This window comes from Sardina pilchardus, chromosome 6, assembly GCF_963854185.1.
Source record: "Sardina pilchardus chromosome 6, fSarPil1.1, whole genome shotgun sequence".
Classification (NCBI taxonomy): domain Eukaryota; kingdom Metazoa; phylum Chordata; class Actinopteri; order Clupeiformes; family Clupeidae; genus Sardina; species Sardina pilchardus.
The window spans coordinates 21,542,005-21,614,093 of NC_084999.1; the positions used below are offsets into that span (position 1 = coordinate 21,542,005).

At 42.8% G+C, this 72,089-nt stretch overlaps 2 protein-coding genes and 2 long non-coding RNA genes across 5 annotated transcripts; 2 read left to right on the forward strand and 2 right to left on the reverse strand.

The window, feature by feature from the left end:
• The first annotated feature begins 5,803 nt into the window (after window positions 1-5,803).
• On the forward strand, window positions 5,804-14,848 carry LOC134082110 (coiled-coil domain-containing protein 106-like). Of its 2 annotated transcripts, none has more exons than XM_062537757.1 (7): window positions 5,804-5,921; window positions 7,996-8,061; window positions 8,582-8,641; window positions 9,539-9,601; window positions 9,903-10,025; window positions 11,411-11,611; window positions 13,627-14,848. In XM_062537757.1, the coding sequence occupies exons 1-7, from the start codon at window positions 5,813-5,815 to the stop codon at window positions 13,938-13,940; spliced, it is 936 nt and encodes a 311-aa protein (XP_062393741.1). In that variant the 5' UTR covers window positions 5,804-5,812; the 3' UTR covers window positions 13,941-14,848. The 2 variants fall into 2 exon arrangements, with proteins under 2 accessions (XP_062393741.1, XP_062393742.1); XM_062537758.1 differs by having other exon boundaries at window positions 9,906-10,025.
• A 9,932-nt stretch (window positions 14,849-24,780) lies between these two features.
• Window positions 24,781-27,958, reverse strand: LOC134082112 (uncharacterized). Its single transcript, XM_062537759.1, is given in 2 exon segments — window positions 24,781-26,737; window positions 26,739-27,958. Coding segments are annotated over 2 exon segments (3,162 nt in total). The 5' UTR covers window positions 27,944-27,958.
• Window positions 27,959-29,257: 1,299 nt separating this feature from the next.
• Window positions 29,258-30,459, reverse strand: LOC134082113 (uncharacterized). Its single transcript, XR_009939568.1, has 3 exons — window positions 30,402-30,459; window positions 29,860-29,921; window positions 29,258-29,631 (listed from the first exon to the last, which is right to left on the reverse strand). It is a non-coding gene; the product is annotated as an uncharacterized LOC134082113 (long non-coding RNA).
• A 4,299-nt stretch (window positions 30,460-34,758) lies between these two features.
• Window positions 34,759-35,800, forward strand: LOC134082973 (uncharacterized). The gene is made up of 5 exons (XR_009939682.1): window positions 34,759-34,856; window positions 34,943-34,971; window positions 35,102-35,183; window positions 35,476-35,528; window positions 35,665-35,800. It is a non-coding gene; the product is annotated as an uncharacterized LOC134082973 (long non-coding RNA).
• The last annotated feature ends 36,289 nt before the right edge of the window (window positions 35,801-72,089 follow it).

Genomic DNA, 72,089 nt, shown 5'->3' on the forward strand with positions numbered 1-72,089 from the left:
GTCAGGTGCGTTAAACCAAAAAATATCAGGAAAAGGTAGTAAGGGTTCGCACTCTGTAAAAAATAGACAAAGTCTTTGCTGAAGAAATTCTTTTTTACTGGGTGAGCAGACGTTTCAGCCATTCGGCTATTCTCAATGCTCGTAGGTTGTAACAATGGAAGTGTTTGCTAGATTGTTTCTAGGATACTTGAGGTGGTTGCTATCAGAAACAATTGAGTTACTATAGTGCCTGGTCGTATTATCATGTTGAGTGGCATGGAAATATACATAAATGCTTAATTTCAATGGTTGCTATGTTGGTTGCTAGGCAGGTGATGGTTTAAAATAGGCCTTGTTGACTGGAAGCATAGTTGATGACTATTGACATTTGGAACGGCTGAGCAATGAAATGGTTGAATATCTTAAACGGTTAAATAATTTAACAGTGGATTGTGTTATTATAGTGTGGATCTTTATTTTGAAATAGTTGAGGACAGAGCAAATAGTTGAATGGGATCAGAGAGGCAGATTGTATGCTTAAAGCCTGTGAAAGTGACAGTTGGTGCCACTAGATTCTAATTGCTCTTCATGGCTCTGTTGTGATGTCCAATGTTAAGTCTATGAAGAAACTATATGATCATTTTTAGTTAATCGTTTAAAAAGTGTAAAGGTTACAAAAATGAAAATGACAAAGATCAGATTCATAGAAAATTAAAAATCCATTTTGAATGAATTTTGTACGTAAAGTGGTTGAAGCTGAATTCAATGCGTTATAAGAAGAAGAATTTGGATAACAACAGATTGCATTTTCATGCAATCTAATAAGAAAGAGTAGAAGAAGCCTACGGATAACAGTGGAGTGCATTTTCATGTACTCTAATAAAGATACGTATTTACAGTACAAGAAATTGATTAGGCCTACCTTGCGCTTATGGCGAAAGTGACTTTCGTCTATTGCAACGAATTCCCCTTCATCTCCGATGCGTCGACCCACTTCCTTTTCATATTGCTTCATTGCACGCCTGCACACTCCCCTTACCGTTGATGACATTTTGGTGAGTGTTGCCGAGCTCTTAGCTATCCCATCACTCATCAAATCAACCTGCCTCATCCTCAAGCCTTGAGAAAATCTGAGAAAAAAGAACATACAGTACAGGCCTTTGCTTGTATTTGCATTGCATTGCTACAAGGGACAATAGTGGCAGCCTGGATTTCCACAATTTACAGTGGACTGAAATGATTTATTATCAATGTGAAAGCTAACAACCAGAAAGAAGGTAATACAGTACTTTATCTTAGTTGGACGGCATTCTGGGACTTTTCGTCCTCCATGCCGACTGCACAGAGCCTATAGCCCTGTGGTCTGAGGTCACTATTTATTAAAGCTGTTGGTTCCCTATTGGGTTTATCAGGGGTGTGATTCTTCCGTTTTTAAACGGAATTCCGTTTTTTCAGGCCTGAAAATGAGACCCACGCAATTCGTATAGATCCGCTGAGTTTTTTTTTTTAGGGGGGGGGGGGGGGGGGGGTTCAGAGGTTTATTTCTGTAGCCTAAACACAGACCATTGCTATATAATAGGCCGCTGACAATGATGACGGTTTTGGCGCTTCTTTCATTCATATCACTCCGCAAGCCTTGTCCGTTCTCTCACTAGTGGAATTCATTGAAAGTGAAAGCAGACGGGTTGATGACTGTTTGATGCAAGTTCGATGTGTGAGTGTGTGGTAAACTATTTGTTTCTTAGCAGAAGCCATGAAACGGTAAAGGTCAAATTATTTGTTTAGGTATTATTATTAAGTTAAGTAGTAGGCTATTTATTAAGTTTTTGCTTCGCGTTCGCGTCCAGTTTGACGTGTCTGGATTTTCCGATAATGACGACAATCTCCTGGTGCTGATAGCCTATTGACTTTTAATTTCTGCGTGTGTAAACTAGTCTAGGCTACTGTACTTGAAGTTAGCTGTGACAGACTAGCCTACTGGTTTTCATCGTTTTCACCACAAAGCCCGTCTACCTTAGCTTAGGTCTACTAAATTGTTTAGTTAACACCTTGGCATTCCGCGTTTGTCCAGCCGTTCACCTCCGTGCGCCCCATGTCATTCAAAACATATTTCGGGATAGGCATCTCACTATGAGAAAACGTATTATGAGTGCTAAGAGATTGACACTTTGGCATTCTTGGTAAACATCAGTCTTGACTCTTGCACGTAATATTGAGCTGATTTTTTTTAGTGGAAATGGCTGCAATGTGCTGATACATGGAAAAAAGTTGCCTATTTAAAGGCACAGTCTGAATTTTAATCCTAGCTCTCCATTGAGTGTGTGCACTTGAACAACTGTGTAGCCTATACCAGTAGGGCCTGCCATTTATTTTAGGAGGAGAGGAGGACATGTTGAAGGAGAGGGCGTGATGCAATTTGATTTTCTTTCCAACTTAAATATCAATAACCTTCAAGCAACCTCTTCAATCAGCATCAATAGGCCTATATCGTACAGAACGACTGTAAGGGGGCAGGCTAAATGTTATCATAGGCCTATAGCCTACTAAATAATGTAGTCAACATTATAACTTTATGTTGGTTTAAGTTGAAACAAAACATGAACTGAGAAAATCCATAATTCTACATCATTGTTGGCAAAATGATCATGATAGGCCTAGCCTATATTTCAGCCATATCTGCTTTAGTCTTAAGTAGGCCCTTGGCTACTTTGCTATAAATGAGTTTTCTTTAGGCCTTATAGACCATTTTGTAATATGTTATAATGTTTGAAATATATGTATCTCAGTCTATCAATAGTTCTCATAAAAGTCATCAGATGTCATCATTTAAGGGGTTATTTTTCTAAATTTTCTCCCGGGGGTGCATGCCCCCGGACCCCCCTAGTAAATTACATTGAAGTGCACAGTAGCGATACTATAGTACCTTAGCTATACACTAGAGCAGCAGTTCACAAACTTTAGGGGGGGGGGGGGGGGGGGGGGGGTATATATGGGTCGGATATATTTTCCTTTTTTTTGTCCTTTGCCAATCACACCCCTGGTTTATGTTTCTAATGTTCTAATTTGCCTACAGAAAGCACTCAGTGACCTGATGCAACAGGCAGTGTTTCCCATACATTGACTTATTTGTGGCGGCCCACCACAATATCAACACTGACCACCACACAATGATTTCATGTTGTACTACTTAAACTAGATGAACTCCTTTCATTGCAGAGCTATGCACACCTTTGTGCAGCCTCTCTGTCCCTCAACAAACATGCATGCCCGTTTAAAGAATATTTTAAAAAATCCAGCAAGGATTGTTGTTGTTGACGACAATGACGCTAAATCGCAATTAAATCCAGTTAGCATCATAAGTACGTTGCGCAAATTTGTTTAAAATTTGCGCACAAACACACTACCACCACAAATGGAATTAAATTCTGTGGGAAACACTGAACAGGGATATGGTTTGATGCACATAAGATTTCTTGTTGAACATTTTAAAATAGTAATTACGTAAGAAACTGTTTATGAATTCATAATTACCTGTAAAAAAACTTAATCCATGAGGAAAAACTACATTTTGATCTCTCAAAGATGGATCCTGACCGGATTGTCTTGGTGCTCTTCTTCCCCCTGTGGCTGTTATGTCTGCATACCCTTGGGGAGGAAGGTAGATACTGTAAATCGCAGATACTTCACAACTGTGAGTTTATAAATCCATAGAACAAAAGTCCTTCAGTCAATACTAATGTTTAGGCTACACATTAATAAATAGAGATGTTTTTTCAACCAGGGGCACTTAGTGCCTTGTGAACTAGAGAAATAATATACTAATCAGACTGACTAGTCTCAAAAGTTCATTTAATTTGTCCAGACAGAAAATGGAATTTTCCCTAAATCTTATCTTTTCTTGAAGGCCAGTACCCCCCATGGCTGTAATCTTTCAACTCTTGTGTCTGCACATGCAAACAAACCACTAAGTGTCACTCTAAGCCCGATTGGTGTGAATAATGGTTGAAGTGAATTTGCGCATTGGCTTCTGTAGCCTGCTTTTATGTTTTTAACTGAAAATAAGACCAGTCATTATTCCCATTTTATACCACTGCTTGGTCAAATTTCCTATTGTGATGCTCTGTTTGGAACGTGCATTATTTTTCGGCTATGAAGTAGCCTAGTTCCCTACTTTTGGGCTTATTACACTTTTGGCTATGGCTATGGCTATGGCTATGGTTATTTAGCAGACGCCTTTGTCCAAAGCGACATACAAATAAATAGCAATACAAATTAAATAACAGTGAACAATTACAAAAAAGGGAGAATAGCAATATTATCAATACAACAATCATTTAAGCACTAATCTATTGAGAAATAAAACAATGAAATGACAAAAGCAATCAAATAAGTCACTCAGTTAATTATCTAATAACAATAACTATAGCAAGGACAATAGCAGAATAAATGTAAAATTTTAACAATGGACAAATTATAACAAAACAAAACTATTATACAAACCATAACACATAACAAACACTTAAAAGACTAAGTGCATATTAAACAAATATGCCTTAAGACCCCTCTTAAAAGATCCAAAACTGTTGCTTGAACGGAGAGCACTGGGCAACTCATTCCACCAACACGGAACCACTGAAGAATAGGATCTACAGATTGACCTAGCATGTATGGTTTGTCGACATAACAGACGCTCCTCAGAAGATCGCAATGGGCGGTTGGGAATGTACATCTTCATCAAAGAACTGAAGTAGCTAGGAGCAGATCCAGTCAGTGTCCTATAGGCCAGAGTGAGAGATTTAAATTTAATTCTGGCTACTATAGGGAGCCAGTGGAGAGTAACTAGGAGAGGGGTTACATGTGTCCTCTTTGGCTGATTGAAGACCAGTCGTGCTGCAGCATTCTGAATCAACTGTAGTGGTCTTAATACGCAAGCAGGTAGGCCAGCTAACAGGGAATTACAGTAGTCCAGCTTGGAGATAACCATTGCCTGTACAAGAAGCTGAGTGGAATCTTGTGTCAGATAAGGTCTGATCTTCCTAATGTTGTACAGGGTATACCGACATGACTTTGCAATTGAGGCAACATGCTCAGAGAAAGTAAGTTGGTCATCAATTATGACACCCAAGTTACGTGCCGATTTTTTCAAGAATATTAATTCGCCAATGTCAATGTAACGGTAAAAACAACAACTTGTATCTAAGACAGCGGCAATATAAACGAAAGTGATTGTAGCAGTGGTATAAGCGGGATAATCAACGACGCGACGTGCGTTTAGGAAAATAATGCACTTATCGAAGTGTAAAGTCCCCTCCGCCTGCGTCGGGTCCTTATTACCACTTCGAACGTGCATTATTTTCCTATAAACGCACGGCGCGTCGTTGATTATCCCTTACCTAAACTGTAAGTGTAGACTATAGGCATTATGAGAAATTATACCTGAATAAACAGGAGAGAAAATGTTGAGATCTCATTGGTGATCTCATTAAACAACAACACAGACAACAAAACATTACATGAACATGTTTAATTTACCATCTGTAGATGTCTGTGGAGTTGCCTTTCTTCTTTAATGTCATTCTGTTTCCACATTTTCCACATCTCATTTTCTTTTTCAGCAGACTCTTTTTCTGCAGCCATTTAATTAATTTGATATTCTTCCTCTTAGATGACGTTAAGGCTAATATTTTCTTCTCCAAATTCATCGTTCTCTAATCTCTACTTCTCTATCTCTGAAATGTTCAAGTTTTGGCGGACAATTTGTTCATTTCCGGTGTGTTTGCGCTCTTTCCATGAGCATGCGCAGTTGGAAAGTGAAAGTAATCTTTGCGCGCACATGATTGTGCCCGACTATTCTCTGGTCTCAGTTGGAAGCAGGTTGGAAGCCATGGACGGGACACGAAAATCCAAAAGAAAATGTAAACCAAACAGGCGGGAAGACAATGGTAAGTAAACTGACAATTCTTGAAAGTCTGTAATTAATTTAAGAAATATAACGGGAGTGGGATTTTACATTGCTCTAGCCAGGGGTGTGTTTCCTTAGCTAGGTGGTCTCAGGTGTTGCTTTCATTATTTGGTAGATGTTATTTTATTTGAACATGTTGTAATGATTTGTCCTTTATCTACCTCACAAATATACTAATGGTGATTCGTTTACCAAGTTCAATTTCTTTGACTTTGTGAGCTTTAGCCCGAGCTAAGTTTGGTCAAGCCTACATCATGACGCAAATAGCCTAGCCTAGATGGGAAACGCTAGGGTCCTCCCTTGCGATAATGCAGGGGTTGGGACTCCCGGTGTTCAGTCGAGTTGAGCTGTCTCTTCGAGATGAGCTGTTGTAGCAGAATTCGATAGAACGTGTCTGCGCTACCTATCAAGTTGTGGTAGCCTACCGAGTGACGCTGGGATTTCGTATTTTCAGACGGCATAGCCTAGCCTACTGTAGGGCGGGGACCATTTTTTTTTCACACTGTAAAACGTTTCTGTAAATTTACATCCAGATCACAACATTTAAAATACAAATTTACAAATAAACTGGATTTTCCGGTCATTTGTAAGGCAAATGTGTTAAATCAGTCTCCAACCATAGGCCCCAACGCTGCTATTTACCACGTCCATTATGTATGCTGTAGCCTATACTTCCTGTTATCTGTGACGTTCGTTCTGGGGAAGCTGTTGAGAAGTTGTTTTCAGACCCCTGTGTCTATATCATAGACAGTAAAAGATATGGACAGAGCTATCACGTAGATGGCAGCAGAGACCGAGGAAGCAAATTTCAACGGTTTTTTTAGGTCTTCTTATTCCGTCATAGGTCTCTTGCGCAGGCTCAGGTGTCGTACATGTGACGTAGGCACGTAGTCTGACCTATGGCGACGCTTTACTACTCTATGGACGCATGCGCATTCTCACGTTAGCATTGATTTCGGAAAAAAGTGTATTACTCTGCCGATAAAACAGTTACGAGATTATGACGCCAATTTCACAATGTAGTATGCACTCCGACAATAGAAAATGTTCATATAAAGGCTTAAAACGCTTCAGCTGTAACGTTATTTGATGTCAAAGTGGCGCTTACGCCCCATAGGATTCAATGGAATGGCCAGCTAGCCACGGTCTACTTGTTAGCATGGCGGCCGCCATACTGTCTACACTCTCAGAACGTTCGCTGCCCCCTTGGTCTATATAGCCAGGGCAGATACTTTCAGGACTTAGAATAGCAATGAGGAATGTCATGCATCCCTATGTCTTTTGCACCACTGTTCTTCTCAATGCAATACAATTTAAATATGAAAATGAATAACATATTTTATCAGTAGGATATTTTGGCAAAATGTTAAATCATATAGTAGCCCACTATCGTGATTGTTATATTAGCAAATTCTGAACAACCTCCAATATCCACATTTGAAAAGATAGGAATTTTGTTGAATACTTCTAATGTCTGCAAACATGAGAATATTCTGAATATTCTGAATGTGACAATGACATTGAAAATGTTTTAACTTCCATGTTGACAGTAGCCTAATTTATTAAGCTACAGATCTGTAGAAACTGCTATTGAATATTGGTGCTCTGATAATCAGTTAACTAGTCTTTGGAACTTCAATATGATTCATGTTAGGCAATTGTAAAAGTGTCTATATGTGCTTAGTTCTGCGGTTAAAGCAAAAAAAGTCTGAGACATTACAAAACCTCTGCTCTAAAGGTTCCCCACCCCTGCTGTAAGGTTAACTGTATTGACCACTTTGCTAGATGTTATCCCTCTTATTACACGGCTACCGGTGGTGGCATAGTGGTTAAGGAGCCTGGCTAGAATGGAAGTAGCCTAGAAATTGTGTGTTCGATCCGGCTGTCACAGTTGTGGATGGGGATGGATAATTGTCATTTAAACACAATATAACGAAAACATGACTTTTCTTGACATTTCTTTACTCTAGCCACAGACAGTACAAATGCACACAGTGTCCAGTGCTTCAGTGTACGTCGTAATGTTAATTAATGTTGAATCATCCTCCACCCAGACTTGCCTGTGCAAACCTCACAAGATGATGATGAGAGTATTTTCAGCACCAAGGTGGCTCAAAGTGGTAGGTTTACAAGAGGCACTCATCTTCAGCACATTCATATTCAGCCACTCATTTATATATCTCATAATGACTTCCTACATTTTCTATCTTATAATGACACTATACATTCATTTAGTTTAAAGTGAGTACTTGTCTGCCAATAGAAAAATGAAAAATGTAATAGATGCACTGATATCTGAGCTGATACCAATTGGCGATTTTGATCTGCTTCAAATCTTGGCTGTTACCATTATTTTTAACTACTATACAGAACACAAGAACATATATTGATTATCTTGTCTTTAAACTGTTGTGATTTGATATCTTTTATAATCTTATCTCATCCTCCACCCAAACCTGCCTGTTCTACAAACTTCACTGAACACTGAAAAAGGTTGGAGAAGGATTTGGAGCCTTAGGACTGTCACTTTTCACTGACCTCGACTCCTAAACTTCTCTCAGTTTAAAAGAGGATGCTGTGCTAGAGATCCCAGTGTCACATATTAACTGTTGTGCTTAATTTATCTTTTATGTGTCACAGCGGGTAAGCCTCTGCAGACTACGCAAAAAAAACCTTCACGGACCAAGATTGCTAGAAATGGTATACATGCTATATTGTGTTAGTTTACTTACTTGACTAACATGATTGACCGAATATAGAAAATATCCTTTTCATATTCCGAGTGTTTTGCATTATTATTTCAGTTATTATTATTATAGCTTACATGATGGTTGCTGACTGTTGTCTTCAGTTTATTACCGGTATTGTTTTATAAGAGTAAGAAGGTTAAAGGGATAGTTCGGATTTTAAGACACGAAGTTATATGGGTTCCCTGTCAGCAACGTTGTGCATCAGCACTGACTTACCCCCCGACAGCGTCCTGTGAGCCGAGATCCAGCCGGTTTTTGATCGTTTTTGATGCCGGACTATTTTCTTCAGCAAGTTTCTGGGGTCACGAAAGTAAAGTGTTTTTCTTCTCAAAACCATATGCGTTCAACAGAGTGATATATTTGCACCACAAAAACGTTGTCCAGCTGTTAGTAGCGCGCAGTGATAGGAATCGCGAAAAATAATAAGTGATAACGAGGTTTGAATTTTTCCTGGACAACGTGTTTGTGGTGCAAATATATCACTCTTTTGAACGCATATGGTTTTGAGAAGAAAAACACTTTACTTTCGTGACCCCAGAAACTTGCCGGACTACTTTCTTCAGCATCAAAAACCGGCTGGATCTCGGCTCACAGGACGCTGTTGCGGGGTAAGTCAGTGCTGATGCACAACGTTGCTGACAGGGAACCCATATAACTTCGTGTCTTAAAACCCGAACTATCCCTTTAATGATTGCTGATATTTATTTACAGTACACTTTCCATAGTGTCAGTCAATTGTGTTGAGTGGTAATCTTCTAATGTCCCCACCCCTTAAATAAGGAACATATAGCTTCCTATTAAGAGCACTGACATCCACTATTCTTAAATGTCTTCATCTGTCCTTCAGATGTCACAGTGCCTCCATCTCCATGGGGCCGATCTGGAACCTCTTCAGAAACTGTACAAGTTGGTAAGCATGCATTTCACAGACAACCACATTTCATGAGAAGATGGTTTGAGATGGTTATGTGCTCATTATTGGGAAATTGAAGGCTCCACCTACAGTTTCTTGATGATTTTACCACACTTGTAAGATAACTATGGCAGTCCACGACAGGTAAAGGGTGAGAATTCAGGACATTGGTGCAAGTTACAGTAACAAAAACACAGCTTTATAGTAAAAAAAATGTGTATATTGTAGTTTCAAAGCCTTAAACATTTTGAACAACACTAATTATTAACACTTAATTTTGTGCATTAATTTATTGCAGAAGAACCTGATGGGAGCTCTCAACAGGAGATTATAGACTTGAAAATAAAGAATGCAGCATTGGAGCAAAGAGTGGAAATGCTGACTGAAGACAGAAATTACCTCCGAGAGAGGCTGAAAGAGGGTAAATTAAAATAATGATAATAATAATAATAATAATAAAGAATAGATATAAGCTACTGTAACACATTGGGCCTTATCATGTGAAAGCACACTGTACTTTTGTGGCCTACGCAAGTTGTCAGGCATTTCTTGTTGTCCTGCGCATGTTGTCTAGAAAGGAGATAAATGTGTCACGTGTGTGTCACCTAAAGCAGGAGATGTGGTTCAGCACAAAGCAACTTGTGCTCACTTGTATTTTATGAAAGAAGTTCATGAGAAAACAAGTACAGAAAAGCACAGACACTGGCCCTCATTTATCAAACGAGCGTACGACCAAAAACAGGCGTAAAACAGGCGTACGCTTGTTTCCACGCAAAGTAGGCTATGGCATTTATCAATGTGAACGTGATCGGTGGCTACGCTCAAATCTCACGTCTAGTCTCAACTCGTGTACGCAAGTTTTTCAGGCGGCATGCATCGCGCAGCAGTAAATCGGCGGTGCATTAGAAAGTTGAATAGTAAAATTGATGGACTCTCTCAGACATAACACCTTCCCTGAACATGTGCAGCCTATTTTCTGTAATGTAGCATATTATATTGACACATTTCATGGCTTAGAATAGCCATAGACGATGATTACTTTCTATTTGGCAAACGCAACATTCATGAATTAGGCCTAGGCATATATATTTTAAAAGGGCAAATTTCAGTGTCGTACGGTTTTGTAATTAATGTATTGATAGTATGATGCGTTCTCTCTGCGAAAATAAAGTCTGTTGTTGCGCTCAAATGGCTCTAGTTTCCCGCCTTCCTTGATGACAGCTTCTAGCTGTCAAAATTAACAAGGTTCAGCTGGACGTCACTGTGGCTCGAGATCACTAATGATCTTTTTTGGACGTATAATGCACCTTCATGTCGTAAATTCTAGGGGAGAGGCCATTAAAACGAGCATAATATAGGGGCGTGATATTTAAATCACGCTTGTTTCCAGCCGCCACATTTATCAACAAACGTTCATTCTTACGCTGAGATTGGAGTGATACGAAAGTTTGATGAATCACACGTGAGCCCCGTTGTAAGATGATTTCTGCGCTCAGATATACGCTGGTTTCTACGCTCTGTTGATAAATGAGGGCCACTGGGTGGCTCCCAAACTCTCTCCTCGATCTTCGATGCTCGGTCCTCGAGGGGCGTTCCCACTGAACTATAACTAACACTGGATAGACTATCCTATTGTTGCTGACCCATCATAGCATTGACTTATTAAAACAAGGCTTTGTGGCAAATAAATAGCCTCAAACATTTTTTTGTAATCGAATTACTGAAATTACCCGAGAGATCGTTTTAACCCTACTGTGATTGTCAAATAATGTAATTCCAATATATAATATCTTTTGACTTTTACAGCTCTACAAGGTCAAAGACCAAAGAGGGCTGCTTCTCCAGATGTATCTCCAGAGCCATGGAAAAAAAAGGCCAAGATTTTGGAGGACAGCAATTCCAATTCAGAGTCATCAGAGTCTGAGAGTGACTCAGAGCCCTCCATTGGGAAGAAGGAGAAGAAGATCACCAAGAGGACCAAGAAGCCTAAAAAAATTCAAATGAGAGGTATACAGTTTGGCACGGTCAAACATTTAGGGAAACTGAATACAGTCAGTAGGAAAATCCAGTCCAGTTCATTTTGTGTGTGTAAGTATGGCAAGGACCTCAGTCTGTTTATTGAGTTATTGAACACGCTCCTCTTTTTGGAGTGTGTGGTACACAGGAGGTGTCAGTTTCTCTTTTCTACTGATGTCATTGGCTTTAGCTGCCAGTTGTCTGGCATCCCTTTTCCTAGTGCTGCCTCCCAAATTCATCACAGCATAGAATAGGACACAAGTTGACATACTGGTAGAACATAAGGAGATGTTGAAGGACCCCAGTTTCTTCAGGAAATAGCCTGTCCTGACCCTTCTTATGGAGTGTTTCAGTATTAGTTGAATAGTCCAGTTTATTGCAAATTTTCTTTCAATTGTTCTGTCAACTTGCGAACTTCAGTGAACAGTGAATGCCTACAAAGTAATGCCTGATGATTTTTATTATTATTATTTATATTTTAATAGCATGTTACTCTATGATTTCATTTGGTTGAACAAAGCAGACAATGTTTCATTTTTTAAAATATGAGAGGGTGAGATTGTAGATGAGACAAATGTGCCTGATGCTCCATGCTACAGCATGGGACTGCAAGTGACAGAGACAGCTCCCTCTTATGACATATGCCATACATTTAACATAGAGCATTCAAGAGAGTTCTTAAGGCTGTGCCTTAGGAAATGGGATGATCTTTTCCAGTCTCCGTACAGTCACCAGTTGCAGACACTACAGGGCTTCCCCAGTTCCACAGCACAGGGCTTGAATTGTCATTGGCAAACTCCATCTGGACCTGGAGCCATAAGTGTCAGTTACCTTAGCTCTCCTATGACTTGGTCTGGGCAGATTGTGGGGGTGGGGTACTTGCTGTGTTTGGAAGCAGTGGTTAGAGGGAAGGAGTAGAGAATAGTGGAAAGTCACAGTTGGTGAGGGGTGTTGGTTGTATGGTCAGCAGCAGCAGACATTGGCAGCAGAGGTGTTGCGGCAGTGACAGTAGTTGGCCAGTTGCTCCGTACTGGTTGCACCGTCCACATCTTCTGCCTTGCCATGGCCTTTGAGTTAGTCAAAGTGTGCATTTATAGGCAATTGATAATCTTTTTTGAAGTTTAAAGATGTTTCACCCTTCCTCCAAAAGGCTTTTTCAGTTCTGGCCGGGAAATGGGAATACAATGAAATAGTCTCGACTTTTGGTGTGCTGTAACTGTGAACTGTGTGCTACACATCCCATCATGCGCCAATGGTTTACATGAATCACCCATGGCAACATATTTACAGTAACACAAGTCAATGTGTGAGAGATCATTGGTTTCATTGGTCATTATGATGACAGGATCCAGAGAGTGTTAGCTGCTTTGATGTTAATGTGCAGCTAAACTTCTTAGGATAGGATCTCAAGGCAGAATGGTATGTAGCAAATAGATGACCTCTGTTCAAAATGGGCTGCTCCAGATGGGCATAGATGGCGTCTTTTACTCCTGTCTCATACCAGCTGTCTTCCTTGTCCATTGAAGTAGTGTCCCTTGGAGTTTTTGTCCTTTGGGGAGAACCAATCTTTTTTTGTTTCCTGAAGTAGACTGGGATGTGCTTGCTGAAGATGTTCCTTAGTTTCTGAAAATGAAATGTCTGTGAATGTGAAACATTCAAACTTCAGAAAAGAAGGGGCCTATAGCTCTTAGTCTTTGACGTCTAAAACCTGGATCAAAGAAAATGCCTTCAGGCCTTTGTGTTACTTCTGCGTGCAGTATGTTCTTCTGTTGTGGAAACTATCCTCTCTTATCTATACCTATTAGCACATTCCCATTTCAAGACAAGTGAGGCCAACGTTTATATTTGGGCTGATATTTTTTTTCTGCAGTCTGGGCCTTTTTTCCCCATAAAACATGCTAAGACAAGTAGTGACAGTAACAATGAGGCAAAAAGCTATGTTTTTTTCATGTAAAGTAATTATAATTTGTATTCCCCATTAAATGGAATGTTCTCTTTTCTTGCAGTTAAAACCCCTGATGACGCCGTGGATCGGTACAACATGGTTCTGGCCAAAGTTAAAAAGGAGAAAATCAGCAAAGCTGAGGCCTATGCCAGACTTAAAGTTGATCGAAACACAATTGCACAGCAGGCACCAATAGCAGAACTGGCCATAGCCAATCCGGATCTGTACAGCACACTAAGGTTGAGCTTCAAAAGGAAAGATAGCCTAAAGAGATTCGCTGACACCTGCAGGGGCTTCTGTGAGCAGGAGCCCACAGCCTCTGCCATTGCTAAGAAAAAGGATGATGGAAGCTTGCTTGACATCTTTAAACAATAAAAACCCTTTTTTAGATGCAGAATTTTTCTGCCCTGTTATTTTGGGCATTTAAAATAAGTTTATAGGTTTAAACATTTCATTGATTCAATGTTTCTTTCATTGTTCGTGTGCACTTTGTATGGAAAGTAGTGTTTTGATGTGTGTAAGACTCATGCACTGATGCGCCTGTTGGCAGGAATTAAAAATAAGAAATTAAATATCAGTTTCTTCATTGCTAATAACACTATTCATCAATGTTAAATAAGCACCTGTTTACCACTTCAGTTAAGGGGCCACACACATGATGAACTCATGAGCACTTAATCTTTGATTCATGTAATATAACAATTTATTTCTTTTTAAAATCAGTTCTTTCGTCAGTGATAAAGAAGGGTCCATTTACCACTTTAGGTGAGGGGCCACAAACATGATGAACTCATGAGTAATTCATCATTAATTAATGTAAATCGACCATTTTTGCATGACTTCAAACTTCATGCATTTCAAGCACCACCTGTTCATCACTTTATCTGAGGGGCCACAGACATGATTAACTAATGAAAAGATAATGCTTAGCTAATGAGGACATGCCTATATTTGAACGATGTGGATTCTTCGATATTCTCTGAAAATGGTCTTAATTAGTTCATGATGAGTTAATGTATAGTTTACTTACCCCTTGGAGCACATTTCAAATACCTAGAAATCACCATGATCATGTGTAATTTATCATATTCATAATGATTTACCCACTACCTAATGTTCAAGATGAATTTGTTGTCCATACCTGATGTCATTAATGACATACTATTAATTCATGTTTATTAATGAGATTTTCATGTGTAATTAATGCATGAGTTAATGAATCAACTCATGATAATTCATGACATTTAGTTAACATGAATTCATGTGTAATTACTTTTCTTGTTTCTCCATGACGGTGATGTCCAAGATTTTGTCTGACAAAAAGTCATCATGATCATGCTTAATTAATCATGATTCATGATGATGTGCCAACCGTACTTAATGCTTAAGATGATGAGTTATTTATGTATTAATTCATTAATGACAATCAGTGAATTCATGTTAAGTCATAATGATTCATGATATATTAATGGATTAACTAATGCGTAATTAATGCATTAATTCATGCATTAGTTCATGAGAATTCATGTACCATTATTCTAAAGTGTTACCAAGTTTTCTATCAAACTAAAAACATCTATGCAAAAGTGGCACATATGGTTATATTCTAGAGGTCCTCCACAATAATTATATGAGAGTAAAGTGGATCTTGTAATTAAAAAAAATATTAGGTCAAAGGTAAAAAAGACATTATAAATATATTGAGCTAAGACTTTTGAAGTTTGAACCTTGAAAACAACGGTGTTGGCTCCATATAAGTAAAAAGAACATCAAAAATGCTATGTAGATTTATTACAAATTGGAAAAAAGTCAGACTAAATGGGTCACTTAGTGAGTGTCTTTCAAATGCAAATTAAGTTGAATGGGCTTTTTGAATGGGCCTGCTGCAGGTGAGAGGACTGAGGCCTTGTCCAGACGGAGACGAGTTTTGGGTGAAACGCAGCTGTTTTGCTTCGTTTAGGCCGTTCGTCCAAACGAATACTGCAAACGCATAGCCCTAAAACGAATCGATCTGAAACCGGGTCCCAGAGTGCATAAGTTTGAATACGCATCCCTCTAGCGTTCGTTTGGACGGGGGAAGACATATATACCTGCGTTTCGATGATGTCATCGCCACACTCCTCGACCCCTAGCCCATAGCCTACCTGTCAACATTTAGCTTTCAAAATAACGGGATAACGTTACTACATTTCGGTCGTTGTTTTTTTACCTTACCTAGATCCTATGCAGCCTATCCAACTGCTGCCTGCAGCCTACTTCCAAAACTCCAAAGCTGCTGTCAGATTTTGTTTCGAGGACACAAGTTACAATAGGCTACACTCAAGAACAGTTTGTGATGTGTTAATCGATTCAATTTCCAACCATTTCATAACAGCTAATTCTGGAGTAGCCTAGGCTAACAACTAGCCCGCTTGCTTGCGAGACTCGGCTGTGAACTGCACCGGTTTCCTTATTGGGTTTACGTTGACAGAACGGTTGAAATAAATTGAAAGTAAGTGATTGCGTAGGCTATATGTGTCGGGTGTATGGCAAGCTGTTGTCAGAAAATGAATGGATCAGTGATTTTCGAATGAAGTATGATGGCCATGCAAATTACGAGAGTTTTTCGGGAGAAACAACAAAACGGGAGGGCGGCAGGAGATGACCTTAAGATAGGAGAGAAACAAGGGGGAAACGGGAGTTTTTGGCAGGTGCTCTAGCCTTCCACTCATGTAAGAATACTTTTCACCTCGACGTCTCATTAGAACCAAAGTCTTTTTAAAGCTAGAACTTCTTCTTCCTCTCCGTTTTTGGTGATTTGGTGAACTGAAACACGTAAAGGCCTGGAATATGAAGTAGCGTGTTGAGTCGTAATTGAGATCGATTGAGATGGATCCGTTTGGACGCAAATACTCTTGAAACGCTGCCAGGTAAAACGGAGGGGGGGGAGTTTGTTTTGCTACATGTGGACAAGGCCTGAAATCCTAGGATTTTCTTTTATTGTTTTTACAAAGTGCCATTGGTACATTCTCTTTTAAAACATATATATTTGGAAACTAGTTAATTAAAGGTTTCTAATGATGTCACTTATATGTTCCTAGGACAAAAACTAGCAAAGATTGAGATGTGTGTTTGGAACAGTTTTTCAAATCCCCAGGGGGGGGGATTTACATGTAGACTCCAGAGGGTTAAACTCTTACCAAATCGAAAGATCTTTACCAAATCTTGTAAACAATAGTGGTGGGGGGAAAAGTCGATTCTGTTCAGTATCGCGATATTTTGTGCATGCAATTATATCGATACGAGTAGCTCAAAGTATCGCAATACTTAATTATATAATTTAATTATCTATTTTACTTTTATTTGAGGCGAGTTTACTCAGGGTCTACTCTGATCACATTAAATATGCTAGATAGATAGATATATAGATCAAAAAGCAAATAGTAAGGACCTTGATATGCACCATGCCATGACAAAGTGAGTTGAACAGTGTTATTTTCCTTATTTTTTGTAATGCCTTCGAACAATATGAGACATGAATAGCAATATATTGCAGAATCGAATCGCAATACTTGTTGTATCGCAATATGTTTAGAATCACAATAATATCGGATTGTGGCCCAAATATCGCAATAGTATCGAATTGTCATTCTTTTGCCAATTCCCACCCCTAGTAAACAAAGGTTCTAAGTGCAGTAGTTTACTCAATTCCAAAGAAATACACATCCCTGCCATCCGGATTAGCGATTGTATTTGTGTGCCAGTGTTTTAGGGAAATTGGAAAAGGGCTTCAATGGCCTCTTGGCCAGAGCGAATGCCTCTTGCAGAGCGAATGCCAATTTTGCCGAAAGTTCATATGGGTATTTCCAGGCTGAATGTATTTGATTTGAAGGAAGAATAAATCTGTATTTTATTTTTGTATTTCATTTAGTTAAGTAATAAACATTGAAGTGAAGAAATGTACTGTATGCCCTTTCTGTGAGGTGATGCCATCTTCTGTTGTTTCAGGCAAGATGCCATCTTCTGTTGCTCCAAATGATCCTATTTATGACAGACATCTGGCTTGCCCATCTGTGAGTAAACACTATATTTGAGCATACTGCGCTTTTTAATAATGCATTTTACATTAATATATAGACCAGTTGAAATCATGTGGAGGCAGTCATTTAACAATTCAATTGAAGAATTATCTGCCATTTAAAATTAAGCTTTTTTTAATTGATGTCTAAATGTATATTTTCTTTGTTTTCCCATAAAGGATCCAGTTGACGAGCCTTTGTATGTAGAGGCAGATTATATGAACAGTTCATAGTCTAGCCACGTGAAGATAACAAAACATGCCTCCCAAGTCCTTCCCCTTTTCCTGCAACTAGTTTTAAACTGCAAATCTTAATTGTAATTGATTATTATTCATAAAGATTTTATGTTTATTGAGTGTCCATCTGGTCTTTTGTCCTCATTGATTTACTCAAGAATGTTCCTGCCATTCTCACACATCCATGAAATAACAAGAATGGAAGAATGGACAGTCAAGGCCAGGCTAGCGGGCAATGAAATGAGGGTATGACAGCCGTGGCCTACTGGTTAGGGCTTCGGGCTTGTGACTGGAGGGTTGCCGGTTCGATCCCCAACCAGTCCACGGCTGAAATGCCCTTGAGCAAGGCACCTAACCCCTCACCCCCCAAAACCCTTACTAGCCACTTTGGCTGGTGGTGAGTGATAGAATAAAATTGTGTCCTGATTAGAATGATACAGAAAGCCTTCCTTTTCTAGTCCGGCACTAAAGAAGACAGGAGATCCTCTGTCTCTAAATGAACTCTACCGTGATGACGTCGCATGCATCCATTGGCTGCATCCTTCTAGTGTTTAAAGAATGTGGCGGTGGTTGTGACTTGTGAGGTTCGGGGTGTGTGAGTTTAACGTTAGCGGGCATGTCTAATTTTGGTAAGAAAAAAATGGTTGTTTGAATTTCTGATTGGCTAGTGAGAAAAAAATCTACTAGCCACGTTGGCTGGTGATGAAAAAAGTTAATTTAGAGCCCCGAACATAAGCAATGAAAAACAAGTTGACCTACAGTATAATGTTAAGAAACCCAACAGCTGATGGGACAAATTATCTTAGATATCTGTTAGACCAGACCTGCTTAAGAAAAGTATACAACTTCCCTGACTGTAGTGCTAGTGATCGTCTACGTCAGCATATCATAGCAAAAGTTAAAACTGATTCAATAAAATGTGATTAAAACATTTCAAGTGATTTGTCAACATTGAATATCACAGCTTCCTCAAAAAGAACAGTTTCTGATTGACCTTCCTGCATATGAAGTCAGTACTGGCATAAAAGGTCAGGATATCATCTAAGATGGAGCCCAAGTACTTGTATTAGCTATTGTCTCCAGATAGATATAAGAACAATACCGTAATTTCCCAACTATTAGCTGCAGCTTATACATTGATTTTGCAAAATTTCTTCAGCTATGAGGTTAACACAGGGGGGCAGTTAATGTGGTGTTAATATGGTTTTGTTTCTTTTAACTTGCATAAAACACTGCGGCTTATACACAACGCAGCTTATATGCGAGACATTACTGTAGTACTGCCCCCTGGTGTGCACCAGTGGTACTTACCAGCCTCAGAGAAGCAGTCTTCGTGTGACGTAGCCTGTTTCCCAAACGTCAGGAGTGAGTCCAACTTCATCACTGTCAGCTTGTCTCTCTGTAGGATGGGTTGGATGGTGTTAAAGGTGCTAGAGAAATCAAAGAGCATCTCACAGCACTATTCCCCTTGCCAAAATGAGAGTACGCTCTATGCAGCAGAGAGAGGATGGTATCTTCCACTTTACTCTCCTGGTACTGCAGTGGGAGTAGAGGAATAAATAACTAATTTGTCAACTCAAATGTATCAATTACTGTATTGTAGATAGATAGATAGATAGATACTTTATTGATCACCAAGGGGAAATTCAAGGTCCCAGCAGCTTAAGACACCACACACAACATACATTACGATGTAAACAGGAAAATACAAAGCAAATCAACAAATCAACATGACTAAAGGAGCAGTGAAATACTGTAGATAAAGATGTGCATGAATATACTGAGGATTGGTACTGTGATCCAGTATGAGGTGTGTGTCAAGTTGGTAGCGCAAATAAGTCCAACAGTGCAACAGTGCAAGATTAAATTCTAGTGACCAGCAATAAATGTGTACAGTACAAAAAAGTAAGCATAGTAATAACGGTACTAGTATAAATATATGGACAATTAAAATAAACATAACATAGTAATATAAGAGTTATAGCAGCAGTGCAAGGATAGTTAGATATGAGATAGTTGTATTTATTATTAAAATGTTTTTGTTTGTGTTTACATATTTAAATAACATAGGCTATTTAAATATATATATTTTTAAATATTTAACATTTGTGTTATTATTTGGAGCAGACCCAGATAGCAATTTCCTTTGGGCCGGATCCGCATGAAAGCCTTTAGATCCGTATGTAGCGGACCTACGGTATCTGACTGTGGGCCAGATGTGGCCCACACACAATAAGCGGACCCGAATTGCAGATCCGTACAACACAGAATAAGCGGACCCGTGTCACACACAATAAACGGAACCATATTGCAGATCCGTACCACACACAAGAAGCGGACCCGTACCACACACAAGAGGCGGACCCGTATTGCAGATCCGTACAACACAGAATAAGAGGACCCGTGCCACACACACACAATAAAAGGACCCGTATTGCAGATCCATACCACACACAAGAAGCAGACCTGTACCACACACAAGAGGCAGACCCGTATTCATGGGTTTCATCAGGTCCCTTTGCACAGGTGTATCAATCACCATGCAGTCTGCATTGATAATCAAGGTGCTTCATTTTATACACCTGTGGAAAGGGACCTGATGAAACCCATGAATTGCAGATCCGTATACCACACACCAGAGCGGTAGATAAAACAGAGTGGCGACACTCCCATAGACCTCCGTAGGAAAAAATGGCAGTGCTTTTTCCAGGCTATTTCCTCGTTATGGGACTTTTGGAACTATTTACAGCCAATCTCTTGGTCAGTAGTTAATGAGCTAATTTATTACACCTTCCAGCATCTAGAAGTACATCCCACCCTCCTGGAATTCAGCCATTCAGCGCAGGTTTTTTGGAACTTTTGATCGCGTGGCGGCTACATCAAAGCGTGTCGCAACTCTCTCTGCTCTCTCTATGGCTCTGCCACACACAAGAAGCAGACCCGTACCACACACAATAAGCGGACCCATATTGCAGATCCGTACCACACACAAGAAGCGGACCTGTACGGGTTCGCTTACTGTGTGTGGTACGGATCTGCAATACAGTTCCGCCTCTTATGTGTGGTACGGGTCCGCTTATAGGGCTCGGGATCATGACGTGAAAACTTTGCGGGCACAGCACAGCTAATACTATATTTCTGCTTCTTGTCTTCTGCATCTGAATGAATGGACATCACGTTCAGTGCGCTACCAACATGGCGGCAATATTCCTGGAATGCAAGTCGTGTGCCCGAGCCCTATTGTGTGTGGTACGGATCTGCAATGCGGTTCCGCCTCTTATGTGTGGTACGGGTCCGCTTCTTGTGTGTGGTACGGATCTGCAATGCAGGTCCCATATCACATATGACTTTAAGCAGACATTCACAACATCCCCAACTGGTCACCACTATAAAAAACTTTGCAGAAGAATTAAGGATGCTTATCACAATTTTATGACTTTATAAACCTCATGGTTTAGATATAAAATATAACCTAGACATTCTCTGATAACTTTAATTATATTTTGTGTAGGCCTACTTTGTTTGCTTGTTTGTTTGCTTTGTTTGCTTCCCAGCATGCATTGCAAATATTAGTTTTGAATTTTGAAACCATAGACTGTATATATACAGTCTATGTTTGAAACAATGTGGTTGGGACATTTTAGCTTATAGGCTAACCTACTCCACTGATGTTTTGAACAACAACATTACCAGATATGAACATTGACTTATTTATTAGGGGGGAAATACAGTACACCGTAGTCGTGAAAGTATTAGACCTAACCGGGTATAAATATCCAGCTAACTTAACTAATTATGATTCAACTGGACGCGATCATCAATCTCCAAGTCGCTTCCATAGGTAAGTTAAATAAATGTGTGAAATGATATACTAGACGGAAATGCAAGTCATTACAGCATACAAATTACTGCTTAACAATGTTGACAGCTGTTTCACTCACACACACAGTATCCTAACGCCACACACTTCGTGACAGATTGACTTGGATACTACATCGCGCTAATGCCAAACGGTGAACAGGTATTTGGGTGACATTCGAATTTTCCGTCGCAGTGACAAAATACGTTTTCTAAAATGCTCAGAATCATCGCCGGGACGTTAACTTGTTTGTTGGGAGCAGTCTTAGCCCTTATTGCCACCAGATCAGTTAAACGGATCCAAAACAATTTTGGACCGATGTGCGTTTGGATGCCGGATCAGGTCCACTATTCAGATCCATGCCGGATGTCGTGGTAGGTGTGTTTTGCTATCTGGGACGGACCTGGACGAGTGCAAGTTCATATCTACCGCAAATCCGTAAAACAGATCCAAAACAATTTTGGACCGATGTGCGTTTGGACGCCGGATCAGGTCCATTATAAAGATCCGTGCCGAATGTTGTGGTACATGTGGCCCAGTTCCGTCCCAGTGCAGTTTTGCTATCTGGGGAGACACATGGGGCAAACACATTGTAACACAAATGCTCATGTCAATGCTTGGTGCATTTGAGTCCATAATGCACCAAGCCGTGTCCATTGCAGAATACCGGGCACCCTGTAGACTTATAAGAATGGAAGTGTGATGCATGAAACAATCCACACTAGACTTACTGTAGCACAAGGCACTTTGGCTTGATCATGATTGTCAGTAATGTCTTGCAATATACATTTCCACAACAGTTCCATCTAGAGGCACAATACAATTATTGCATGAATAAAGAAATGTTGCATTTTGACATAATTTATTGACATAATTTGATGTCTTACACGATGAGGGAAGGCTTTCAGGGGTCGGTTTTCATAAACTCTAACGAAGTTAACATCCTTGAACTTGTTAAATTGTTGTACAATGTACTCATTCTGGATAATGTGAAGGACCAGAACATGGGTAAGAAGAAGTGTCAAGTATCAATACTCAAACAGCACAACATTATCTCTTAAAAGCACAGGTTTCATTCACAAGAAGAGAGATAAGGAAAGAGGAAGAACTAAAGCAATGGACTACAGATCCAAAACATGCCTGGTCAAGGCCACGTTGGTGGTTGTTGATATGAGTGGTCAGCAGGCACGCTTGGTTAATGGTTGTACGCACTGTGTACCATCAGGATAGCAGTAGCAATCGAAAGTGCCTCTCCAGACCTTTTTCACAAGTTGAGTAACTAATTGGATCCTTCATTACAATCTGGCAACATAAAAATAAACGTAGACAGCCTGCATGAGATGTTTGATTGACTTGATCATGATCAATGTTCGCAGTCCACCTGAATTCATAGTTTACCTCTTAGGGTAGGTAAACTATGAATAGGGCTAAAGTACAACATGTGTTAGCAATATCCTGTACAGCCAATAAACACACCAGATCAGACTGTGTTTTGCTGTCGGGCTGAATGGATTATCATACTTTGCTCACACTTTGGATACTAGCAGCAGTTGGTAAGAGGCATGATTTGAATGGTTGAATGTATGAGGAAAAATACTTTATGTTATTTGCTCAACCATGTATTGAGGTAAAATCTTGTGGTTAGGGAAAGAGCCACCAACATTTTTTTTTCAATATAGTATTGACAGCACAGTGCACAAGCCATGTTTTTAATACCTCAACATGTACTCTAATTTGTTATCCCTCAAGATATTGACCATTAGAAGTTCCATGTAGTCTTTGTAGACCTGCATATATATATATATATATATATATATATATATATATATATATATATATATATAACCAAGTGTTATTAATCTTTATTAATATTTGATTCTGTTTTTAATATGCAGAGATGGTTACTTGAATTTATCTACTAGACTAGATCTCCTGAAGTCCAGAAGATTTGCAACCCCCTTAAAATAAGTCAAATGATTTTACAGAAAAATTAAGTCTCTTAATACTGTTAAAAAACAAAACCAACTGGATCTTTTTTTCTATCTTATATAAGATTAATAAGACTTTATCAGACTTTATCTCTATCAATTTGATCAGACAAGCAGTTTTTGCAATGAGCATTCATTTTCATTTTCTTGTGTAAAAAATACATCTGCTTTAGGGTTTTATTTCAATGCTATTGTCATTTATCTATTAAAAATGGACTACTCTATAACATGTATTTGTAGATACACAGAATAAATTGTCAGTAAAACCCTGTGCATTAATATGCATTATACCGAGAGCTTCGAGGTACAGCCATTTTGACTGGTGACGTCACTGTCTGACATACAAAATGCCCCCCTCAAGCACCGGTTAGCCATGCCGGCTCTTTAAGAACAAGCAGCGATGGTTTCATTATTCATCATGGCAGAACCAGCGAAAAGACCAAAGAGACGGTTGTGAAATATGCAAACAAAACACTGTATGGCCACCTTAAAGACACCCTATGTAGTTTTGGCAGTTTCTTTGCCGTTCTCTCGCTTTTTGCTCGCAGTTTTATCTACAGAGCTCCCCCTTCAGTGTATATATTTTACGACACTCCTCACTCAGTCACAGTCAACCATTTCCTCCTTCCTTGTTCCTCCGAAAATGATTTACTTGCTTTGTTCTTCTTTTTGCCTCTGCCATGATGAATGTCCAGAGTTGTATACAGTAATCTATAACCATACCACTGAAGTGAAAGTCTTAAAGAATCTATTATTTTTACCACCACTATTTTCTTCTTCTTTTTTTGGTCAATGATTCCCAAGACACCGTAACACCGGGGCACATGAAACTTGGTGGGCATGTAGCCTCAGTAGACTTTTACGGAAAAATGTGTTTGGTACACGGGGGCCACTCCACCCCTGCGCTGCAGGCCCCTGATTTGCACCAGATTCAGGACAGTCTGGCCTACACGTTCTTACATACATCTTCTGATGCAACTTGGGAACATCATCAGGGATGTAACCTGAGGTCCTCGGGTGTTTCGGGTCTTTCAACATCAGACACCTTCACCCAGGCGACCCAGCTGGAGGTGATCAGTCCCCAGCTTGTGCCCAAGTAGCTTTGGTTTTCCACGGATCGCCCCGCTTGATCCACAGCCATCTGGATGCCTTATCTGCGGCATCGGTGATGCTCCTGATGGCTCTCCGCATCTGCAGCCCTCCCAAACCCAGGCGCTTCAATACCTGGTACAGGGACTGGCCTGCGAAGCCTCTGCAGCCAACCTCGATGGGGTCACATCGGGTCTTCCATCCGCTGCTTCGACAATCGCCTACCAGTCCCTCATACTTGGCTCTCTTCCTCTCAAAGGCCTCCTCCATACGGTCTTCCCAGGGGACAGTCAACTCCAGCAGGACCACTTGTCTTGATGTTTCTGACACCAGGACCATGTCTGGCCTGAGTGTTGTCACAGTGATGTTCTCTGGAAATTTGAGCTGCCTCCCAAGGTCGACTTTCAGCTGCCAATCACGTGCTGTTGCCAGGAGTCCTCCTGGTGGACTTGGACGCTGTTGTGTCTTCTCCCCTGCTTTAACAAAGGTGATGGATTGCCTTGTTGGATGTTGCTTCCGGCTGTGAGCTATCGCTGCTGTGATCACCTCAGCTATAACCCTCAACACCTGGTCGTGACGCCAGCGATAGCACCCCTCTCCCAAGGCCTTCGGGCAACAACTCAGGATATGCTCCAGAGATCCCCTTCTCTGGCACAAGGGACAAGCTGGAGTCTCTGCTAGGCCCCAGCAAAACAGGTTGGATGGGCTAGGGAGGGTGTCATAGACTGACTGGATCAGGAATCTAATCCGGTGTGGTTCAGCCTTCCACAGCTCTGCCCAGGTGATCTTACGGTCCAATGCCTGGTCCCAACGTGTCCAAGCGCCCTGTTGCCGCATACCTACTGACCTGCAGGAGCGGCCTTCCTCCACGCCAGCCCGGACTTCATCTTGGACTAGCCGGCGCCTTTCTTTCCCTTGGGCCTTGCTGTAGACTGGCCTTGGAAAGCTTCCCAATCCTGCTCGCCCTGATGCAACCGTGCCCACCAGCTCGCCATGTTGCAGCCACCGTTCAGCCAGCTTGACTGCCTCACATTCTTTCCACCTCCTTCCAGTTCGAACCTCGATGCCAGCTGAGGAGACCTTGGTGTCATTGGAGTCCTTGTACAGCAGCACCTCCCTGGCCCGGGTGACCATAAACTCCTCCGACAGACTGCTGAAAGGAAGTTGCAGCTTGTTCTTACAGCCATAGAGTGCTATACTGCTGAGGCTTCGAGGCAGCCCCAACCACCTGCGCAGGTGTTGACTTATCCTCCTCTCAAACACCTCAACAGTAGTCAGCGGAACCTCATAGACCAGCAGTGGCCAGAAGAGTCGTGGCAGGATGCCATGCTGGTAAATCCAGGCTTTGAACTTGCCTGGCAGCCCAGACTTGTCCACCGCTGAAAGCCAGGTTCCCAGCTCACTGCTGGTTGCTTGCAGAGCTGCGGTGTCCTTCAGGGTACTGTCAAACATCTTGCCCAGGCTCTTGACAGGCTTCTCTGTAACTGATGGAATTGGGGTGCCTCCCACAGAGAAACGAAACCTGTCAGTCACCTTCCCTTTCCTCACTACCAGTGCCCTAGATTTAGTGGGCTTGAATTCCATCCTTGCCCAGCTGATGAGTTGTTCAAGGCCTTTTAAGATCCACCTGCACCCTGGTACTGATGTTGTGGTCACCGTGAGGTCATCCATAAATGCCATTATAGGGGGCTGACGGGTACCTGACTTTGTGAGGGGTCCTCTGCACTCCACTTCTGCTGACTTCACCAGCATATTCATGGCAAAGGAGAACAGAATCACCGACAATGTGCAACCAGTGATTATGCCCTTTTCCAAACAATGCCATGCAGATGTTAATGCTCCATTGGTGACTCTCAGACTAAAACAACTGTAATAGTCCAAGATGAGGTCCCTGATCTTAGTTGGAACATGATGCAGGTTGAGTGCAGTCTCCACCAGCTCCGATAGAGCCATAGGCATTTGCTAGATCCAGCCACAGCACCGCAAGATCTCCTTTGCCCTCTCTTGCTTCTCTGATCAGCTGGGTAACTACACCTGTGTGCTCTATGCAACCAGGCACCCTTGGAACTCCACCCTTCTGCACCGAGGTGTCTATGTAGGCATTTCTCAGGAGGAACTCCGTCATGCGTTGGGAGACAATGCTGAAAAAGACCTTGCCCTCCACGCTTAGAAGTGAGATGACCCTGAACTGCTCGATCGAGCTGGAGTTCTCCTCCTTGGGGATCCAGATGCCCTCGGCATATCTCCACTGCTGGGCCACCCTACCTCTTCTCCAGATGGCTTTGATGATCAACCAGAGCCGCTTCAACAGCCTTGGGCATCTCTTGTACACCACATATGGCACTCCGCTGGGACCTGGTGCTGAGCTGGTTCTTGCCGCTCTGATGACCTCTTTAACCTCCTTTAGGGTGGGCTCCTTGATGTTAAACCCTGTGATTGGATCTAGGGGGGTTAGCAGGGTGCTGCAAGGGTTGAGGTCCTTTTCCTTTGCAGCATCACTGTAGGTGGTGCTGAGGTAAGCATCTACCTCCTCCTGTGAGCAGGTAAGTTTGTCACCTCGTTTCTGCCCGAGGATCTTCCTGGTTACCCCAAAGGGGTTTGCGATGAAGGCAGCACGTCTCCTCGCTCTTTCCCTGCCCCTTCTTCTGTGCCACTCTGCCCGTCTGAGAGTGGTGAGTTTTTTCCTCAACATACTGCGAAGTTCTGCCAAGCCTGCCTTCTCCTCCTCCCTTGCCTGCTTGTACTGGCGTCCCAGGCATCTTAACTCCTGTCGTAACTGGCTGATCTTCCCCTCTCGTCGATTTGGACCTCCCTTGCCTCTGCCTGCCCGTGGTTCTTTCGTGCCAAACCTTTCTGCAGCAATGCTGATGACCAAGGTGCACATGAGCCGCAGCTTCTGGTCGGCATCCCCTCTGGCTGTAGCACTGAGGGCTAGGTCCACGTCCTCATCAAATTGGGACCACTGACTGACCTTGTTGGCAGCAGGCCATTTTATCCGGCGATGTTCTGAATGCCTGTTCTGGGGTGTGCGAGTTAGTGCATGGAGGGACTGGGCACTGTGGGGTGACTCCTGGCCTGGCTCCTCCTCCGTCTCACCAGGGACTAGCCCTGCGCGTTGCACCAACTGCTTCCCTGTCAGGCATTTCATTTTGGCCTGGTGGATCTTCAAGCCATGCTGGTTCTTACAGACCTTGCCACAACTGCAGATTGCGCTCGTAGTCGTTATTCCGTTAGCCTGGGTCGTTGCCTGGATATCCGTCCTGTTGGGGTGCTCATCCTCCCCCCCTCTCGGGCACCCCTGGGGGTATAATTCTGTAAGGCTTTCCGTAGCGTGTTTTGGGTTCTCCCTCACGAGAGATGCAGATAGGGGTGCTAACCCGCACTGCCCCGGTTACTGTCTTTCCAGTTGTCTGCTGTCTCTCCAGCTGTCGCCATACTATTCATGGTCGTCATCCGGCCTATTCCCGGCAGTCACTGGCAGAGCCAGATTATACTGGTTCTTACATACATCTTCTGATGCAACTTGGGCACATCATCAGTGATGTAACCTGAGGTCCTCGGGTGTTTCGGGTCTTTCAACATCAGACACCCTCACCCAGGCGACCCAGCTGGAGGTGATCAGTCCCCAGCTTGTGCCCAAGTAGCTTTGGTTTTCCACGGATTGCCCCGCTTGATCCACAGCCATCTGGATGCCTTTTCTGCGGCATCGGTGATGCTCCTGTTGGCTCTCCGCATCTGCAGCCCTCCCAAACCCAGGCGCTTCAATACCTGGTACAGGGACTGGCCTGCGAAGCCTCTGCAGCCAACCTCGATGGGGTCACATCGGGTCTTCCATCCGCTGCTTCGACAATCGCCTACCAGTCCCTCATACTTGGCTCTCTTCCTCTCAAAGGCCTCCTCCATACGGTCTTCCCAGGGGACAGTCAACTCCAGCAGGACCACTTGTCTTGATGTTTCTGACACCAGGACCATGTCTGGCCTGAGTGTTGTCACAGTGATGTTCTATGGAAATTTGAGCTGCCTCCCAAGGTCGACACAATTTAGTATGACTACACTGTTAAAAAAATTCCTGTAAAATTACAGTACAGTACAGGCAGCACGGTTGCCAGAACTTTACTGTATATTAAATGAGCAATACAGTACTGTAATGTAGTTTACAGTAGTGTACAGTAATTATAAGACAATACAGTACTTTACTGTTATTATTTTATTTTCAAATTTGACCTATTCCTCAGTTGCATTTAATATTTATTTCATTAATTAATTTATTATATTATTTTTTTTTTATTTAGACTTAAGCATGTAAGTGATTACAACATGCATGAATCAAGAAACACATCACAATCTTACATAAAATATATTTATTAATTCTTCAGCAACTCATATTATTGCAACTCATATTATTGCATTTAACATGTAATTAAAAAAAACATCACTGCTGTCACAAGAGGTAGAGAACACCATCCCTCTATGGCTCTGGCTGCCACACACACACACACAAACACACACACACACACACACTTCTCACAAAGTTGGGAGCTTGGAATTGTCCAAAATCTCTTGGTTAATGCTAAAGCATTCAAAGTTCCTTTCACTGGAACTAAGGGACCAAGCCCAGCTCGGGGATGGCCCCTTCCTGTTCCAACATGACAGTGCACCAGTGCACAAAGCAAGGTCCATAAAGGCATGGATAACAGAGTTTGGTCTGGATGAACTTGACTGGCCTGCACAGGGTCCTGACCTCAACTCAATAGAACACCTTTGGGATGAATTAGAGCGGATCCTGAGAGCCAGTCGCCTCGTCCAACATCAGTGTGTGACCTCCAAAATGCGCTTCTGAAAGAATGGTCAAAAAATCCCATGAACATACTTAAATCTTGTGATAAGTCTTCCCAAAACAGTTAAAGCTGTTATTGCTGCAAAGAGTGAACCAATGTCATCATAAACCCTATGGATTAAGGATGGGATGTGACTGAAGTTCATATGTGAGTCAAGACAGGTGTATTTCAAAGGAATTAAATGGATTTAACTGTACATACAAATCAAGAAGAAAAATATACATACCAAGCATAATGATTCTGGGTGTGTCTGGAAGACTCTCTTCCCCCTCGATGTCTGCCAGTGACCTATGTAAAACAAACAAACAAACAAAAAACACTTTCAGTGGTGTACATTACACAATATTTTTCAGTGAAAACTTTGGTAACACTCCATTTGAAAGTGTCAACATAAGTGTGATATGAGCCTGTCATCAGGACATAACAAGTATCATGAACATTTATGGCTACTGTCATTAAGTGCCATCCAATTTTTGTAATGTATGCACCTCAAACAGTGTCAACTTTACATTACAAAAAAAAACACCCATTGACAACAGTCATTCATTTTGATGATAAATATCATGTCATGTCTATGACGGGCTCATGTCAATCTTATGTAGACACCTTCAAATAAAACATCACCAAGCATGTTACTCAGCAGAGCAGTACAATTCATCAGTAATATGAGTTTGTAATGAAATACTATTACTTAACCAAAATGAATAGATGTGTGATAAGCAGAATGCTTGATAAGATGATAGATGTGTTTGTAACAACAATACTTACATCAGCCAGAATGAACAGAGAATCCGTCGAAGGATGTTAACAGTAGTTTAGGATGGACATACAGTACTTGTATGCCTGTGCTCCTCGGATCAGTTGTCCGCTCCGCTCACTGTAAAAAAAAAAAAAAAGACAAAACCATACTATTAGCAACTCTTGAAGACTTTCCTTAATTATTTCCAGCTAGCAAATAAATGTTGGGCTACTTCAAACAAAATCACATGTATCGCTATGATATAAAAACGGCGAATTATGCCTGACAACTAAGCTACAGGGTCAAACATGAACAGATTTGACGTGCTAAAATAATGTTAGCCTGAATCGTCATTCCCTATGGGGGACGAGAGTATCGTCGTTTTCAATCGTTATTCTAGACCACGTAATTACTGTATTCTAAGTGTAAATAACACCAGATACCGATATTTTTATACCTCTAAAATTTAATTCATACACACACACACACACACACACACACTGGTAATCTGTCTAGCCAAGCAGACTTTTGGGGAGGCTAGCTGCTAGTCTAACCGAGTAGATGAATCGTCGTTCCCTATGACGAGCGTATCGTTCATTCACACAGATGTCGACATTTTCTATTTCCAAATGAATACACGTTAAAATGAATGCTTAAAGAATACAAGATACGTTCAAGTTAGACGAACACCCTGTAGTTATTTAATATGTAGTAAGCTCCCGCCTATATAGCTGTGGTTACATGCTAGCACTAGCTATCTAGAACACATAAGCACCCATTAAACTTATCTTCTACTTAAGAAAAGATTTGCATGAACTAGAACGTAAACTTGCACAATACGTGGTAAAGCTTGATGTATGTGAAAACCAAACTCACCAAACTGCAATAACTCGGAGTAAATTCATAACTTCGCCAGTCCAGTCTTCAACACAACAGAGACGTAACGTCGGTTGGCAGAACTTTAGCGAGCGAGGTGGCAGTAGTGGCTGTTAAATACAGCAAGGTGGCAACAAAGTTACAATAGGGTTACAGCAAAGAAATGTTGATCAGGCTCGGTTACAGTAAGCACAAATATTACCCAAAATGCAATATTAACTACAGCACTGTACTGTAATGATATGAAGTGGTATCATACTGTTGAATTTTATTGTACTGTACTGTAAAACCTACAGCCATTTTTAACAGTGTAGGGGTGGGAACCCCAGTACTATCCAATGAACTAGTTTAATTTGTTTTATTGAAGCTCTGTAGTCAGTATTTTTTGCAACATCATATTCATAGTATCACTTTCCTGCTGCCTTTGAGGTTTGTGCTCATGCCAAAATGAGTTACTGCTGGATGGACCTCTGAATGGAGCAGTAGGAGGGAGTGTGATGTTCACCCTCACCAACCCTCCATCTCCACCACCTATACGAATCACCTGGATTTCTCCAAGCAATATAGAGATATTCGCTTCACTTGGTGATGCAGAGCTGATACATCCTGATTACGCTGCTAGAATCATTGTGAACAAAGCCACAGCTTCAATGGAGCTCAGGAACCTGACTCTCATGGACACTGGGGAGTACACTCTGAGCATCACCACTGATGTTGCAGGACAAGGGAAAACATCACTGACAGTGTTTGGTATGTACAGTGCTTACTCCACACAAAGACTATTACAATTATGTTACAGGTTACATTAAAAATGGGTCAGAAAACTTGCCATTAGCACATAAATCACTCCTTCTGATGAACAAACACAAACAATGTTTTGTTAATATAAGTGGGATGGGTTTTATTAATGTAATGAAGTAAAATGCATGTGAAGTGTTCTATGTTGTATATTATGTGTGTGTTCTGGGTTAGTTTATGCCCCTACTCATGCTAATGGCCTGACAGGCTGACATTTTCCCATCATCCGCATGTGTGTGCAAGTACTGTATGTCCAATACAGCACAGTAGTTGTGCAATATCAAATCTTCTGATTTACCACACTCCTCAAAATGTATCAATCACCGCTCTCTACATTTAGTGCGGAATGCAGATACATACCAATCATTAAGGACAGACATCCTTTGGCGCTCAACATTTTTTGTTTCATGATCAATTCAACACAGAAAATCTACAGGCTCTCAACTTTTGACTTCTTTATACTCACGTGAACTTTTCTGTTCTGTTGATAACATTCATGAGTAAATGTAAAAATCTGCATATGGGACTGCTGTATGTTGGGTTTATTGTTGGGCTCCTACCCAGGGGAGACAGAGAGGGACATGTAGTAGTCTTTAGGCTTTACAGCAATGGAGCACATTGCTCCTGAGTTTAAATGTTTGTTTTCACCACACTCTGTCTGTTGTGAACCCAACATACGCCCACCTATTTTGCCTACCAAATTTCTGGAAATTTCTTCATCATTTTATTAACCGCTTAATCTAAATATCTGTCAGTTTAGATAGATAGATAGATAGGTAGATAGATACTTTATCCCCAAGGGGAAATTCAAGTTTAGTTACTGTATGTTGTTTCTGAATAAATGTAGACATTGTGCACATAACTGTTTCTTTGAAACATATTATGAATATAAAAAAGGAAGTTATGACTTTCCAATATTGACAGTTGGTGGTGTGGACTGAGTTTCTTAAGATACTATTTGTCTAATTAATTGATTAAGTATTTGCGTAGGAAAACCAAGATTTCACAGATATGCTGTACTGTACTTCCAGAGAAAATCTCCAATGTGAGAGCAGAAGCCGATCAGAATGAGCTGGTGGAATTCAACAATTCTGTCACTCTCACATGCTCCGCGTCTGGAACCTTCCCCTCATTTCGATGGTTTAACAGGAGTACTGTTATCACAGGAAGTGACAGAGTTCTGCTAAAAAACAGAAACTTCACTATATTGAATGTGACTAGATATGATAATGGTCCATTCAATTGTGAAGCATCGAATAATATCAGTGTCCAAATGAGCTCTGATGTCAGTCTGAGAATTTACTGTAAGTGGAGTATTCACTGAAATATGTAAATGTACATCATATATAATATTCAGTATTTATTGATCAATTATTGATGTTTTTTGTCAGAATGAATAAATGTGACCAATACACTTTACTTTTCACTGAGTGCAACAAAAGACAAACATTCTCTTTAGCCCCTCTTAGAGGAAATAGGGAGCAATAAGAGTCATTAGAGTACATTGAAAATGTATTTCTAAAGTCCAATTTAAGTTCAGAGACTGATAATATGTCATAATATGTCACTTTTTTCATCACAAAACTTGAGGTATTATTGCTCATTGAGTCATTTTTCTTGTGCCTCAGGGTGTGTATCTGGTGTTCATATTACACACCCTGATGATACCCCCCTGATAGCAGGGGAAAATTCTGTCATCATGACCTGCAATGCTCAGGGCTCCTTTATCACCAGAGAGTGGACAAAGGATGGCAAACCTCTGTCTCCCAGAATCACCCTCAGTCCTGACAACAGCACTGTTTCCATCAGTCCGGTGCAGAAAGAAGACAATGGAGAATACACATGTCAAGTCACCAACCCTGTCAGTCCTCCTCAGGCAGCCACTAAAACACTGATTGTGAACTGTGAGTGTGATGTTTTGGATTGGTTCAATCTCTTTTTTTGGCATATCTATGAAATATGCATTAAAGCTTTGATTGATTCTGCTTCCTGACTCACAAATGTGCATGTTGCGCGTATCTATGCTTACAGATGGACCAGAAAAGATCAAGATAGAGGTTGAGAGAGCCAAAGCGCTTGGTAGTCAAATTACCCTGGTCTGTTCTGCTGAATCCATTCCTGAAAGCATCTACACATGGACATTTAATGGGATAGAAAGTGTAGAAAGTGGAACCTCATATGTTATACGGGAGAGTGGATATGAAGACAGTGGGACATATACTTGCACTGCTTTGAACAGCATCACCAAACTCACAGATACAGCGGTTGTTGACTTGATCATTCAAGGTAATACATTTGGAAAATGCCAAAGTCTGAGGTGTTTATCAGATTACTTTATGTCTTTACTTTTACTTTGAGAAATACTTGCCCCAGAAAAATGCACACATTTTCACAAAATGTTCTAGTTGTCACTAAATCTACTAACTCAAGTAATTTGTTCAACAGAAAGAGTGTGTTTGTGTGTAGGGGGAGGTGGGGAGACCTGAAAGGGTTACCTTTTGTATATCTGATAACTTGTCTAATTTAAATATGTGTGTGTGATTCTGCTGGAATGCCTAGCAGAAGTGAATAGCTTGTCTACTGGAGCCATAGCTGGAATAGGAGTGGCATGTGTGGTTTTTGGTTTGGCAGTTGGGGCTGGAGCTCATTTATTCGCAATGAGAAAAGGGTGAGTTCAACAGTTCAACTTCCAACGGTAAGAGTTAGCCCATAATTGCACATCATTTTAAAGAGTCTCTCTCTCTCTCTCTCTCTCTCTCTCTCTCTCTCTCTCTCATGTAGGATTTTTTCTGGAAAAAACAGAGAAAAGGGTTAGTATTTATTTTGTTTGGTAATTTCACTATGCAAACTTGTGTACATGCAATCCAAGATTAACCAATAGTCATTTGATGCTTAGATGACCAGGACATGTCTGCCACAAGTAATGTGAGTGGACACTACACTATCAAATCTTTGTAACTACCAATTTGTGAATTTATACACATTTTAATCATATTGTATGCACGTATGCAGATTACAGTAGGTTTCAAATGTAATCTCTTACTTTATGCAATAGGATGTTTCTAGCCATGTCTATGAAAACTGCGTAGGAAGTCTGGGCTTAACAAATTTACCTACAAACAAGACGACAAATGCAGGTACTGAAATATTTTAAGGTTGTCAAACAATACAGTGAACAAGTTGCAGCCCATTCAAGCAGATGTGTCTGAATTATATCCAGTGTTAATGTGGAGTGGAATTGTCCATATATTGTGGTATCAGACATATATAGTATCAGACTATATGGTCTTTGATCTTATTTGTAAAGCTAAATCTGTATTTTAATTGTGTGTGTATTTTGGTTTAGTCACATCATAGAAACATTCAAATGAAAATAAGTTGATGTCATTTTAGAGTGATTTAAAGTGATTCCATCTTCTGTTGTTTCAGGCTCTGCTGCTCCAGGTGATCGTGTTTATGACACACATATCTCTAGCAAATCTGTGAGTAAACACTACATTTGAGCATACTGCACTTTTTAGCATTTTGAGGACCAGTTAAAATCACATTGAAGCAGTAATCTAACAATTCAATTGTAGCATCACTGAGGTCTAACACTTTTCTCTCCCCCTCCAACAGCATCCAGGTGACTCAGAGCATGTGTATCTAAACTGATCTACCACATAATAGTACATAATATGATATGACTGTTGCATAGAGTAGCTGCCTACTACTGTACTGTGCTGTACTGTATGTGTAGAAAATAAAGCATGCTTCCCAAGTCCTCTCCATTCCCTTTTACTGCAACTCCTTTTAAACTACAAAATGGTTTATCAGCAATGTAGTCTGAACCGTAGTGCTTAAACTGTAAAAGGAAATCATGTGGAGTTATTGGTGTACCAGAAGCACAATATTAGTAATAATGGATACTACTTTAAACCACATGTATTTTATGTTATCTGCCATCAGGCTCTATAATACCGCTCTCGTGTGGCACTGCTCTGTTCCCATTTAGGCTCTGTGTGCACTATTATGTCAACATTTTATTTATTTTTTTAATCATTAAACTTAATATTTCTCGTATTTATTATTGCTGGATCCAGATTCCCTGGCTGTTGTCACAAGTAAATGTGTGCGGTGTGGGATTAAATAAAGTATTTTTTATCTTATGGATTTGTACTACACTAATTTGACACAAATTATGCTAAACATGTAAAACATAGCATTTAGTTACTATTGTTATGTGCATAACAGTGACATAACATGTGATGCAGTGATATAATGACAAACAGCATGTTTATCATGTTTGCCATGATTACAAAGCTTCAGTTTACTGAGACATAAGTTCCAAATACAATATATGATTCATGTGCATAGCCTTCAAATTTTTAGAAGGGCTGCAATTAAAATCACAATGACAACAGCCATGCTTACGGAGTAATAATGTGCAGTAATTGAGAAATATTCACAGATGTTCTTTTTTATATTGAGTGAGTGCATGTCTTTAGTGATTTGAGTTTATTGACACTAAAAAGTTCCTGCCACTCTCACACACCCAGGAAACGGTACCAATGGGATAGTCAAGGCCACTGGACAATGAAATGAGTTTACTGGTTGATTATTAACTGGCATTACACCTAGCTCTGCGTGAAAGAAAAGCCCTGAAGAGGAAGTGCCAAATCTTACCCCAGTTACAGTAAATCCCTTTGCAAACAAACTCATTACACCACTAATTACCAGAAAGAAATTGCTTAAGACCATTTTACAGCCAGGATAAGTAGCACGCTCCTGTTGTGCTATGACTGAGTGCACAGGAGTGTTCACTCTGATACTCATTAACTAAATTTGTTCTGATTTGATCTGAAAAAACTGGATTATATGGACATGGCCCTCACAATGATTCTGACTGTTTCCCTGTTAACAGGTAAACGTGATATCTCTATCTCTCTGACCCTTTCGGAATTATGCAAGAACATTCTATCCATCTGCTTGCCTGCTTTAGGTTAGTTTTTGCGACGCCTGTTTTAGGTCATACACACGTTTCATAAACGAGGGCCTAATATTTCTCACTAATTTATGTTTATTATAGAATTGAAGAAAATTAGAATTAGGCTATTAGACATTTTTGTCTTGCTTTGTTTTACACAGGTTTGTGCTTGGGACAAAAGTCGTCATTATTGCCATCTGAACCCACCATAGGAGCTGCTGGGGAAAATGTGACGTTCACCACAATCAACCGTCCATTATCTTCCTTCAAAGAAATCAGCTGGAGATTTCAAAGCATGCCCATCATCAGCAGCGTAGGTGCTAATAAATGTCACCTTTGGGTCTAACTACTCTGGCCGTGTCCGGCTAGACACGTAGACTGGCTCTCTGCAGCACAATATCTGTAAGACTCTGGGGAGTACACAATCACCATCAGGCTTGCAAGAGGTGCAGAGCTTAGTGGGAGAAGACTTAGAAAAATGATGGGTGAGTGTGGTTATTCATTTACCTCCGCCAAGGAGGTATATGTTTTCATCGGGGACCGGCTTCGTTTGTCTGTCTGTCTGTCTGTTTGTTAGCAAGATAATTCAAAAAGTGAATGATGGATTTCAATTAAATTTTCAGGGAAGGTCAGACATGACCCAAGGAAGAAACGATAACATTTTGGGAGTGATCCGTAATTCCGTCGGGATTCTGGAGGCGTTTATGTGTTTAGTTTAGTGGTGTAATGGCATGGTATGGCCACTTGGTGGCGATCTGAATAAATTAGTTTAGGTTCAAATGTATGACAACCTAGGAAGAACAATGCAGGCTGAGGTCTGTGCTCCCTTCTAGTGCTTTTCTAGTCTTAAATGTGTTTCTCTATAGGAGTTTTCAAACATTATAGTATGCTTTGGTAGGTCATTTGTTGGTCCTCATAATTAATGCTATAATCATACAGCACAAAAACATAGCAGACAAGACATTATCTTTTGGATTACATTGTATACCTCTACAGTAATTGTCAAGGTGATGAGCCTCTGTGGGTAATTTCATCTGCATTTTATCTGAATTATTAATTAAAAAAAAACATACTGTACATTATTTTCATCATTTTCTTGAAAGTCAGTGATGAAGAAGGCATTAAGCTTCTCCAATTTTACAAAAGTTCCTGTCTCAGATGTCTCTCTGGTGGCCAATGCGGCTGAGCTGATCGAGTTCCACAGCTCTGTTAACGTCAGCTGCACTGCCACGGGCTCCAACATCACCCTGAAGCTCTATGGCGGCAGTGTCAATGTCTCTGGCACTGGACTGACTATGATTGACACTGTCACCTATGGAGTGAAAAGAGGTGACAGAGGGCCCTATGTGAGGCCTCCAACGCTGTAAGTGCGGTTATCGTTCGCACCCTGACTCTGAATATTCTGTGTGAGTGAAACACTTCTGAATGGCCAAATGATGCAACCCCTGTTGAGTGAAATAATTAATAGTAACACTACCTCTGTTTTCCATATTGCTCACACATTATATCTAAGCTGACCACATATGGACACAGTTTTGCCATATCAGTCCAATGATTTAGTCAAGTAATTGGTATGTAGCATATTCCTTTAATGGCTGAAAGTCGGGGCGTGAAACACCTGCAGTGATGAAACTGGGATGGTATGTTATGGTTAACAGATGGACCGGATGAGGCAAGTGCAGCAGTGACTCCTATGATCCCATTCTAGCTCAGGCTCTGACATCACCCTGTCCTGCTCCTCTCAGTCCAACCCTGCTGCCCAGGTCCAGTGGGCTCTGAATGGAGCCCTGCTGGATAAAGAGGGACCAGAACTCAGACTGGATAACGTTCAGACCAGTCAGAGTGGTGCCTACAGCTGCTGGGCTAACAACAGCAAAACCAGGGGAATTGTTCAGTCAAGGAGGATGTATATTTCAGCTCTTATAATATGGCACAAAATATACAGTATATGAGCAGGTATTTGTTGTGATATAGACACATTTTTATGTTTGCAGATAAGAATTGATATGATCTGGGTGAAATTAATTTTGTTGATTCATGAATGAACTCTTGGCTTGTTTACAGAGAACACACTTGGTCATCAGGGTTTGAGTGGAGGTGCCATTGTTGCTATAGTGATATGTTCTCTGATTGCTGGAGCTGTCCTAACTGCCACCTTGTATACCACAAAGAAGTATGCCAAGAATAAGTGAAATTCACTGAATTTACAAGAGCCCAAAATGGAAAGAATATCAAAATGTCCCTGTGTGTGTTATCAGTGTCTTTTTGCTGTTTGGTGCTTACTGATTTGTTTCATAAGGTCCTATGCTTCCTATGTCACAGGAGGGGCTCACTTTTGGATTGGGTTGCACAACCTCCTAGACTGGGACATAACAATCTCGTGAAAGTACTATGCATACTGTGGTGACTAAAAACATACAGTATAGTCATGAGAGGCTACATTAGGTGAGGGATACTGACAATGTGGGGACTCATTTAAACAAATGCATCCTTGATGAAGCTGACTTATTTTATTGTCCACAAAACTCCAGATCAGGGCATAAAGTGCATGTGCAATATGCAAAGAAGCAATAAAGTGTGTCGTTTCCATACACAATGCAACAGAATACGTTGTCCATGACCTCCGGAAGCAGAACGACTTGCGTTAATAAATAGCAGAGAATGCTCCCGGGTCAGTCTCCTATCCCTGAACGCCTCAGAATGGTCCGAGCGACAAGGATAGTGACGGTCATCCCTCGGTCTCACAGATCCATAGTTACATCCGTGACCTATGTTACTGTATGTGTGCTAGTTATAGCTCAACGTGTAAATCTACCGCCTATAGGCTACTGACCAAACAATTATCTTGAAAAACAAGAAAAAGTTATCACGTGTAAGATTCTGTCATCATATTATAAGAGCTCTGCCTCTCCAAACATTTTGGGCGTGCAAATATGCCACTATGGACGTGAATACCATAGAATACAATATCTGGTGACCATCGATTTTTTTTTATGTTATAAAGACACTAAAAATGACCACCCTAGATTAGGCTACGCTATTGCTCATAAATATCTTAATCGTTTTTTTTTTTTAAAAATAGGCCTAAGTAATTGACCAACAATGACCAACATCATCCCAATACCGAGAACGTGCACAGACCTGAGCTGAAAGCCTAGTTTTACAAATGTATCACATAACTGGTATCGTAGTAGCCTACCACATAATTTAATATTTAATGTGCAGCCTCAAGTCTAGCCTATACTGTAGGCCTACGCTATGTCTAACTTGCTTCTGGTGTAACCGTGACAGATTTTACGACATAAGTAGAAGAAATTACCGTTGCCCAACTGTGGGGGGACCCCGAGAGCAAAACTTACATGGTGTTGCTTTAAGTAACATACATCCACAGAGAGCTTTATACCATAATCAAGAAAATGCAGTTCTGGCTTTGTATGTGTGTGTGTATTTCTAATGTTTCTTATTGAATGTGAATTAAATGAAAGATATGATAGTATTTACTGTAAGTATACATACGTTTGAAGTGTAAATCTCACTGATATGAAATTAAATAAAATAAAATTACTCTAAACCATATGTTGCAAATCTTTTCATTTAGGTCATATTGCCAAATATAAGCACATAAGAAACTCGGCTGCCATACAGTAGCCACAGAAGTTATGGATTCAATTCCCAACTGCCACCATTGTGCCCTTGAAGAGTTTTTTGTACCTTAAAATAATGTTCCCAAAATCATTTCAGTGGTTCATCAACTCGTGAGGGTGAACGGCACTTCTGCATTCGCTTTGCGGCCCTCTATCGACTATAATGTAAGTTTACCAGATCGGGTAGTGGGTTCTGTAGTACAATGGGATGATACATAAGAAACTACAAATTTGCTTCAATGTCGCAATACTTTCATAAAATCATGCAACATATTCTATCTTATCTGTGGACATCATTATTTGCTGGATAAACAAATAGCGGTCGTGTGACAGAGGAAAAGTGCTTTAGTGTTGCTTTGTAGTCTATGATTACAGTCCTTAGCTGGTAGAGCTACAGTAACTAGTGGAAAGTAATACAAGATTAAATATGGCACCATACTGTTATAACTACTGAAATGATGGAGCTAAAAATCATCATTTTTAACAACACACCAGAATTTTCAGCTTAGACTACTGGAGTTTTTTGTAGGTCTCACAGAACATTTACTGTCAGTTAATATGTTACATGTGTCTCATCATTGATCTTCACATCTGTTATTACACAATAATATGCAAAACTTTGAGGAGCCAAGCCTGTAGCCCGTCCAAATATCACAGTTACCTGTGCTACTCTCACTGCTGCACTGCTGCACCACAAAGTCTTCAGTATACAGATAGTGGCTTAGGGTACTTTGTATTGCTTTAGCTTTAGGTCAATAAGGACTTGGTCCTTGGATGAAAACAGGATCAGAGAACACCCCAGCTTAGTCGGTTTAAGTTAAACCAGCTCAATGCATCTGCACTGCTCACTCTGTACCCTGTATTTGCTCTCAGCAATTGGTAAGATACTTTAATTTCAAGGTGTGAGACCATAAGATATTATTTGTGGAAACCAACTCAAGTTACTTATGTGTTATAATCTTCATCAATGTTTGACAGTAAACTGTTTAACTTACCATTTTAAAATACTTGTGAACAATTATTGTTCACCTCATATGGACTAACAGAACACTTATAATTATTTCCTCATATTCTGTTATAGACACAAGTTGTTTCTAAATTCCTACATTATGCATTTAAGTGGATTATTAAGATTTTTAAATGAAAGCCGGTTAATTACATCTTTTCCCATGATCTCTCTCCCTTAGGCTTGTGCTCATGCCAAAATGAGATACTGCTGGATGGACCTCTGGATGGAGCAGTAGGAGGGAGTGTGATGTTCAACCTCACCAACCCTCCATCTGCACCACCTTCAAGAATCAGCTGGCTTTCTCCTAGCAATATAGAGATTTTATTTTCATATAAAGGGGGCATAGATGTACATGCTGATTACACTGATAGAGTCTCTGTGAACAAAAACTCTGCTTCACTGGAGCTCAGGAACCTGACTTTCAATGACACTGGGGAGTACACTATCTTTATCACCACCGGCGTAGCAGCACAAGGGAAAACATCACTGACCATGTTTGGTATGTACTTTTCCACACAAAAAATAATGTCTCAATTAGGTTACACAAGATGTATGGGAGATGTCAAAAATGGGCCAGGAATCTTGTCACTCAGATACAGGAAACAGTCACTGGCCTTAATAATGATAAAAAAAAACCCTTAAAGCAACACTAAAGAGTTTTTCGTACCTTAAAATAATGTTTCCAAAATCATTTCAGCGGTTCATCAACTCGTAACAGGGTGAACGGCACTTCTGCTTTCACTTCTCGGCCCTCTATCGGCTATAACCGCACTATTTAACTTTACGAGGTGGGGTAGTGTATCTGTAGTTCGATTAAATGAGACATCAAAAACTACAAATTGTACTTGCTTTGATGTCACAATACATCATACTTTCATAAAATCATGCAACATATTCTACATTGGCTGTTTTTTGCTGGATAAACAAAGCGTGTGTGCGACAGAGGAAAAGTGCTTTAGTGTTGCTTTAACTAGTTAAAACGGATGAATGGATATCATTAATGTAATGAACTAAATTGCTTGTGTAGTTTTCAGTGAAATGTATGCTATTATGCACCTGCCTAAGCAGGATTGACAGACCATGACCATACTGTCTTTCCAGTCATCCGTGTGTGTGTGCAAGTATTGTTGCGTCCATATTCCATCCAAATATGGCACAGTCAAAAACAAATGACAAGGGCCGCATTTCCCAGATTCGATCTTTCTAAAGGACTTAAGAAGGATTGGCTAAGGAGGAGCGCTAAGATACGTGTGTTTCCCAGACGCGTTCTTAACTGCCTTCTTAGGAGAACCTTAAAGGAGAATTCCGGTGTGATATTGACTTAAAGTGTGTTGAAACATGATACCGAGTGTGAGCGTTTGTCTCAGAGCTGATCTCAACCTGTCCCCTGCATTTAGAAAGCTGCCGGTGTACCAGTTTAACTGGTTTGTATGTTAACTGGTGATATTTGCATAAAATCAGTGAACATTCAACAAGGGGCAGCCGTGGTGTACTGGTTAGCGCACCGGGCTTGTAACCGCAGGGTTGCCGGTTCGATCCCCGACCAGTCCACCATGGCTGAAGTGCCCTTGAGCAAGGCACCTAACCCCTCACTGCTCCCCGAGCGCCACTGATTGGGCAGGCAGCTCACTGCTCTGGGTTGTGTGATTCACCTCACTGTGTGTTCACTGTGTGCTGTGTGTTCACTAATTCGGTTAAATTGGGTTAAATGTAGAGAACTGAATTTCCCTCACGGGATCAAAAAAGTATATATTCTATTATATTCTATTAAAGACCCTGCCTACTTCTTAAACGCGTTCTGCTCTGCCTCTGCCCCTTAGAGTTTGTATTTTCACAAAATGCTTGCAAGTGAGAGAAAATAATGGATAGCCTATGGATGAAAGCATCACCAGTTTATGTCTAATACATGTTCGTCTAAGCATTAATCACACAAATACGATACATGCTGTGCAAATAGCAAAAAATGAAATGTAACAATGTACCCTAGCTAACTGGCGATGGCTGGATTCGAACCGTGGATGTCGTGGACAAAACCATCACACCGTAGCTGTTTATACCCCTACACTACGAGCCACCAACAACACTTAGTGATTTTCATCCATTTATTGGGCTTTTACTCAAAGTTAACACAGGTTAACATAACGTGAGAAATAAACACCTATGTTAACTGGTGATATTTAACATGGACATGCAAGTCTCGAAACAGTAGCCTAAAGTAGGTTCATCTTTGCTTCAACTCGTAGCCTACTATCAAACAGGCATGATCCCTACTACTTTATTCTGTTTGGGGGGTAACATGAACAAGTAAGGCAAAAATGTGATCATTTCATTGTTAAAGCAACACCATGTAAGTTTTGCTCTCGGGGTCCCCCTACAGTTGGGAAACGGTAACTTCTTCTACTTATTCGTAAAATCGGTCACGGTTACACCAGAGGCAAGTTAGACATAGCGTAGGCTACAATATAGGCTACACATATTGAGGCTGCACATTAAATATTAAATTATGAGGTAGGCTACTACGATACCAGAGTTATGTGATACATTTGTAAAACTAGGCTTTCAGCTCAGGTCTGTGCACGTTCTCAGTATTGGGATAATGTTGGTCATTGTTGGTCTTATTAGAATTAGGCCTACTTATTAGAGAGAAAAAACGATTACGGTATTCATGAGCAATAGTGTAGCCTAATCTAGGGTGGTCATTTTTAGTGTCTTTATAACATAAAAAAAAATCGATGGTCACCAGATATTGTATGCTATGGTATTCACGTCCATAGTGGCATATATTTGCACGCCCAAAATGTTTTGAGAGGCAGAGCTCTTATAATATGATGACAGAATGTTGATAACACGTGATAACTTTGTTTTTCAAGATAATTGTTTGGTCAGTAGCCTATAGCCTAGGTGGTAGATTTACACGTTGAGCTACAGTATAACTAGCATAACCAGCTCCCGTGCAGTTTGGTTGGCAGCATGATGACACTAGATGACAGAGCTAGGATACACGTGCTTTTGTTGACAAGCCGAATTCTGCAGGAGTTCTCACCTCTTGGGCAAACTCGGACTGCCTGCGTTGCGTGTGAAATGTATATTCCAGGTAGCCTAGCCTATAGCATAGCCTACATTTCAGCATATCATCATATGAATATAATTTCATGGGTTTTATTTTTTTCAAACGCCAAAAGATCACGTAGCTCATAAGGCATCAACTGTCTATTCAACGCTCGCACGGAATTTGAGGAAGTGGTGTGGGAAGTGTAGCCTATGCCGTAAAGCAGTCGAATTTTGTAGTTCTTTGGTTCGTACTGGTTAGTACCCGAACCCCAAAAACTACATGGTGTTGCTTTAAATCGTGGGTCATCTCACAATCTCGAACAGATTTTAAAAAGGCTACTGCTCGTAGCCTGCAAAACATTATTCAGATGTAGGCTATTGCTAATGTAGCCTACAATGTAGCCTAAATTTATCGGCTGACAAACATTGTCACAACATAACATATAGCTACATTCATTTATTGGGAATACCATAGGTTATCTAAGACAAACTCTAAAAAAACTTCAGGTGAAAGTGTGGCGCAATTGAGTGAGAGTGCAGATATAATTAATTTTGACGTTTTAATGAGCAGTTCGAGGCCCATAGTGATCTCCATAATTTTTGCGTGATTACGTGTTTCTCTCCCTCAAAATGAACAACGTCTGAAATTAGGTAACCCCTGTTTGTTTGTTACTGTGTGACATTATTTAAGGCTTGCATTCCTGTGTTTGCTCATGTCATGAGCCATCACACTTAACATGGACGTCATGATTTGACTAGGCTACGCTACACTCACTTAATTTGTAGTTGGTCTGTAGTGTAGGGTAGTGGTAAAGAGCCAGCTGACAGAACATTTTGCCGGTTACATCGGCAGTCCGACATCCTGCCAGTCCGACATCCCTTTCGTCCGACATGCCGCTATTCAGACATGGTGTTATTCCGACATGCTGCCAATCCGACACATTTTAGTACCCCCATTCCGACAGTTTACAAATCCTATTTTTTTCCACGTCAATTTAACGGACCCTATGAGCCCGACGGACGCAAAGTGCGTCGAAAAACACACCCATTCTTCTCTGTTACATTGCTCCGCGATTATTAGTCACAGCCAGATGAGACCTATATTGCATGAAAGAGCTCCGAACCGGGGCTTTCCAACGAGACTAGACACGTGTCTGTACGATCAAGTATGAAAATAAAAATAAAATCATGAATTTAGCCTAAATGAAAGTATCATACAGTCTATATTGCTCTGCGTTCACCCATGCAGCCACTGCTCTCGCTTGAATTACTCCGGGACCAGGCATCGCACAGACATAACACGCATAGGCCTATCAAATGAAAGAGGAGAAACAGAGCTTTCCATTGATACCAAACACATCGATCCTTTTGTGTTATAGAAACAGACGAAGTGACAAACAAATAAGAATCATATAGCTTTGGCTACCGCTACTTTCGTTTGATTTAGGCTACTCGTGAAACCGTGGTTAAAAAGATACGGCTTGCATGTCAGATAAAAGAGGAGAGCTAGAGCTATCCACAGATACCAAATACAACCTTCTAGGCCATAAAACAGACGAAGTGACAGCAAAATAATAACTTAATTTAGCCCCACTTAGTCCGCAAATAATGAGAAGAAAACTTGCCATGTCTATAGAACTGCTTTCACTTCCCCGAGTCGTGCACGCAACAGACACATAACCATATCAAGAAGTCTTCACAATGACATTTTAAATGTGAATCTTTATTATTTTACACAATTGGATATAGTTATGACATTAATAGCCTATTAATGACCTCATGTCGGAATGGCACGTTGTTTGAAAAAAAAAGTTAAATACCGCCACTGCGACCATGAAAAAAAAAATGTCGGACTGGTGGGACTTTTTCCCATAAAGAGACATGCCTCCACTACGACAATTGGACGTCAATGTCGGAGTGCTGGTATGTCGGAATGAACGGCGGTAGCCCATTTGGCCCACGCAAATCCTTGTTGTTTCACTTGAACAATTCCTTTTTCTAGAACATCTTGTGTGGATAATGCTTAAGCACACCTGCATGAATCGATGATGTCCGCATGTTTTTTGGCAAGATTTTTATTCCCAATTGTCTCGCTCACTTCGCTTCCTGAAAATGTGAATCTCCTGCACTGGAGGGGCGGAGACAGAGCAGAGCGCTGTAAACAAGTAGGGAGGGACTTGTTGAATATTCACGAGTTTTATACAAATGTCACAATCTGATCTGATAACCAGATACCATGGTACACCGGTAGTTAGCCGATGCCATCAGTTTGTTTTCAATGGGAGTGCCACGGCATCGAGTTAGCCGTGCAAATAAATACACCATTTATGAGGCTCAAAGTAGCTCCACACTTTATTGGTAGACTGCTGAGGGCCCTGACATTTAAAACGAGACATCAAGAACTTTGAAAAAGCCCTGGTGGTTTACTTACATGACTGTTTATTCAGTTAGTCACTTCCAAAAGTTTTCCGTTCGCCGCATCTTGAATTTAGTCACGTGACTGATTCGTGACCAGAGCACGTTCTGCTCCGGCTCGTCACGTGACTAAATTCAAGACGTGCTGATTCCCAGGTGCAGCATCCAACCCGGTCCATGTAGACACTAATTGCATTACCAATAGTGAGGGAAAGTAGCCTAATCTCATCGCCATCTCGTGGTTGCGTTCCTAGAGGCTAGCGGGATGGGATTTTCTTTTAGAAAAAATATATCTCGACCCACGATGGGAACTTAGTTAAATGCCTTCAATATTCTATGCATTTAGGTCAGCTCTATTGCTTCTAATGGTCATACTTTATTTTTTAGGATCAGTTTAATTGTTTTGAGTTTGTTTGTAACATGGTGATAATGAACTACAGTAGCTACAGTAGCATTTGACGTCATCAGTTTGGGCGCTTCATCTCCAACTGATCAAAACGGCAATTTGCTTACAGTAGCTGGTGTGGTGTTTTTTCCTTGACTATTGTTTAAATAATACATAGTGGTAAGATACATTAATAACCTTTAATGCCATATACTCATAAGAAAAGGATCAACATGAAACAACATTTATAGGCATGTACAGGCATGTACGGACATGTGCTGGATCAGAGTGAAATAGGGGAAAGGGGACTTTCCACTCAAGCAGGAGTGAGGGCAATGTGCCAGCTGGTTGAAAGGGTAAAACAGATGCAAACTGGAAAACTGGAAAGAACCAGAAAACCCAAACTATGGCAAAAGAGCACAAACAACCATGACTCAACATAGTGACCTAATGAGAGGTGTGCTCGTATTCTTTAAAAATGGAGGAGGGTGAAACTTCCACCATTATGATTGGATCCTCTTGCTCCTCCGCCTTTCTGATTGGCTAAAACACGATCTGGTGACGTCTCAGAAGGAGGCGCTTCTGAACAGAATAAAAGGGGGAGCAGAGCAGCCAGAACTTTAGATCGATCTCGTCGAGGTACCAGCTGGTAGCGCCGCCTTCACTCTATTGCTTGGTAGTGCAGTTCAGACATTGTTTGGATTGTAATATCATTGTGATACAGTGAATAAAGATCTTCAGTGTTGGGAAGTCTCTGTCTACGTGGTCTTCTTCGGATGCTTGGTCCAGAGTGATAATTGGTTTCTCTACAAGAGTTAATTGGTTCCAGAGTGCTAACTGTTGAGAAATCCAGGAGCGTGGAATTTTCCACCACAGATCTGGAGGTTCTACCGAGATTTGAGGAAAGACAACCAGGAGAGCAGTTCCGCCCCGGGTGAAGCAGGTTCCGGCAGTTCAGTTCTCCAACGGGCCCAAGGTAAGCAGTTTTTGCTTATATTTAGGGAGAACTGTACTGTTGGGGCTGGTGGGTAGCCTGGGACGGGTTGTCTCACCTAACACTCTGCAAAGAATAGTGAAGACACAAAGACAGAGATTGGGTTATACTGTTGATCTCAAAAGCGTTTGCGTTTATGAGTATATGGTATTTCCTCTGTGCGACAGAGAAGACAGATAGTGAGGAAACTAGTCTGTAAAGTGTGCGACACTTATGGTGGTTTTGTGTGATAGCTGAATATAAATACAGCTGCATATTAAAAGGTGTTAACTCTGTGCGACAGAGAAAACGGGAAGTGCGACTAAACCGTGAAAAATAGCTGCGAGCTATACAAGAGGCATGAACATAATATTTTTATTCTAAATTGTTTAATAATTGGGTAAAATACTGAGTGCATACCATCTTTGCTTGTTTCTGTTGTGGGGCGTGGGCCCATGTAGATGCCAGAGTGCACACACACACTGAGGATTGTGGAAAGCTTGGGAAACCAGCGAGAGGTCTACATAGAGGAACTGGGAAAAAAGTGCACATCCATAGAAGCAGCAGTGGGAGCAGTGGTCCAATCGCTACAGACATCACACGCATTAGATGTAAACCTGTTGATAGAAATATTAACGTTCAACCAAGGGGCTTTCTGGGAAGCAGAAGGTGATCCATCTACTAGACAGGAGTGTCCCCATGTTCAAATAAAAAAGCCACCCCCAAAGATCTACTTTAAAAGAATCACAGGAGAAAAGGGAGAAGAGCAGTGGAAGTGTGGGTTTAGTCAGGATCCAGGGTGGATAGAGGCAGGAGGGGAGACGGAAGCATCAGACCTAGCAGACCCGGTGACAGACAGTGAAAACAAAGAGGAACAAAAGCCAGAGTCTGAGGCGGAAGAGGAAGAGATAGTTCAGTCTTCAGACGTAGGCTGCAGCTGGAATAGCAGTCACAACTCTGGGTACGAGAGGGAAGGACAGTCCCCAGAAACTTATAGCCCCTATTCAGAAAAGATCTACTCCCCAAAGACCCCAGACTTTGAGCAGGAACGCAAGGACGAGTTAGAACAACACCCCTATAGACCCCCAGAGCCAGAAGACTACTCCCCAACTGTCCCAGACGACCGAGAGAGAGAGAGGGCCTTGTGGACGGAGTGGCGTTCTAGTGAGTGGCGACGGCCAGACCCAAGAACATCCCGCCCATTGCCAAGGTGTATAGAGAAGGTGTTAGAAATAACAATTTGTCAGCCACACCAAGGGGGATTTCAGGTTGACACGATAGTAGTGGAGAAAAGTGGAACAATCTCGTCCAAACTCCTCACAGGTGCGGAGCCATTAGTAGTGCAGGAGGTGATCCAACACGCCTCTCAGTTTGTGGGATACAAGTTCCAACCTGTAGTTGAGCAACTGTTCAGACTGCAGCCTGAGAGCAGAAAGCGTGGGAGGAGAGTTAGAGCAGAACAGGGAAAGAGAGCCAGAAAGTGGTGGGCCTGACAAGACCTTACAAGTGCCTTGCAAAATAAGTTGTAATACAGCCGCTTTGCTGAATAAAGTATATAATCAATAAACTGTTGGCTTGAATAAAATAATAAATACGACATTTTTGAAAATAATTGCTGAATGTTAAAACTGCAAAATAAAATAAAGAAGTAAAGAAAAATCAGAGCCTTAGTCTGAAAGTTATTAAAAGCAGACACAGAAAACAGGAAGTGAGCTGGCTGACTGCCCAGAAAAAGGGAGAAGTGGCCCCCTTCCTCTTTACTCGCATACAGTCCAAAGAAACACATAGCTTGGAACAAAAGAAACATATATAAAGGCATTTATAAATATATATGAAGGCATTTATAAATACTGGGAGTGTAGAAATACAAGTTAAGGCAAAAACCATCACCGTCATTGAAAAAACAACTGAAAAGGGTAGCAAGTACCTCGTGGAAGTGAAGGATCGAGACACAGGCACAGATTTCAACATAAATTTTAAAACATACGAAGGGGTTAAGGCCTACATTGAACTGGAAAAGGGCAGTCAGGACGACACAGAAGAAACAGCTAGACCACTAACGTTGCCTGTAAAAAAAAACTAGGACTTACCTCAGATTAGGAAAACAAGGAAATAGAGACAAAAAGGAAATACGTCCACAAAGCACCAGGAGTCTCACACACATACAGAATAAAAGACACGGCCAAAGCGGGGGAAAAGGGGAACTACACGCCCACACACCCCTTGGGCGACATAAAATAAGGACAGAAGGACATCTAGTGGACAAAGAAAGAAAAACACAACCAAGATAACAAAAACAACCAAAATATAATTGTGGAACTATAATACATGGACCTGAGTGATAAGTGGTCCATAGTATTCGCCCGACTACCAGGAGGAAAGTGGCAATTGATGATAGGGAATAGCGCAGATATTTGTTGTGAGATACATGTGTGCAACAGTTACGCAGAACTTACACAGATAGTAGCACGGCTGGTAGAGAGAGCCTATATCTTTGAATCAGGAGTGTGTATGGACATAGTGAAACAATACTAAATAAAACTAAAAAAGGTAAAACATAAAGAATAAACAAATAAATAAAATAACATAATCAGAAGCAACATATAATAAATATAGGAAGCGTATGGCAGAAAGCGAACAAAGAAGGGAGTGGACATTAAAAATTACTCAGGGAACAGGGACGAGGTGGAGATTACACGTCACAAACGAAAAAGGGGAACACTTTGCAGGAGGAAGAGTGTCACTTCCTGCTCACTGTCAGAGTTGGAGCTACCTGATAGACGCCGTCCTATACACAGTAGGAGACCTGTACCCAGATTGGGCCTGCTTTGAAGAGCCTGAAGAGCAAGACGAGCCAGAAGAGGAAGACAGCTCAGAAGAGGAAGAGGCGCGCTACGAGAGCTTCGCCGAGCAGCTACGAAGAAATAAAGTAGAAGAAGAACACCACCAGGCTGAGCTAGAAGAGGATAAAAAGAACATTTGCTGCAAGTACAAGGCTGACAGTGTCGCCCAGAGAGAGAGACACAACCATATGCGCATAGTGGAGGAGGAGTATTACAAACTACATCACGAAATATACCAGAAGGAATACGAAGAAGAAAGGAAATTAGATCTCCTATATAAAGATATTAACACTGCCCTAAAACGATACCACAAAGGAGAAACAGACCCTTTGGAAGTAGAGGAAGCCATACGCCGAGGTTGGGTCCCAGGGAGCCGTACTGGGTGGATCCCAGGCCTGAACAGGGGAGAAGGCTCTATACACACTGCAGATAGCATCATAAAGGAGGTCCAGGAAGGAACATACAAGTATAAGCGCTACCCCAGACGAGGAGGGTTCAACGTGCCCGAGGAAGAAGAGCCAGGGGAGTTGCCCGAGTGGGAAGAAGTGGAACACCCCAACATCCGCACGTGGGTGTCATATCCAGAACTGAGAGAAAGCAAGGATCAGGAACCCAAGGAAGGAAGTGACAAAGCAGATCCTGAAGAACAGTGAAAATCAGCAAAGAAAAACAAAGAGAGTCAACAAAATGACAACCAGACAGCCGACTCCACTGGAGGAGGTGGTAAGGGAGAACAAGATAGCAAAACCAGAAATTGAGAAGGTAAGCCAGAAATGGGCCAGCCGGACAAAATCAGACGCCTCCCCGTGGCCGCAAAGGGGAACACTCGACCCTATAGTCCTGACCCAAATGAGAGAAAAGGTCATGAACTACAAAAGCAGCAAGAAAGGAGAGGAAAGGAGAAAAAAGAGGGAAACTGAGCTCCAAGTATGGGAAGCCTTCGCAAAAATAGCCGAGCAGAGAAGAAAGGAGAAGGCTGATCAGCAGAGCCCTCCTGACCATGTGTCAAACCCAGGAGAAAAAGAGAAGATGCACTATCCACAACCAACCCAGAAGGAAGTGACATCACAGGATCCAGCCCTAGCTCCAGAGGCACCACCATTGGAGGAAAGACCACCGCCATATTCTGACACAAAAAGGCTGTACCCAGAAGTTCCAAGCCTACAGGAAGCAATCAGACATATCAAAGCAGGGGGTCCATACGCTCCAACACTGCAAGCAGTCCAAGAAGTCGGGAGCCCCACGCTCCCCGCAATACAGGCAGCCCTGATGCTGAGAGAGATCATAATGAAAGGATCCCGTGACGAGGTAATGGAGGAAGCAATGAGGATACTGGAGCTGAGGAGGATCAGCCCTCATGGATCTCCACAGGGGTCACCCCAGGCGTCCCAGCCGTCATCACCAGAGTCACCCTCCACCCCCATAATAGTTGGATTCCCAGGGGGAGGAGCAAGTGAGAATGGAGTGACGAGGGAAGAACATGCAGCAGCATCAGGAGGAGTGAGTAAAGAATGGAGAGGGGGGCCAAGATGGGAAAAGGGAGTGAGCTGCGCAAGCACTCCACATGCAGGAGAAGGAGCCCTTAAAGAACAAACGGAGGAAAGCGAGAGCCTTCTGTGTGAAAAAGAGGAAGAATGGCTAAGACAGAGCCTGAGGAAATTGGGAGACCTAAGAGGACACGAGAAGGAGAAACTGGCCTGCCGCATCCTGGATAAGATAGAAGAAGCAATACCCAGGGAGAAGCGAGAGGGCCAGAATATGACACCCTACTTGAAATTCCTGGAAACGGCTGAGGAAGAAGCCACCGCGCGGTTGAATCAAGTCTACGCTGAAAAAGGGGAGGCAGGGGAAACTCACCAGCAGAAAACACAAGAGGAAGGAGAACAAGGAGAATCAGAAGACCCAAGGATAAGGAAGAAAGAGAAAGAGATTGAGAAAGATTGTGAAAGAAGAAGAACACGGATAAAGCAGAAACTGACAGAACTAAGAAGTCCCATGACTCGGGGACAGAAAAAAGAGGAAATAGCCCACCACATACTGGCTGAAATAGACCCACTGGAAAGATGGGCAGAAAGGGAAGGGAGCCTAGGTGAGACTAAGGAATACAGGGAATACAGACAGGACTGGGAAGAATTCCTCAAGAAGGTAAAGGAGGAAGTACAGCAAACCCTGGGGGAAATCAGCATCCAGAGAAAAGGTGAAGAAGAAGAGGACAAACTAAAGGGAGCCTCCTCTGAGGCTACAAAGAAAATAACAGGTCAAGAGGAGTGGACCCCTGGAGGGGAAGGGGAGGAAGAGGAAGTCCCCCAGCAAAGGAAAACCAGAAGTCATGCCAGAGGGAAAATAGAAGGGAGGACCCTAGGAGGGAAGGACAAGGGGAAAGAAAAGAAACAGAGGGAATGCCAGGTAAGATTCCAGGTGGCAAGTGACAGTGAGAGTGCAGAAGAAAGTGAAGACAGTGAAGAAGACGACGTTTCGAGGGAAATACAGGAAGAGGCGGAAAGAACCCTGAATAACCTCGAACAAACCATGGGCGAGGTGAGCAAGGCTTACTACACAGCGACAGAGGAAGGGGACGAAGGCAGGGCAGAACACATGAGGAAACGTTATGGTGAGCTGGAAGACTCGCTCGAGGAATTGAACGAGTCAACACAGAACGAAAAGGAATGTGCAGGCTGTCACAGGGTATGTAAGGGAATGCAGGGCCTAAGGATCCACCAAGGCATGAAAAAGAACTGTAGAAACAAAGGATTCGTGGTAAAGGTGTGCCCAATGCTAATTCCACCCAGAATGATAACCAAGGGACTGCTGGGAATCAACAAAGTCAAGAAAGGAGTTGAAAAGGGCATAGGAGAAATTCGGAAAGGGATGAAGAAAGGACTGGACGAAATCGAAGAAGGAGTGAAAAGAAGTCTGAAAGAGAGCAGGAAAGAGCTGGAAAAGATGGAAAGAGAAAGGAAAAAGGAGAAGGAAAGGGTCAGAAAGAAGGGGAGAACATTGGAAGAAGTCCAAGAAGAGTCAGACCCTGAAGAAACATCCATAATGGCGCCCTTAATATACAAGGGCATCAACTCCCATTACCAGCCATGGGCCCACTCAGACGTGAGTGGTCTCTTGGCAAGGCTCCCAGTGTTACACGAAGGGGCCGGCAGATGGATTACGCATTTCGAAAATGAAACCCAGGGGAGAACCCTGGCTGTGGGAGACATCAAATATGTACTCAGCATGATATTGGGCAAAGCCGAGACCGAGACAGTGCTGGAGCGCGAGAACTTGGGTAGACTGATGTTGACACCTCGTACAGATGAAGACAGATTCGACCAGCATCGAAATGCGATATGGAAGGCCTTGAGAGCAGCTTACCCTAATCAGTACAGCCCCACAGCTGTCCATGTGGAAAAACTCAAAGACAGTGAAAATCCAGCATCCTTTGTGGAAAAGGCAGCCCAGGACTGGACGGCCAGAATGGAACAGAGGCCGGAAGAAACGTACGCAACCACAGTACAGTTCAGGCAGGCAGTAATGGATGCACTGCCAAGACCAGTAAAAACACAACTGGAGAATGACTGGAGGTGGGCCTGCATGACAAAGGACGAATTTAGGCAGGCAGTCGCCCACCACGTGACTCTGTACAGACAAGGGGAGGATAAGAAAGAACAGCAGGAAAAGGAGGCCCTGCGAAAACTAACCCAAATGCAAATTCAGGAGGTAAAAGGCTCAAAGAAGGCAGCCACGCAAGCTCCAGTAATGCCAGCAGTCCAAGCCCCAGCAATGCCAGCTCCAACCCCAGCACCAGTACAGATGGCAGCACCAGTAATACAGCAACCTGTGGTCATGCAACAGCCCCAACCAGTGCCACCAATGATGCCCGCACCCCAGGGACCAGGGGGATGGTATGGGCAAGGACAGCAGCAACCACAGCAACAGTGGTACCAACCAAGAGGCCGTGGAGGACCTCGTCGAGGAGGATATGGACAAGGAAGAGGAGGAGGCTATGGGAGAGAACAACAAAACCGAAACCAGCCAATGGATAACAGGTGCTGGGTGTGTTGGGGTGAAGGACACATCTCAAGAGACTGCCGAAACAGACCCCAAAACGGAGGTCAAGGAGGAGGCCAAGGTGGTGCAATGCCACCGCAGCAAGGACAAACTCAGGGAGGAGCCCAACCACAGGGACAGATGCAAGTCTCTCCCTACGGGGGGGGCTTCTACCAAAATTGACGAGGCCCAGAAAACCCAGGGGAGGGTCAGTTTCCCATCTTAACGAGGGGAGCTGATAAGGAACCAATGCTGCAGGTTCTAATACAGGGCAAAGAAGTTAAATGTTTAGTAGACACAGGAGCAACGTACACTTGTCTTCACCCAAAAGATGCCCAACACCTCCCCAGATCTTCAGGAAAGTTTATGAAGACAGTGGGTTTTTCGGGACAAACGCAGCTCATTCCAATGACGATACCAGTGTCAATTCAAATCGAAGATAAGGAAATTAGAATACCAGTCCTAGTAGCAGAGCATACGCCTGTTAACCTACTAGGAAGAGACGCCCTGTGCAACCTAAAACTCCAAATCGAATGCTCTCCCCATGGAGTGGAGATAACAGGATTGGCCACACAAATGGCCCTGATGATAAGTGAACCCCCACAAAACGACATCCAACAGGTCTATTGGATTGGGCAATTGGAACCAGACCTGGAACGAAGAATCTTTGCACAATACGGACACCAAATCAGTGACCTCCATGGTCGCCTGAGGACACCAAGGTGCCCTCTCCACTGTACAGTAAAATTCGACACGACACCCAATGAGGAAAGAGAAAAGAAATGGAACAAGGAAGTGGGTGTGTGGAAACGCATTCCAATGGACATACACGCAATAATAGTAGCCAAGGAAGGAGTGGCTGCGCAAGTGAAATTTGTGGAAGGATGGGACATGGGCATACACTTTGACATGCCTGGAACAATGCCCCACATTACCCTGAGAGTGGCAGTAGGGTACAGATCGAGACAAATGGGCCCAGCAATGCTTAGGGCCAGATGTGCTAAATGGAAATACACCATGAACGACCGATTCCAAACAGCCATCGATCCCGGAAGCGGCCCAATGTTCAGGATAAAACTGGACAACCCAATCACGGTGTGGGGTGTCCCGCAGGTGATTGAGATAACAGAAGCAGAGTGCCAGGAACAAAAAGAAGTACCCTACGTGAAGGGATGCCCATACGGAAATGAATTCTGCTTGTGGCGATTGTTCCCAGGAGCAGGACGACGATGTTGGGACAAGACGAGACACAAGCCTTTCAGCAGTGAAGATATTGAATGGGAAACATACAAGCAACATCTGTCATGGCGCTCGAAGAAAGACTCAACACCTCTTACAGGGCCAGAGCCTGTTGCAGAGGAACGGGAGCTAACAGAGCAGGAGCAGACCTCACAGGGTGTGGCCAACATACCCTATGTAAAAAACTGTCCATATGGTAACCCGTACTGCATGCATGGCCTGATAGGAGGAGCAGGATACAAATGCTGGGACAAGAAGAATCATGTACCCTTCACCACATCTGACCCAGACTGGAAAAGGTTCGTGAGCGATTGCGCAGAACAAGAGGAATACCGACGGTCTTGGAAAATGATGCTAATACAGGAAGTAGCAGAGACAACCAAGGAAAGGACCAACAGGATACTAGGGCAAGTCCCGCCTTCAGTGTGGTCTCAGGGGGATGGAGACATAGGGTTGGTCAAATCAGCAAGCCCTGTGGAGTTCAGACTAAAACCAGGAGCCACACTGCCGTTTCAGCCACAGTATCCAATATCACCGGAAGCAGCAGAAGGAATCAGAGGAACGATTGAGGAGCTGCTGAAGGCGGGAGTTCTAGAGGAAGTCCCAAGGGCAAGATGCAACACGCCCATCTTCCCAGTACTGAAAGCAGATGGAGTAAGATGGAGAATGGTACAGGATCTCAGGCCTGTGAACGAACGGATTGAAGACTACCCAGCAGACGTTCCGCACGCCAATGTGTTGATGACCAACATCCCACCGGATGCAACAGTGTTCTCTGCCATTGATCTGGTTCAGGCATTCTTCACCATAAGGGTGGCACCGAACAGCAGAGAGCTCTTTGCCTTCCAATACCAAGGGAAAACATTCCAATACACACGCCTCCCACAAGGCATGAAACACAGCCCACATATTTTTAACCAGGCTCTGAAGGAGGATCTGAAACATGTTAAATGCCAAAGTACGATCCTACAATACGTGGATGACATTTTGTTATGTTCACCAGACCAGGAAACATGTGAGAAAGACACCGTCCTTGTACTAACCGTCTTGGCCGAAGGGGGGTACAAGGCGTCAAGGAAGAAGTTGCAATTTGCACAGCCCCAGGTCATTTACCTGGGGCGACTGATCACCCATGGACACAAGGGCATTGCCCCAGAACACATTGAGGCCATCACCAAGGCCCCAAAACCAAACACAGTGAAACAGATGATGTCATTCATAGGTCTCATAGGGTTTAGCAGTGACTGGGTGGAATGCTATGAGCAAAAGATAGCTTCACTACGTTCTATGATTGTCAGAGCAGGGACCAGCAGCCTCAAGAATCGAGTCACATGGGCTCTAGATGGAGATGAGGCCTTTGAGAGAATCAAGAAAGAGCTGCAGAGGGCGCCAGCACTGGCGCTACCTGACTACAACAAGCCTTTCCATCTGTATGTGACAGTAAAGAAGGAACCAGGACAGGATGCGTACATGGCAGCCATTGTCTCTCAAGCACAATGCCATGGAAAAAGGAAGCAAGCAGTGGCATACTACAGCTCCAAGCTGGACGCGGTAGCACAAGGCTACCCACCATGTTTTCAGGGACTAGAGGCGGCATACTTAGCTTATGTCAAAGCGTCTGGCATAACAATGGGTTGGCCTGTGACAATCTACACCAGCCATGCAGTGGCTCAGTTAGCTGAACAGGGAAAGTTTTGCCTAACTCCACAAAGACAGCTCAAATACTACAACCTGTCCTTCTGTCCCGACGTCACGATAAAAACATGCGACACCGCCGGAAACCCAGCTGACCTCATACCGCTCGAGTATGAAGGCAGCCCACATGAATGCGTGACGGACTCAATAGCGTTCTCTAAACTTAGGGAAGACCTAGAGAGTGAACCCCTGTCAGAGGGAGTTACCTATTTTGTGGACGGATCTAGTCACAACTATGACAACAAAACACATGCAGGGTTCAGTGTAGTGCAAATGCTAGGACCAAAAGACTTCGTCACAGTCATGTGCGAACCATGTGTACAACCATGTTCTGCCCAGTTGGCAGAACTCAAAGCTCTTACAGCAGCGTGCTCACTTGCAGCAGGAAAGGAAGCAACAGTACACACAGACAGTGCCTACGCACATAACGTCTGCCATGTGCATGGGGCACAATGGAAACAGAGAGGTTTCAAAAAATCAGATGGAGGACCTATCCAACATCTCGAACAAATTCAACTACTCCTAGCAGCTATGATGCGACCAACACGGTTAGCAATATGCAAATGCAAAGCACACTGTAAGGGGCAGGACCATATTACCCTAGGTAATGCAAAGGCAGATGAGGAAGCAAAGGAAGCAGCTTTTCAGGCTAGGCTTCAGAACAAGGCTCCAAAGCCCCCTCAGGAGAATGAACCTCACACGGTAATGCTCAGCAGAGTAGGCCATGGCACGTGGCCACGGCCAATGCCATGCCCCGCCCCCTGCCCCTATCCCTACATGGAGTGCCTGTGGTGCTCCCAGTGGTACGACCCTGAGCATCACCACCAGCCAGACCCCTCTTGCTGTGCCCTATGTCAGAGGGCAAGCTGCCCCATCTGTTGGGATGCGCCCTGTGCCACTAGGTACCCAGCGGGACTGATGGATCGGATCATGACATACGATAAGTTGGTACTACAGCAGAACAAAAACATGGCACTACAGGCTCCTGCCATTGAGGTGGGGCGCATGATGGTCCCAGCTGCAGCAGCAATGCCAGGGGGAGATGAGGTGAGAGTAGTTATACTCAATCCTATCCACCAACTAGATACGATCAAGGAAATGCAGGCGAATGCCCCCCACTTCGAAAAGCAGAGGTGGCGAGACAGGGGGGCGGCACAGGACAGGGACGGCCTATGGAGGGCCCATGACGGCAGAGTGGTGGCCTCGAACCGGCTGCTAGATTTCCTCATTCAGGATGCGCATGACGTTGATCATTGCGCAAGGGGGGAGGTCAAGGATCAGATCCTTAATATGGGGTTCTGGGCACCACTACTGCAGGATCGTATTAGTTTTGTACTCAGAAATTGTGACACCTGTGCAAGACATAACATACGAAAAGGCATAGGACCAAGACCTCTGGGACACATCCCACTCCCAGACGGCCCATTCAAACACTTAGTGATGGACTACATTGACATGGGCAAAACAGTTAGGAAATTCAAACATGTCCTGGTCATAGTATGTCGATACTCAAGGTGGGTGGAAGCCTGTCCAACCACTGGGCAGGATGAGGCAACTGTCATTCGCTTCCTCACAAGGGAAGTGATTAGCAGGTTTGGCATTCCAGAGACAATAAGCAGTGACAATGGCAAAGCATTCACAGCTAACACATGGAGGGAAATTGCTAAAAAACTACAGATCATGACTCGCTTTGGGTGCGTTTACCACCCCCAGAGCCAAGGAATGGTAGAAAGAGCAAATGGAACGTTGAAAAACAAAATTTGCAAAATTTGCCAGCATACAGGGCTAAATTGGGTGGATGCACTGCCCATTGCTCTGATGAAAATGCGTTGTGAGAAAAATCGAACCACCTTCCTGACACCACACGAGATGGTGACAGGAAGGGCAATGCCCACTCCACGATACCATACGGATGGGCGACCCCCTCTAGCAATACTAGAGGGAGAGGTGGGCAACTACATTAAACAACTCTCTCAAGTTCACAGGGCAATTTACAAGGAACAACGGAAGAGGGAGGAGAGATTGAAGAGAGAGGCGGAAAGGGGACCCATACAGGTGGGAGATTGGGTGTACCTAAAGGTGTTCAAGAGATCGTGCCTCGACCCCAGGGCAGAGGGACCATACAAAGTGACTCACACCACTCCCAGGTCGGTAAGGGTTGAGGGGTCAGATTTGTGGTATCACCTTAACTCTTGTTACAGGGCACCTCCACCGAGAGAAGCAGGAGAACCGGAAGGCGACGACGGAGATGGGAGACCCCCAAGCCCCCCAGGGGAGGATGATGGTGGTGGGCCGCCCAGGGGAGAACCAAGTACGAGTGGGAGTACGACGAGGAGGACAATGCCGGCTCCTGATCATGGCCCTGGGCCTGGTGTGCCTGGGAGGGATATTGTTTTCTCTCCCCTATCTGTTTCTACAGGTGGTGACGCTGATGGGAACCAAGCAGGACCAAGCTGCAGGATGGGGCCTGGCGAGCGGCGACCACCCAAGGCTGAGACCGCTTCCCAACCCCAGGTATCTGGAGGAGCAGCAGCACGCCCCGCCGCTGACTACACGGACAGCTCCACAACCGACTCCTCAGCCACCACGCCTGACGAAGGAGGCTACGCCGAAGCCGAGGAAGGGCCGCAGAGGAGGGAAGAAGAAGCAGCGCCACCCTTCTCCCACGGACTACCCTCATACTACGAGGACTACGGCACTATCAACTGGGAAGACCTTCGCCCCAGTACCAGTGTCCCAGCTGAGGAAGAACCGAGGATGGACAGCACGACGCGACGAACCGAGGTCCAGAACGACCTTGACGATGTCTTGGCCTACAAACCCCTTCCCCCCCTACTCAGCCCTCTTGGAAAGACACCCAACCGAGACCGCCCCTCTCAGAGTGGCCCCTACGTTAGCTACAGATACCCAGACACCAGCGAAGGCGCTGGGCAAGAAGACACAGAACTCTACCGGTATAACTATCCTGGAAGAGACTGGGGTAACTACGAAGACCCATACGAAGGTGAATGGTTCCCTCCACACCCAGAAAGCGAAGGAGACGAGGAATAGGAAGAATAAAGGAAAAGGACACAAAGGAGGCTCCCTGCCTCTTCGTCCAAAAGAAAAACAAAGACTGAATGATACAATGGACAAAGAACTGAATAACAGACCAACTAACAAATCAGGAAGTACCCTTGAAGGGTATGATGGGACAATGATTATGTACAGCGAAGGGTCAGGAGACGATGTATATATAATCACAAAAGACACGCCTAACATAAGGGGCACACTTGTAACCAATAATACGCGGGCTCCCCCAGAAAGCACGCTGACACCCTTAGAACAGGGTAAAGGAAGACGGAAGAGGTCGCTCAGCAACACCTATGAGGCCTTCGAAAACAATGCCTGGATGAAGTGGGCTGAATTCACTGGAAAGTCGATACACCCTGAAGGACATTGTTATGTGTGTTCGGCAATCAGGCCCAAAATAACAATCGTACCAGCATCCGCCAAACTCGAAGGGGACTACCCGCCTGAAGGAAACCCGCCTGCAAATGCTCTATGGTCCCCATTCAAATGCTACATGTACATGGGAGGCAGCCAATGGCGTGGGCTAGATATGACAACGGGACGATACGAGCAGCGCATGAACAACTCGGAAAAATGCAGACGGGAATACCCAAGCATGGGGTTCAGAACGATGAAAAAGACTCACTGGTCCTATGAGATACCGGAAGGAGTACAGTTCGAATGCTTTGAAAGCATGTGGAAAGGAGGAGAGATAGTTCAAGAGGGCGGGAAGCTACCTGGAAATGTATCTGGAAACGTTACTCTCTCCCCTGTGGGAAGATATGGCCCAATCAGGAGCATTTATTGGTGGTTCAATGGAAAACACCGTGTCGCATCACACGATCCCCTTTTCGAAGAACCTGGAGAAGTGGAGTATTACGGAACCTACAAGGGACGAACAATGTTGAACTTGACGTCTGGTGATCTCACCATATCCAACCTAACCAATGAGGATCTAGGAGAGTACTCTGCTCACATTAATACAAAGGTCGCAAAGCCAGAGGACATCATCTCTCTGGGGGGCTCCCCGGAACTGAGATGGCCCATAGGTGCAGGAGAAGATGTGGGGACGTTTGAAGGACTCTGTGCGACAAAATGGGTCCGCTCGAAGCATCCTTATGACTTCCACCTACAGAAGAGGAGTGACGGCACTAAGCCCCAAAAAGACGTGAGCACGTTCCTACTTATGGAAGGCCAGGACATCCCAGTGGAAGGCTCTTGGTGGGCATGCGGAAGGAAATGGGGGATACGTAACACCCTACCGAAACTATGGCGGGGAATGTGCGCTAAGGTGGAGCTAGCCCAGCGAACTCACATCATTCCATGGAATGAGAAGGATTCCAAACGACCCCCAACGATAACAGGGTCACCAAAAAGGAGAAAAAGAGAGGTGTATCTGGACCAATTCGGTCAGCCTAAGAAAATTCCCAAGGAATTTAAAGTACGAGATGAAGTGATGGCGGGACTCGAAGCCGCCATCTGGTGGGTCGGACCATCCATAGCAGCAACGAAAAATGCATACTGGATCAATATGATCAATTACAACTATTTGCGGTTCATGAACACTTCTATAGATGCATTCACTGCCGTGGGCCGCAGAATGGATGCAATGGAACGCCGCTTGAATGCCACAGCAAGAATGGCCATGGAGACAAGAATGGCTGTGGACTGGATATTAGCCAAAGATGGTGGCGTGTGTGCAATCGTGGGAAAGGATTCCTGCTGCACATACATCCCAGGACCAGACGACGAAGTTGCAGACTTCAACAACGCGTTAGGAAGACTTAAGAATCTAAGTACGGAGGCTCACTCCATTTCAGGAAAAGAGCCTACGTTTGAACTTCCGGATATAACGGGCATAACAGGCTTCTTTGATTCTGTGGGCCAATGGTTTAGGGACACTTTCGGGTCAATAGGGGGAACTATAGTGGCGTTCCTCCTGAAAGTATTGCTGGGAATAGCCCTAGTAGTGGGACTATTCTGCTGCATCACGCAGTGTTGCAGTAGGGTCTGTTCTAAGGCAATTGCCAAACAATTCCTCGTCCAGGGAATGGAGGAGGAATACGAGATGCTCACATTGCCTGACTACGAGAAGGAGGGTGGGGCCGGCTATCCCCCACCCCCACCGTGGCCGTCTCCTGAATGGGAGAGCTTGGGAATTTAAGGTTCTTCTGACATAAAAATACGCCCACTGGAACTTACGCATACACACACACGTACTCTAACAAGTAACTGCAAAGACACATACCAGTCCACACCGAGCGATGGAGACAAGACAAGGTCAAAATCAAGGCTGTGGCTCGACACAATGTCGCCCATAAGGCATACACGCTTAGCATAGGTAACTTAGTATAATAGAGGATTAGCCCTCACCTGCAAGGCCATCCAACGTTAGGACAAAAACCTGGATGGATGCTTGCCCATGACAGTACTGCTTGTTCATGATGTCTGTAGCCTTGCCCCATTTGTCACAGACCACCCCTGGGCCCGCCCGAAGGGCGTGGCGGGGTGAGTGGCCCAGGCGATATCCAACGACGGGTAAGACCCTTATGGCCAGCAGGGGCAACCTAAGGCAGGGTAGGTCGTCACAAGCGCCCCACCCCAGTGTGGCGTATACTTGCGGCCAGTAACGCACACGTGGTCCGGAAGGGATCAATCGCACCTGATCTAGGTGTCAACAAAGGGGGTTGGGTCAGTGTACGGGGAAGGCTCGACGGCCAGCAATGTCTGGTGTCTCGCAAGCAGTCTGTATATAATCTATTACTATTACGTACACGAAGACAAGGCCCATTGGTAGAACCAAGCATGTTGCTATATATCTCCTATTTGGCATGGTGGCCGTTGCGTTTACATTGGGTTGCTTGACCCGTAGGCGTTAGGGAATCATGTCTGGTGGTTACCCTAGGGGCGAAAACCGTCTCGGGCCCTAGCCTTATATTTATAGTAACGATTGGTCTCCTCTGTCGCTCTGTCTGGATATTTTATTCTACATGTAAATGCACTCACATAGTCACACCTATATACTCGGTTATATACTCATATTTCCTTTATTTGTATACTCACATATATACTTACATGCTCATTGCATAGGAACTACTGAAGTGGTGTGTTTATTGTTTAGAGTTAACATGCTCATGTGCCACTAGTCATAGGGTGCCGTGACCATATAATAGCTCACGACACGCCCATATGTTTAAATCTGCTTCGCTGCATAACTCATAGGTGAGGCCAATTTAGCCTCAAAGGGGGGAATATGTGGTGTTTTTTCCTTGACTATTGTTTAAATAATACATAGTGGTAAGATACATTAATAACCTTTAATGCCATATACTCATAAGAAAAGGATCAACATGAAACAACATTTATAGGCATGTACAGGCATGTACGGACATGTGCTGGATCAGAGTGAAATAGGGGAAAGGGGACTTTCCACTCAAGCAGGAGTGAGGGCAATGTGCCAGCTGGTTGAAAGGGTAAAACAGATGCAAACTGGAAAACTGGAAAGAACCAGAAAACCCAAACTATGGCAAAAGAGCACAAACAACCATGACTCAACATAGTGACCTAATGAGAGGTGTGCTCGTATTCTTTAAAAATGGAGGAGGGTGAAACTTCCACCATTATGATTGGATCCTCTTGCTCCTCCGCCTTTCTGATTGGCTAAAACACGATCTGGTGACGTCTCAGAAGGAGGCGCTTCTGAACAGAATAAAAGGGGGAGCAGAGCAGCCAGAACTTTAGATCGATCTCGTCGAGGTACCAGCTGGTAGCGCCGCCTTCACTCTATTGCTTGGTAGTGCAGTTCAGACATTGTTTGGATTGTAATATCATTGTGATACAGTGAATAAAGATCTTCAGTGTTGGGAAGTCTCTGTCTACGTGGTCTTCTTCGGATGCTTGGTCCAGAGTGATAATTGGTTTCTCTACAAGAGTTAATTGGTTCCAGAGTGCTAACTGTTGAGAAATCCAGGAGCGTGGAATTTTCCACCACACTGGCTTTACATATTTTTGTAATAACAGAGCGATGTAAACCGCGTGGTAATTACCTTTATGTTGGGATAACTTGTGCTGTGCTCCTACTCACACAACAGCTGGCAGTAAGTGTGATTGTCTACTAACTAACCAACTAGCTAACAGGCTAATAAACAAACCATGTTAGGTGAGTAACGTCGTCGAAGGGTGTCACTTGTAGTTGTAGTCCATTTATGAAATGAAACGAGCAATTACGTTTTTTTTTTTTAAATAAGGCAAAATAGGGTCTGATATTTTCACAGTTAGTAGATTATTACAGTATGCAGACTGAAAAATATTTTTGGTGGATAAGATCGCTGGTATAGCTGCGTAGTATTTATTTGAAAAGTCGGTCTATGGGACTTAACATTGGAGCTGCTCTTCGATAGGAATGCAACCGCTTGGGGCGCTGGTTTTCCCTTTCCCTCCCTATAGTGGCAGGCTCAAACACACCTGGCTCCACCGGAAACAAACGAGCGTACAGAGAGCCTTTCCTGCATGTAGCGTATTGGATAGCGCTAAACAAATTGTTGTTTTCAAGTAGCAGGATGCTTAAAGGGTCACTGCACCCTAAAATAGTTTTTTTGAGCTGTTGATTGATTGAAAATACTCATAAGTGGTGAACTGTACTATTACCAGGGTTAATATTGACAAAAATCGTGTTTCTCGACAAAAGTAACATTTCGTCTGATTTTGTATTGGAGATATTGCTCTCTCGCGCATACTACCGTTTGAAAACATGCCATGGCATGTTGGTCCAAAATACTATTGGAATGCTGACGTTGTCCTGCACTTCTAGTCCGACACTACGTCACTGGGTCGTTACAAATTAGGACTGAAACGCCCCAACACCTGCTGCCCTGATTAGCCTACCTGTGATAAGCCATGTCTGCAGCACTCATTTCTAGATTGACACGAAATCACCATGGTTGATTGGTTGCAGCAGTGCTGCACTCTCTCTCCAAATTTCAGAACGTCTCGCCCATTTTGAAAGCCGTTTTCAGAAATGTGAAGTGGGTGGAGTTATGGGGTGAAGTGACTCTTTAATGGTCGCAACTTCTGGTCACATGTGTCAGTCATCATTATGGTAAGCCCGCCCACCGACTCTATACATGATGTGATTGGTCCGGCGATTTCTGCCAAAGCCCAGCTTCCAAGCTCTACGGAGAGTTGCTAGACTGCCCCGGGCAGCCAATTAGATTTGCGCTAGGGGTGCCTAGATTTCTAAGCTAGGCTAGTACAGTATTTGCTCTAAAATGCTTTGCAAATTACTCATTGTCAAACTAATTTCGGAGTGATTATTTGCACCCGGGTGTAAATAGTGGAATGGAGGCATTTTCTTATTTGCACCCAAACCTGAAATCCACCATAGCGGGACCATCTTGGCAGGAGATGGCCAACCTAAATCCTAAATCTAATAAGTTAGGATTATTAAAACAATATTTTAGATGGTAAAGTGGTGCTAAATTTCCATAAACCTTGTTCAGTGAACGGGTAAAGCCGTCCGTTTGTAAGCAAAAGCAAGAAATACGGTCTTTTAGTTTGTTTACCGTTACCTAGCAACCATAACACGTCATTCAAAGATTAGTAGTTTCACATGGTGTTCAAATGGAGAGTAGTGCAGCGGATGATAATCAGGTCACGACTCCGGAGACCCAGGTTCGATCCTTAACTGCAGAGTAGCCTGTTTTTGCATGCCAAAGTACGATCGACTTGTTTTTTTCTTAGATGACGTTACCTCACGGCAAATAAGGGTACTTTGGGGTTAACTGTAGCCTAACCATTTTTGAGGCCGTTTAAAACGTGCATCAAATCACACAATTTGGTCGTTTTGGGTGTCGTAGCGTGTAATAAAGGTCGTCAACAATCAAATTGACTACTTTTAAAATTAATTTGAAGAGTTTAAGAGGAGAGTTTTTGGTTTTCTTCTAGCTTGGGTAAGCAGGAGGATAGAATTTAGCAATTGCTGCCAACATAGGCTAGCCTACTGTCAAAAACATCCTTGTGTGCGGATGACGGTCTGATTCAAGCAGGAGGGTAGAATTTGGCGAATTTGGCGGCAGCTGCTGCCAAAATACTGTGGGGGAAAAACATCCTTGCGGTTTTGACACCACATAATAAACTCAACAAGGTAGCCCAGGTGCTGGCGAGCCGTACCTCTGCGGACCTGGTTTCTCCACACTATACTTTTGCCCCGGCCGCAATCGCTGCCAATCCTTCTTCTCCTCCTCTTCAGATGAAGAAATAAAAAAGAACGAGTCGATTTGACTATTACAACTTTTCTTACAATCCCTCCAACAGGCCACCGCCAACAAGACAGGCTCAGCAGCCTCATACAACTGTAGCCTACTGTGTTGCTACGGGACCCGACGTCAGCGGATAGGCTACTATGAGCGCGATTGGCAAGACAACTAGAAATTCTTCTTTTAAACTCTTAAAACGAATGAAAAAAGTAGTCAGTTTGATCGTCGACAACCTTTATTACAACCCACGACACCCAAAACGACCACATTGTGTGATTTGGTGCGTTTTCAACAGCCTCAGAAAATGGTTACAGTTAACCCCAAAGTACCCAAATAAGAGTTTGTGCTTTTTGAACCAGTCAAAGATTGACTAATTTTATTTCAGTTATGAGTACAGTTAAGTAGAAGTAGGCTTCAGTAGTTGTGAGTAGAAAGGTTTCTTCGTGTTTTGAGCCCCCAAAGTTGTCTTCAAGGCAGCGCTGCCTGGAAGGCGCTGGGGTTAGGCATGGGTTAAGGTTAGGGTTAAGGTTAGGAGTAGGATTAAGTGCCTTTAAGTCAACAGTGGCAGCACTGCCTGGAAGACAACTCAGAAAACAACTCTTTGAACTATAGCTTGCCTTTGATCAAGCTACCACATGACCACTCATTAGCCTAATATTTGTAGAATCACTTCCAAGTAACGCAGACATGGCAAAACAGCTAAAAACTGTTAAAAACTAAATTAGGCCTAGCCTACTGTAGAGCTGGTAGGCCTAAATACACAGGCCTATTGACAGGGTACATGGATGTTAGACATTGGGTGTAAATAGTATTGTTGATTATTACACTATTTACACCCGGGTGTAAATAGTAATGTTGATTATTTCATTATTTACACTCGGGTCACGGTGTAAATAGTAATGTTGATTATGTGCACCCGGGTGTAAATAGTAATGTTGATTATTTGCACCCGGGTGCAAATAGTCTCTGCCAACTAATTTTGATCCTAAAGATAAGACTATTTTCAGGAGTTTCTCCTAAATCTGCCAGTTAAGAAGAGTAAAGAACCATAACTAAGGAGTATTGCAATATATTTGATAGTTTATGATAGACATGTGTTACATGAACTTAACGGATCATATCAATTAAAATTAATGTTGTATCATTATGTCTATCTCTCTGTTTTCTCCCACATGATGATATTAGATTTTTTTTTTTGGAAAATGCTCCTTTCTTATTCCTCTATTAATATAAATCAGTCGCCACTCTATTCATTTAGTGTAGGTGCATGATATCAAGTACATTGGCTCTCAAAGTTTTGCTTGTTTTCCCCCATTAGTTCAACATAGACCACGGTGTGCATGGAGTAAGGCAACATTCCCCAAAGGCTTTTCCCTGGTCTTTAAAGAGAAACTATGCAGGATTGGCGATTTCATCTTAAGTTTCGGTTTCGTTTTTCATTTTCGCTCGTTTTATGCTTGCATATTTCTCTGCAGAGCTTCCCCGACAGCTTTAGCGTGTATATTTATACATATATAGGCTATATATAAGTATATGAATTGCAAGCGTGGTTCTTCTTGTTCTTTATGCGTCTCAGCCTTCCAGATGTAAACAGGGAATGATCCTCTCCAGAACAAGTTGTAAGGTTGCAATAGTGGATAGGGACACTGGGGGCGGGAGGAAATATTACTGTTTTCGATAAAACTGGTCAGTCAAGCAAAACAACGATTTCTAAGCGATTTTATGACTATGAAAAAGTTGCATAGGGTCTCTTTAATACTAGTGGGTGGGCAGCCGTGGTGTACTGGTTAGCGCACCGGGCTTGTAACCGGAGAGTTGCCGGTTCGATCCCCGACCAGTCCACCATGGCTGAAGTGCCCTTGAGCAAGGCACCTAACCCCTCACTGCTCCCCGAGCGCCGCTGGTTGGGCAGGCAGCTCACTGCTCTTGGTTGTGTGATTCACCTCACTGTGTGTGTGCTGTGTGTTCACTAATTCGGTTAAATTGGGTTAAATGCAGAGAACTGAATTTCCCTCACAGGATCAAAAAAGTATATATTCTATTCTATTCTATTCTTCTATTCTAGTGCGTGGCCTTGATTTTCTGTTTCGGAGGAGCTGTAACATCGGACATTAGCTAACAATGCTAACTTCTAAACAGTGCTTAGCAATGACACAGAGCAAACATGAAATTGATGACATTTAAGGACATTTAAAGCTGCCGTCAGCAGCATTTTTTGAGTCATATTAGCTTCAACTGTCATGGGATTCTGGAAGTAGAATATTAAATAGGCTGTTTTAGAAAAATCCAGAGTTCTCTAGCTCCCTCTAAAGCCTGTAATCGTGCTTGCAAAAATCGAGCGCTCCCTGTTTTGTTTAAAGGGACACTTCACCGTTTTCTCATATTAAACTACTTTATTCCCTTCCTGATTGCCTCCTAAAGGGGAGTGGCAGTTGCAAACACTATGACACAATGAAACTAGAATTTACCCTCTTATGAATCATCTCGCTTTATAAACCGTCTCTGGCTGTAACATCACAGTCTGGCCCCGCCCACCTGGATCTTCTTTCAGGGAGTTCTGAAGTGTGTTCGAATTCGCCAACAGGCCAACAGTTTTCCATTTGCCTTGAGTTTTCAGTGAACGTTTGCAAACAATCGCAAACAGTCTGCGGAATTAGTTCTCTGTGAACATAGAGTGGAACTGGTGGTCAATATTTTTTGCAAAAACTTCAGATTGTTTTTCTTCACAGAAAAAAAACAATGTCACTTATAGGCAACCCTAAACAAATACTAACGGTCTGTTTTTACATTTCTTCCGGTTTTATTGTTGCATCATATTCCATTCCAAAAGTCCTCGGTTCAGCTAGATCTCTCTCTAGGGCTCTGGGCTCAGCTGCTACTCCAGGGCCAACCTGAGGCCGCCAGGCCTCAATCAAGGAAATAGAACAAGTCCGAGACTTTACCGCAGACACCAAAGTTTTACCCCATAGTGGAAAAGGGCCACAGCTGTTGTGGAGCACCAATGACCTCCACATTGATTCTGTGATGTGCGTCTTAGGCTATTTCTCGTTCAAAATAGCAGAGTAAAGAGAGTGACAGACATGAAATAGAAACAGGTCATCCAACAAAAGTTCTGCTCTAAACATCGCACAACACACCAACCGCTTCACATTGCGTAGGCCTAGGGTCGGGATATTCCAATTGAAAACAATGTAACCTAGTCTAGCCTAATGTTTGCTTGAATCGCATGTGGGGCTTGGTGAGAGCCATGAAAAAAATCACGGTCAGATTTGAACTACTATCCTGATTGATACCTATACTGTATTTAATTTGGCTTAAGCAATGTGGCAAACACCTTTACACAAACGCATCACTCTAATTATGTTAACTTTACTCATGAAAACTGTAAAAAAAAGTATTCAGATCAACAACACCAGAATGGCAGGTGTTTAAGGATGAATCTTAGCCTACCTTTTATTTGAACAAACAATGAATTCCAGCTGATTGTAATGGTGCCCTTTTATAGCCGCTATATACAGTACTGTAGACTGGGTGAACCCTGCCTGAACTTCCGGGGAATTTGAATTTCGCCCGGCAGCTCAGGCTGGAAAACCAGCAGATCTATCTCCTCTGTTTACTGCCAGAACCTTTGGCTCCAATCAGAAACGGCCATACTCTAGTCCTGGCACGCTATTGGCCGGTGACGTGATGATAACGAAACTTAAGCAACGCGAAGCAGCAGTTGTGTAGCTGTCGCTTATGTTTTGGAAGATTTTTCTTTGAAAACAGAACAAAAACTTGCCCTGGAACAGTTCAAACAGAAGAAGGATGTGTTTGCCATTCTATCGACCAGCTTTGGAAAAAGTTTAATTTACCAACTAGCCCCGCTCGTGGCAATTGCGTATGGAGTCATTTGAATGATGCCCATTGATCACGCCTCTTGTGCAGTAGAAACAAAGCGCAGCCTCCCAAGATGTTCAATCTTAAAAGATTGAGCTTAGTATGGTGAAAACCAGACTAGCCTTTATATGCATGTGTAAAAGTCAAGCAAGCTAAAGAATGAACAAAATAAACATCTCATTTTGCCAACACATGTACTGTAAACGTGATATATTCCATGGTTGAATAACTTGTGATCTAACACTATCTAGCAAGGCAACAATTCAATCTGTACTGTAACCAAGCAAACTATTTAATAGTGTCCAAATCTTTGTTAATCTAATTTTCTCTGAACATCCTTTGACATCTATTCACATCCACCATCTTTGACATTGACAAAATATTTTCAGATTTCTAAAATGTTGAGTTCCATGTTGGCCATTACTGTACTTTTGTTGATGTTTTGTTTTTTGTCCTATGCTAGAATCCTTATAGTATCAGTATCATCTGGGCAGGTGTATTGTTGCAATGTTTGCTTTCAGAGGTGCATTACATGAAAATGTGCGAGTCAGGTATACAAATGTGCATGCGTTAGGATGATTATATTTTTCAGTTTTTAAAT

Excerpts from the sequence above, each read along its gene's own strand:
- LOC134082110 (XM_062537757.1), top strand. The coding sequence starts at position 5,813 with ATGATTGTGCCCGACTATTCTCTGGTCTCAGTTGGAAGCAGGTTGGAA. Across the intron at positions 8,062-8,581 it reads CACCAAGGTGGCTCAAAGTG|CGGGTAAGCCTCTGCAGACT; the intron begins GTAGGTTTACAA and ends TATGTGTCACAG. Across the intron at positions 8,642-9,538 it reads GACCAAGATTGCTAGAAATG|ATGTCACAGTGCCTCCATCT; the intron begins GTATACATGCTA and ends TCTGTCCTTCAG.